A 72,089-nucleotide genomic window follows, 5' to 3' on the forward strand; every position below is an offset into this window, starting at 1 on the left:
CCCTAAGGGTTGCTAACGGTTGCTGGAGGCCAGGGTATCCTTTCCTCTAACAGTCTAAGACTAGGAGACTAAGTGGGAAGAAGCAGGGCTCAGAGGGGAAAGGAAGGGCACTGAAGGCTGCTGGGTGGTGAAAACAAACAAAGCAAGCTGTTACCACTGCCAAGAATGCACAGGGAGATCCAGAGTTCTTCTAAAGTCTGCACAAAGGCAAAGGCTAGGCAGGGTTGGGTGGAGTAAACCTGTCATCTAAGCAGTTGAAGACCAAGGCAGAAAGACTGCTGAACTGGAGACCAGCCTGGGCAGAGTGATGCTCAGTCAAAACAAACAAACAAACAAACAACCCAACACCCAGAAAAAGTGGTTGGTCATGGTGGTGCATGCATGTAGTCCCAGCACTTGAGAGGCAGAGGCCAGACTGGATTAGATAGCAGGATCCTGTCTCAAATACCATCAAACCCAACAACTCCTCTATCAAAACTACCATTGAAACTATTAAATCTCTCTCTCAAGATACCTCCCAGAAACCGGAGACCTTGCAGGTCTCTAGAATCTCATTCTAATGAATTATGCCTAATGACATAAGGACATTTTAAAATAATGACATATTTTAAACTTCTTGACAATGAATGGGGTAAAATAGTTCTCCGACCCTGTCCTGGTACACATGTGCAAAACTACAACTCCAATAAATTCTGTGTGATATAGCGACCACACTACTCCGTTCTTAAAAACAAATGCTGGTTTCAGACCAGCATCCAAGAGAGGAAAATGCACAGAAACATACAACCGCACAAGCATTAAATAAAATGGATTCAATGTGAAGAAAGCATATGGATCTTATGTCATTCTACTGGTGTAACAGACACTGTGCCACAATCACTCAAGTGTCAGCACTGGGAAGGTGACAGGACCTCACGTTATCACCCTTGACATTCATGCAAAGAAATGTTATCTCAAAATCAAAATTGTAGAACATGAAAGTGCTGCCTGTATAAAGTCAGGGGACTGTACAACTTACTATCAAACTAGTCTGCAACACACTGCCTGAAATAAACAAAAAAAAAAAAAAAAAAAAAAAAGCCTTCAAATCATTCTGGATTTAATAGCACACTTTGCTAGGTGTCCGGGAATCTATTCAGCAGGCCTCTCCTACAGTGAGCTTTGTGGAGTCCACAGATCTGCTGCATTAGTGCCACAGTGAAGTCCTGCAGGACCATGTTTAGGAAATGCCCTTTATTATTTATGATAGAACAATGAGCAGTTTTAATTCAAGTCTTACTCAGAAGCACAGCCAGGTGCATCTAAGGGCAGCAAAACCCTATTTCAGAAACTAACCACCCACCCACCCACCCAATCCAAACCCCCTCTCTCTCTCACACACACATACATGTACACAGAGCAGACAGAAAGCATTTTATTTATTTTATTTTTTAGATAGTGTCTCATGTGTAGCCCAGATTGGCCTCAAACTCAACTGTATATCTGAGGACAACCTTGAACTTCTGATCCTCCTGCCTCTACCTCCAAAGTGCTAAGAATCAAGGTATATGCCAGAGCAGATAGTGAATGGTTAGCATCTGCTGCTTCTGCAGAGGGTTACTCTAAAACACCTGTAACTCCACTCCAAAGGATACCATTTCCTTACCCAGTGCACGCACATCTCTCTCCCTCTTCCTCCCTCCCTCTCACACACATACACAAGTGCACACAAAACATTTATGCACATAAAAATAATTATTTAAAGTGTGTGCCACCAAATCCAGTTTATATGGTGCTAGTGATTGAACCCAGGGATTCATGAAAAGTTAGGTAAACATTATTGAAGTGGACATTTGGAGACTCAGTTGTGTCATGTGGTGTATTTTTGAAAGCTGTCTTGTGAGAGGATATTTTGCTGAAGCAGACATGAAAGGGGTCATGTGATGTTGTGATGATGCTTGAGAAGGTGTGCGATATTTGGAAAGAATATAAATATAACCCCACAGACAGAGAGAGGGGTCTTCATTGATCTTCACTTGTCGTGACTTCACAGAGGAAAAATTTTGCCAAAAAACTTGTGGTATTTTGACTGCTTCAGAAGACTCGTGCCAATCCGGCAGAGCCTCGAGGTTTCTTCTGGATCAATCTGCTGCTACTGATTCCTGTTTGGTGTTTGCCGATTGAACTGGACTGCCGCTACTGATGTTTGATGTACTGTTTGATGTTTTAGACTGGACTACAGAAATCCTGACAACAAAGATTGGAGTTGCCCCAAAGAACTTCTAAAAGGTCCACATCCCCCTTGTCCATCTTTCTCCCTAACCTTTGGTCTAAGAACCCTTATTAAAGTAGGTTTTGGAAACAATCTAAGCCTACATATTATATCCACTGAAGTACATTACCAGCCTCCAAATATTTTAATTTGCCTGTCACACTAAGGGAATTTCCTGACTACTTAGATGGGTAGTGTTAGCAACGAAGCTTTACAATGTAGAAAGCATGTTTAAACAAACAAACAAACAAACAAAAAAACAAACAATCCTATAACCCCAGAACTCAGAAAGCTGCGGCATGAAGACTGTTGGGAGTGTTTGAGGCCAACACGGGCTACAAAGACCAAGAAAATGAACATAAAAAAGTCTCCCCACCCCACCCACCCCAGAGTTTACACACCAGCCCTTCCTTCCTCTAGAGCAGGGAGGCTTGCTGGTTCAAGGGCAGTGCAGATACACCCTTTCTTCCTCTATTGGACTCACAGTCCAGAAAATCAACTAATTCTCAAGTAAGATAGAAAGATTTTCTTTATTAATGACCCCAACCGTATTTCTTTAGATACAGGAGTTCTGAACTCAAATACTTAGAAGAAAACAAGTTAAGATTGCATTACCTGCAACTCATTACCAGTAACATATTGCAAAGCAAACAGCTTGGAAAAGGAAGGGGAGTGAGGGAGAAAAAATAAAAGGGAATTAAGTTGATCAAGTGGAATTTTTTTTTTTTTTTTTTTTAATTCTTAGGAACTATCAAGTCCTTGCAAGCACAGCTCGTTTCTGCAGGTTATTTGCCAAACTCGTACAAAATGGAACCCAAACGGAGAATCCTTTAAGAACCTGGAGAAGGTGCAACATGAAGGGCTACGATTATCCAGTAGCAAGCAGTCCAGCCTTCGGCCACCAGCGCTTCCTCCTCAGTTCCCAAGAGTTAGCGGGATGAAAAAGTCTTCCCCCTTCAAAAGCAGAGACAGAGTGAAGGCTTACTCCAGACGCCCTTCCTCCCATCCTTTCCTAGGCCTGGGGTGGGACGCCCAAGGATACCAAACAAAGAGGGGAGAGTTTTCCAGCAAAGGTGCTAGAGCCACAGGGCTCAGTCAAGACCCAGCTTTCACAGAATGGGTTCAGCACTTCTTCTAACTCAATAGTAAATAATACCATGTCAAGTCCATAAGCACATTGGATGTTCCCAGATGAGAAAATTATCAGCAATTTTTTTTAGATGGTGTCTCACTCCTGGATGGCCTGGAACTAACTGTGTACACTAGGCCTGCTTCTGCCTCCTGAGTGCAGGGATGAAGGTGTATGCTACATGCCCACTTTTCTCTAGTTTCCAGATGGCTTAGACAGACCTGAATCTCAGCTCACTGACGCTCCTGCTACCCAGTTGATCCCATTTAGGTAACAATTCTTAACTTTTCAACAAGAGGTAGAAAGTAGAAAGTAGAAAGACACCTTTAAAAAATCTCAAACATTAGCTAGGCATGGAGGTCTATGCTTTTAATCCGAGCACACAGGAGGATCTCTGTTAAGTTCCAGGATACCCAGGGGTGTATAGTGAGACTCTGGCTAAACAAATAAATAAAAACCTTCAAAAATCCAACTTCAAAGGTTAAAGACATTCTGGCTGTCATGTGGTAGGTACACTCTGGCTCACAGAACACTGGCCTGGTCCTTGCTTCCTGAGCTGTGATATCTTTTTCTACCCAGTAAATCCCCAGAGGGGTTACTAGACCCCCAAAGAGCCTACAAACGGTCCTTACTCCAAGGGTATTTGGTAAAGTAGCCCGGAATTGAGAACTGAGAACTACGGAAGAAGAGAGCAGGAACAGAGCTCTCCATGTTTGGTGCTCACCCCAAATCAAGCTGTTTGATGGCCTTCCCCAAAAGAAAAGCAGAGCACTGTGGAGTGTTGACTCCACAGGCAACTTCTAGTTTGGGGCCACAGTCTTCTTTTTTTTTTTTTTTTCTGAGACAGGGTTTCTCTGTATAGCCCGGGCTGTCCTGGCACTCACGCTGTAGACCAGGCTGGCCTCAAACTCAGAAATCCGCCTGCCTCTGCCTCCCAAGTGCTGGGATTAAAGGCGTGCGCCACCACCGCCCAGCGGAGCCACGCTCTTAACAGGCCTACTTTACTGTCTACTAAGCAGAATAGAGGGTTTTCAAACAACTAAATTTATTCCTGTGAAGGATTGATTCATCCTTCCTCAGGCTCCTTCATCAGGACAGGAATCAATTTCTGTCTCTTTCTGTCCAATTTGGCAGCAACTACCAGGAACACTGCTAGCCACAGGACAGAGCGATGTGGGCAGTTATCAGGGTGAACGTAGGTGATACAAGCAGTCCCAGGGTTATCTTAACATCCCACCTTTTGACCTTTCTGTGTGATTTTGTTTTTTTGGTTTTCTGGTTTTTTTTTTGCTTGCCCTGTGTGTGTGTATGTAAATGCCAGGAGTCTCCAATGGTTGTTTTTCTTAAGCAGTCAATCTCCCCCACCCTTTGAGACAGGGTCCTACTTGACAGCTCTGGATGGCTTGGAACTTGCTGGTCTTGAAATCACTGAGACTAGCTGGGAGGTGGTGATGCACACCTTTAAGCCCAGTGCTTCAGAGGCAGAGGAAGGAGGATCTCTGAGGTCCAGGCCAGCCCAATCTACAAAGGGCTCACAGTGGCTTGACTATGCTTGGCCCATGAGAAGTGAGACCATTGTTGGAGGTGTGGCCTTGTTGGAGGAAGCAGATCACTGTGGGGGTGGTGCTGAAGCTCCTTCCAGTGCGGAAGGATCAGTTTCTTTCTCCTGGCTGCAGCCAGGTCAAGGTGCAGAACTCTCTTTCTCCAGCACCATTTCTGCTTGCAGGCTGCCATGCTTCCTGCCATGATGATAATGGACTAAACCTCTGAAACTGTAAGCCAGCACCAATTAAGTATTTGCCTTTATAAGAGTTGCTTGGGTCATAATGTCTCTTCACAACAATGGACACCTTAACTAAGACAGAAATCTTGTTTTAAAAACCAAACTAAACCAATCAACAGAGGAAAAAAAAACAAAAAACAAAAAACAAAAAAACAAAAAAACAAAAAAACAAAAAACCTCCTGGGCTCAACTGCTGCAGCCCCCAGTAGCATAGTAGCTGGTTCTGACACATCTCTCGGAGTGAGGTCATACAGTGGCCTTCCCTCCCAGGTCACAGAGTGGCGGCTGGTGGAAAGCACTTTTGTAAGACAAGGAGGGAAAGGAGAACCTGCAGTACCAGCAGATAAGGTCTTGAAAGGACAGAAGGACCAATGCCTCTGTGGGCAAGCCCTTACTCGCCCACCTTGTTCACAGCTCTGTGCACTTTAGGTATGCTACGCAGAGATCACATCAAACAGCAACCTTCAGGCTGTAAGTGGCAGCACAGATGCCTGATGTTCCTGGGACTGGAAACCCTCACCTACTACACAGTATTCAGTTGAGCACTCAAATGGCAATGGAGTCTAACTAGGTGGGGGAGGGAAGAGCTAAAGGTGTTCTGAATGCCATCCACACTAGAGTCAACTCTGTAGGTCCAACACCACATTGGGCTTTGAGTATAGAGTCATACTTCGTACTACCCTGCTTGTTATCTTTCTCTCTGACAAAGGCAGCCTTTGCCTGTATACCTTTCCTGCTGAGAGCAGGCCAGAAGAGTAAGTAGGCACTGGCCCAGGCCTCTTCAGATATTCCAGATATATCCAGGCGAAGCCCTTTCAATTTCACTTGTACTGTGGCAGCTATACGCTTGGGCGACTGGCCTTGCACTCAGTACTCTTCAGTCCCCTGGGGTGCAGGCACCAGGGAAGGGAAGGTGGTTCCTCATACTTACGTGATTGTTTTCATTTCTTTTTTCTCGGCATCTGGGCGTGCACGGTTGAGCACCTTAAGGAAGTCAGATGTTTTTGCTCGCATTCGTGTATGAATATAGGCCTAAGAGCAAACACAGGAAGAACTGAAGCAGGCTCATGCTCTAGAAAAGAAAGCGCTCCTCTCATTGGGATAAGTCATAGGGTATGTTGGGGAGCACATAAGGGGAACAGGATGGTTAAGCAGCAATACCAGAGATACAGACCCAGACCTCTGCTTTAGGCAGGGTGTGGGGAAGGGAAGAGACATTTCTCTTACTGGGGTAGTAGGAGCCAAACTGGTGCTTCTGAGCTGGCCAAGTGCTCTGCCACTAAGCTACACTTCTGGTCCAAGAGATGGTTTCTGTACTTTTTAAAGATTTTTTTTTTTTTTTTACTGTACAGTGTGCCAGAATGAATTTATGTATACTATGTATGTGTGTGTATCCCCAGAGGTCAGAAGAGAGCATCAGGTTCCTGGGAACAAAACCTAGGTCTTCTGAAAGAGTAGTAAGAACTCTTACTGTTGAGCTATCTCTGCAGTGCCATGCGGCAGTGTCTACTGTGAGTTAATCAATGACTCAGTAGGGACGCTGGTACCTCTCTCTCACCTTAGAGCACTTAATGTGGTAGTGCAGATAGTCCCGGAACGTGTGGATCAGGTTGATGGTGTTGTCTCGAGCAGTGGCATTGGTGTGGCGAGGGAACAGCACTAAAGGCAGGGACAGAAAACAAGGCGTTGCAGTGGTGTGCATGCTACCAGCAGACAACACGATCCAAGAGCGCCAATGAGAGCCAGTAGTGAGGCTCACTTCAAATCTGGATACCATACCGAACTTTGGCTTTCAGGCTTAGGAACCAAGTACTTGTCCTGTCCTGGGTCCTTGGTGCTAAAGCACAGACTATTACTGTCAGAAAAAGTATGTTCTGAAGAAAACTCATCTCCTGACCATGACAACCAACCCAACACAGGCCTGGCAGGAGAAGCTGCTCTTCACCCACAGGACTATACACACTGTTCTGACTTTTGCACTGAGGCAGACCTGCCTCTGGGCTCCTGTTTCTATTGTACTTGTTTCACAAACACCAAGAGCCCTGAGTCCTTAATCAACTGTGCTGATATGAATGGCTGAGAAGAAAGGTAGAACTTGTGAGTATCAGACGAGGTAAAGCATTCTATTCCAAGTTCACCATGATTTATGCACCATAGAAAAAGAAATGATGTCAATGAAATCGGCATGATGTCAACTGTAAGATGCACCTCAGCTTCAAGAAGCATGTTGGATGCCCAGTAGTGGCACTTGAGAGACAGAGGCAGGTGGATCTCTGAGTTTGAGCCCAGACTGGCCTACACAGCAAGTTCTAGGATCGCCAGGGCTAGAGAATCCTTGTCTCAAAATAAATAAATAAATCACATGGGAGAAAACTGTATTCACCAGTAACAAACACCCTTAGCTCAAAGGTGAACTAAAGGAGACAATCTTGCAGTGTGGTAATGAGTTGTCAGCCAGCTCACTAAGCTGACACGTAAAGTTTGGTATCTTCTGTGGAAAAGAAGACTCAGCAAACCGCTGCTGAGCTTGGGCATCAGAAGTAAAAATCCAAGCATTGCCATGTGACAGAGAACTCTACTGAGCTGCCAAGCCGTGCTGACCTGGCCCACCCCTAACTCCTGACATCACAGGTTACCTTCTTCCCTTACCATTCGAGAAAAACAAACAGGATATGATGATGGCAGAAAAACAGTACTCAGTCCCATGACACCGTCATAGCTCAGAAGAGGAAGCACAACCATGCCGTGCCTACTTTTTGCCCACTAAAAATGTTCCTTAAGGCTGCCTAGATTTAGGCACTCTGCCATTCACCCTGCTGATGAAGGTTTGGGGTTGTTTTGTGCAGTGCTGGATGAATGAACCCAGGACAGGGTGTGTAGGCAAGCACTCTACCACTGAACTACCTCTCCAGCCTCACCAAAGGTGATGTAGCCAATGTTGTCACCCACGGCAGCATCTGTGTCTTTCAGCTCTAGAGGAGGTTCCCTGTGGCTAAAAAGGACCTGGGGGGCCGTGTGGCTGGCTCTTCGTCCTTCTTTGAACTCCTGTGGAGATACAGCAAGGGAAATTTGTATGAGACGAGTAGTACTTTATCTGAACTATGTGCTCAGACCTCCGTAGTCCTTTTGACAGTGGCTAACTAAGATTAAACTGTCAAACCTCAGGTACAAGAAGCACTGGCTATTTTCAGTGCACACCAGATTCAAGAAGACAACTAGAGAACACTGAACAAGCCGGATCTTCAGACTGTAATACAAAGCAAGACAATACAACCCTTTCTCCTCTCTTATTTTGGACTACCTTGGCAAGAGGATCGGCCTGATCGCAAGGCCAGGCTGGGCTCCACAGTAAGCAACAAGCCCGTCAGGGCAGAGCGGGAAGACTGCACAGAAAAGGAAAGCAGAACGGGTCCAGTTCCAGCGAAAACGAGCACTGTAGCTCACTGCTCTCTTGTGGACAGTGTGAAAAAGGGTTGTTCTTTTAAAAGGAAATCTTTAAAATTCATGGTAACCAGGACCCAGGCTTTAGCTGGAGTTTTAAATTCTACACAGACCAGAAAGCTCTTTACAAACTGACTGAGTTCCCAAAACTACCCTGGACTTTTTAATTTTTTTTTTTAAAGGTTTTCTTTATTTTATTTATAAAGTACACTGTAGCTGTCTTCAGACAAACCAGAAGAGGGCATCAGATCCCATTACAGATGGTTGTGAGGCACCACGTGGTTGTTGAGAATTGAACTCAGGACCTCTAAGAGAAGAGTCAGTGCTCTTAACCACTAAGCTATCCCTCCAGCCCAATGAGGACTTCTTTAAACAATTATCCCTGTATTTTATGTCTATGAGCACTCTGTATGTGTATGATGAGAACTTTAATTCCTGGTTATCTGGCCTCTTCAACCTCAGTATATCCACGCCTCATCTTTTACTTTCAGTTTCATGAATGCCATGCTTTTCTTGGGTGCTGGGCCTTTGATCAAGTACTGTTTAACTACGAGATCTTTACCTGGTATTATTTAGAATTTATCAATTAAAACAAATGATTTATCAGTTAAACAAACAAACACACAAACACACAAACAAACAAACAGTAAGAAAATTCTAATCAGCCAGGAGTACACAGACGCCTCAGAACTTAGAAGGGGACAGTTCAAGGCTAGTCCCAGCAGCCTCCGGGAGAGTCTGTCTCAAAAAACTAAAACAAACAACCCAAAACAATAAAAGAGGCCATGTCCTTAACAAAAGTACAGTGCTTATCAAACTGTAAGGAAAAAGGACTAGGGTAGGAAAGAAAAGACAAAACAAAACAACAACAACACAAACCCAGGCCATTCCTTTTGTCCTTTAAGCCCCAGACCCTATGCATTCCTATATAAAAAGATGAGCGACTGTAACATCCCTCTCCCAGAGTTCCCAGCAAGGACAGCAATATATACAAAGCCTTGGATTCACTATCCTGACCTTTAAAAAGAGACACAAATCCAACATGTAGACTGAGGAGGAGTCCTGAAACAGGGCAGCTGCAGGAAGCTAAGTCTCAGGGTTAGGACACTGAAAACATGGTTGCACAGCCATGACAAGCAGCGTGGCTGCTGCTGCTCACACACCACTTCTATAGTCAGCCTTTCCATCTTCGCATGCTGCTTTGCTTCCCACTATGACGATAATGGACTAAACCCCTGAACTGTAAGCCAGCCCCAATTAGATGTTTTTCTTTAAGTTACTGTGGTCGTGATATATCTTCACAGCAATAGAAACCCTAACTAAGACACACTGATTACCAGGTCTTAAGCAAAATACAGACCATGGCTTGTTGTATACTGCCTCTGAGATAGCCTGGCTGTTGGGTTATAGAAAGAAAAAGGACACAGTGTTAGTAAGCTCCCTTTGCAACATACTTTGTTCCCTAAAGGAAAGGTATTTGGAGACAGGGTACATGTTGTAAAGTCAGCTCTTGGGAAAAGATTAAGAATTCAAGATCATGGTGATGCATGCCTTTAATCCCAGCTCTCAAGAGGGAGAGGTAGGCAGATTCTCTCAGTTTGAGGCTAGCCTGGTCTATGTATGTATCAAGGTTCAAAACAGCCATGAGTATACAGTAAGACCCTGTCTCAACCATCTTTTCTATGAAGAACAAAACAAAATCAATAAAAAGCAAACAAACAAAACAAAGAAATCAAGATCATCCTTGGCTACATGAGACCCAGTCTCTCATCTCCTTCTCTACCCCCCGTCCCCCCCCCCAAAGATTTAATCAACACTTTCTGCTGCAGGAAGTAGCCTTTAGACACTCTGATGTTTTCTCTTGAAACAGTAACAGCAATCAACCCTCCAAACAGGGCTCCTGTCTTCATTATATGTTACACATAAATCAATCAGATTACTTTTTTTTTTCTTCTAAGAGGACAGGACATCTGCTCAATACCAGGACACTATTTCTTTTTAAAAAACATTTATTACATTTCATTTGCTCTGTGTGTGAGCATCTATGCTGTAGCACTGTATGGAGATCAGAGAACAACTTTAGGAATGTGGTTCTTTGATTCCATCATGTAGGACCTTGGGATGGAATGCAGCCCATTGTGTTTGGTGGCAAATGACTGTACCTGGTAAGCCCATGGTGCTATTTCTTTCTTCCAAGAAAGTATAATTTATTCTGGGGATAAACTATTTATGAAAAAGGAGCATCTTGCCGGGCAGTGGTGGCGCACGCCTTTAATCCCAGCACTTGGGAGGCAGAGGCAGGCCGATTTCTGAGTTCAAGGCCAGCCTGGTCTACAGAGTGAGTTCTAGGACAGCCAGGGCTATACAGAGAAACCCTGTCTCAACTCAAAAAACCAAAAAAAAAAAAAAAAAAAAAAAAAAAAAAAAAAAAAAAAAAAAAAAAAAAAACCAACCAACCAACCAACCAACCAAACAAACAAACAAAACAAAAAAGAGAGAAAAGAAAAGAAGAAAAGAAAAAGGAGCATCTTGAATCAGGGTGTAATTCAAGCTGGATATAGTGGTATACTCCAGAACTCAGGAGACTAAGGCGGGAGGACCACAAGTTCCTGGCCAGCCTAGGCTACCTAGTGAGACAGTCTAAGAAAACAGAAGTGCTCACTTGAGTAGCACATGTACTAATACTGGAACATACACTAGAAGATCAGTATGGCCCATGTGTAAAAATGACATGCAAATTCCACGCTTTTCTTACTGGGCCCAGTGCATCTTAACACAAGCAATTGCCAGATGTGCTGACAGACCCTCTAATTCCAGCACAGGGATGGTGAGAAAAGCTGACCTGTCCAAATGTGAAGACAGCTAGGAAAACACAAATTCTGGGCTAGCCTGGGCTGCATGGTGAGAGGCTGCCTGTTTTAAGCAAAGGAAACAAATAAAATAGAAAAGAAAAAAAAAAGCAAAGCAAAACAAAACTAATTTTTCCTGGATTCAGGAAAAAATCTCAGGTGATTAAGCACCTCACCCTACCCTCTGGTATGGAGAAGGTGGATGAGGAGATGGCTCCCACATCATGGAACAGTCATCAGCTAGAAATACTGGCAGCACAAATAAAAACCAAAACCAAACCACTACAATGGGTCTGCTTTCCATTTTAGGTAGCCATCTTGGCACATGAATGTTGACGAGTCTAAATTCATATTTCCCCCCACACAAAAAAGAACATTTATAAAATCCTACAGAGCAGATCTGCAGTAAACTCTAGGAGATAAAATTCATTTGAAGTATAAAAATAGATTGGAATATTCCAGGAACAAAGTGGAAAAAGACTTTAAAAAAATTACACACACACACACACCCCAAACCAGCCAAATCTAAATTCATACCATACTTCATAGTTTTTTAAAAAATTTTATTTTTAAAATTTTCTTTTTTTTATTTATATGAGTACACTGTTGCTGTCTTCAGACACACCAGAAGAGGGCATTGGATCCCATTACAGATGGTCGTGAGCCACCATGTGGTTGCTGGGAATTGAACTCAGGACCTCCGGCAGAACAGTCAGTGGTCTTAACCACTGATCCATCTCTATAGCCCATAGTTTTTAAAATTAGTTACTAGCCTACATTTAACCCAATTTCTTAACCAATTTATTTAGTTCCCATTAATTCTGCAGAAAAAAAAAATCATAAAACATCTGTCTAAGGGCTTACTGTTAAAAGTCAGATATTTAAAACTTTGGTTTTCTTCACAAAGCCCAAAATTATCAAATGCCAAAGCGTCAACATTGAAGTTTCTCTGCATAGGAACTCCTAGAGTGTCTCATTAGTTAGTCTCAGTACAAGGCCTTTACTAAGAATAGCATTTTGAAAATTTCCCTTCCTAGGTAGGAGATGGTTCAAACACAAAGCCAAACTGTGATAAGCACAACTTTCTCTCAAGTCAATGGGGGCTTGAGGGGTTGGGGGGAGAGATTCTACTTTAGTATTTTCTTCCTAAAGAGAAAAAACAAAAAACAAAACAAAACAAAACAAAAAAACTGAGGTAAGGTTTTACTCTATAGCCTAGGCCATCTTGCAGCAACCCTCCTGCTTCAGGCCTCTAAGTGGCTGGATTAAAGGCTGGGCTACAAGCCTGGCTGTTTCAGAATTAAAAAAAAAATAAAACAGAATTCAGCCAAGGATAAGTAAATGTATTCAAGCTTAAAAAAAAAAAAACTAACCAGTGTATTACACTTCAAATGTTGACCTACCTCAGAAGGCAGTACCTGAGTATCTCCTGACCAATAAGCTCTCTCTCTTTTGTGTGTGTGTGTGTGTGTGTGTGTGTGTGTGTGTGTGTGTGTGTCTGGTTTTTTGAGACAGGGTTTCTCTGTGTATCCCTGGCTGTCCTGGAACTCACTCTGTAGACCAGGCTGGCCTCGAACTCAGAAATCGGCCTGCCTCTGCCTCCCAAGTGCTGGGATTAAAGGTGTGCGCCATCACCGCCTGGCACCAATAAGCTCTCAATGTTGGAGGCCAGTGACTGGCCAGCAGACAAACCAACACACTCACAATGGATGTGTCTAGAATATGCTGAGTCCCACTGCACCAAAACTCCAAGGACAAAATATTCTAAATCCCATGACTCTTCCCAGGAGGAGGCAATCTATGGTGACTCAGCCTGTGGCCCGGCTCTCCTGTCAGTCAGGCTACAACTCCATTTACTGTATGTTATCTCCTACTCTGGAATTCATTACTGACCACTCTGAAAAGCCATGGGACCTAAACCAAACCAAGAGTAGAGCTTGCTACAAAACTGAGCAAACACAAGACACAGGGAAGTGAGACCGCACTTTAGACCAAGGACTCCATCATAGAAGGATAGTTACTATTCAGTCAAAATTAATTCACCCTCTTGCCTTGTCCTGCAAACGGCCACAACTATCAACAAGAAACGGACATTCATGTTTTGGGTAGGGGCCTATGATGGTTGTTTTTTGTCAACCTGACACAAACCTAGACATATCCAGGAAGAGGGAACCTCGTGTCTTCATGAACCAAGTGTCTTCATTAGTTTGTGCTGTGGGCATGTCTGTGGAGCATTTTCCTGACTAATGGTTGATTTCTAAGGACCCAGCTCTTCATGTAGTGTGGCACCCCTGTACTGGTGGTTCTGGATTATATAAGGAATCAGGCTGAGCAAGTTACAAGCCAGAAAGCAACAGTCCTCCAGGGTTTCTGTTTCAGTTCCTGCTTCTAGGTTTTGCGCTATCAGGATTTCCTTCAGTGATGAAACTAAGACAGGGTTGTTCATCACATCTTCAAGTTTCAACACTAGCAGAACTGTTGTCTCTTCTATTCTATGGAGTGTATGATATGTATGTTGTTCTGCTCCTGTTACCATTTGCCCAGGCACTGGGACCAAACCTGGGACCTTGTACGTATCAGGCAAATAAATGTTCTACCGTTGAGCTTCAAGTCCAGACCATATGGTGGCCATGTACACACGTATGTAAAGATTTAACTTCCGACAGCACAATCTCCCCTCAAGATTTCTGCTCCGTACCTGCATGAACACCTTTCCGATGACCACATCGTCGTCATCCTTAAAAACCGTGCTGAAGACTACTGTGACTCTGTCTTTTTTAGATTCCACATACCTGAGGGCACAAAACTCAGGAATTAAGTAAAGCATCAGAAGAACTGTTCCTAACCTCACTTGCAAGTAGAAGGGTGAAGTCCAAAGTCTCTAATCAATAAAACACAGGTGAGCCAGAGATAGTAGTATCTGGAATCAGGAAAGGCAGGGCTACAAACACATTCTCAAGGAAATGAAATTAATAAAGCTAGATTTATCTATCTTGTATATATTAGGCACTTTTAATTAGTGATTCTTAGAATGTCATTTATTAAAAGGATCTCTTTACATATGATAGAATCCATAACTTAAGAGCTGCAGTAGCAGCATCTATGTTTAGCCTCTGGTGCCTGATTATCTGAGACATATTTAAAATTTTTTATGTATTTATTTAATTTGATATGTATGGGGTGTTTTGTCTGTCCATATAGTTGTGCACATGTGTGCCCGATGCCCTAGAAATGGAGTTACAGACAGTTGTGAGTTGTCATGTGACTTGAGAACTGAACTCGGATTCTCTGGAAAAGCAGTAAGTATTCTGAAGGGCTAAACTATCTCCTCAGCCCAAGGGAAACTCTTTTCTTTTCTTTCTTTCTTTCTTTTTTTTTTTTTTTTTTTTTTTTTTTGGTTTTTTAAGACAGGGTTTCTCTGTTAGCCTTGGCTGTCCTGGAACTCACTCTGTAGACCAGGCTGGCCTCGAACTCAGAAATCCGCCTGCCTCTTCCTCCCAAGTGCTGGGATTAAAGGCATGTGCCACCACTGCCTGGCGGGAAACTCTTTTCAATAAGAGAATTCAGAAAAATAGTGCCCTGAGCCTGGAGATGGCTCAGCGGTTAAGAGTACCGGTTGCCCTTCCAGAGGATAAGAGTTTAATCCCCATACTACAAGGTGGCCCACAACCACAAAATACCAAAACACATAAAACAATAAGTAAGCCTACAAAATAAGCACATCAAAAAATATCATAAAATTAGTATCTTAAAAAAAAAAAAGCATAGAATTTTCTTTCCATCTTTTGCCAACTTTAGATGCTTATAAGTGGTCTATTTTCGTTCTTATCATTTATATCCCAGATTAAGAAATTCTATAAGACAAGAGAGAATTTCAACAGGATTCATATGCCATAGTGTAAGGTTTGCTCACACTCTCTTTCTGTAAGTGCCTTGTGAGATGGCCACACTCAGGCTTGAAGAACAAAAGTTCATACTTACATGGTCTCATCATCCCTATAATGGATAACTGCTCTGTTCTCTCCTTCTTTGCCCTCTTCTTGGAACTGGAAGTATTTCTCAAACACAGAAGCAAAACAGTTTCGCTTCAACATGCCGGCCTGATGCACAACAGAATCCTTGGATGCAGGCAGATTTTCCAGGTCGTATAGCAAAGAAACATTGTATCCTTGTGGGAGGAAAAAACATTCATCAGTTATATGAAAACCAATCAACAAAAACCAAATCAAACCCATCTCTCCTAAGTAAACAGTATAGAGGCAATTGCTCATCTCTGTATACCTTATACCACAATATGTAAATATTTACAGCTAGTTAGTAAATTCTAGGCAGTATTAAAGATGAGCAGTTACAAATATGTAATGGGAAGAAGTAACAATCTGGAACTCCAATTACAACTTTAGGGTCCTAGAGACAGTTGTGAGACTATTAAGAAGCTAGGCTGTACAAGCCTGTATTTTCTCCAGTGGTTTAATATGCATGGCCAGCAGGTGGAAGCTTTCTGGGAATAAAATGGGATCCCACACCCACCACTGCAAATCTTCTGTGAGAGGAGGCAGGGTAGAAAATCTGTTTATCACATATGTACTTCCCCAGTAGTGTCTATATGAAAATGTAGATTTCCAGTGTTTTCCGAATTCTACTTCCTTTGACCCTATGCCTTTCTTCAAAGAAGTCAGGGAAGATAAGCTTATCCTCATTTAGAACAAAAAAGTGCTTCAGAGAAGCACGGACTTGTTAAATATATATAGCACAACATAGGCTACTGTTTTCAATTGAACAGAAATGGGTCCAAATTCTGGCCTCACTGTATGACCTTGGAAAACTGTCCAACCTCTCCAATGTCCTCATCTGTGGGAAAAGTGGAGAGGGGAGGTCCTAGGGTAGTGGGGAAGAAAATGTAATAGGAAGAAGGGAGGAGCATCAAGCTAGGTACAAGTACGTATTTAAGTTAGGCATGTGGTTGCAGACCTGCAATGCCAGTCAGCACTCAAGGGACTGAGGTCGGTATCTTTGGAGTTCCAGCCTGAGCTACATAGCAAAACTGTTATCTAAAACATCCATAGAATTTATGGATGAGGTCATCAATAAATGGGGCAGAAAAGCGAGTGAGAATCATGTTTACTGACCACTAAGTGACCCTGCCTCCTTCTGTCTCATGAATGCCAGGAAAAAGACTAATCAAGTCAATACTGGTACTTCAAAGTCTAGACATATTTTCTCAACAATTTTCTCAACTGCAGGGTATCATTTAAAAACAGTAAATAATAGGAATATAGTACTGGAATCATATGGATCTCATATTCGCAAATAATCAGCTTTTATATTATTATTAATAAGGTTACTCCTTGGACCTACTTCCCCTACCTTTCTGAGAGCACAGGCTGTTTAAAGCTTCACTCTAAGTAATGCTTTGCCCATTTTTGTTATATGTTAATATAAAAAACTGTAACAATCACTGCTCATTTGTAGGTATTTGAAGAAATTGAAAAAAACCCAAGACAACAAAGAGTTAAGATTTGTTCAGAATCCACCAAGAAGCAAAGCATAACCAATGTCTGACCGAATTTGGGACTTCAGACAGGAACAACACACACTGAGGATGCAAAGTAATGATCAAGCGTCAGGGAGCTGGCTGAGGCTGAAGTGCTTGCTATAAACCCTGGATCCACAGACTCAGCTCAGCCAGAATGTATGTACAGGTGAAAGGAGGGAACTGACAGTAAGCTGTCCTGGGCTTCCAGAACCACATCCCCAGACATACATATACACAATCACACCTTTTTTTGGGGAGGGTAAAGGTGGGGTTGAGTCAGGGTCTCTGTTGTAGCCCTGGCTGGCCTCAAACTCAAGTAGATCCACCTACCTCTATCTCTCTCATGCCGGGATAAAGCTCTGTGCCACCACTGCCTGGCTACAATACTTTTTAATTAAAAAAAAAAAAAAAAAACAAAACCCAAAACAACAACAAAGCCGTTAATCTTGTGACTGGTTGTGCTTTAATGTAAATGGCTACTTTTCCACGGTTATTTATACTAATGTTACCAGGGGTTTGAGAGGGAACTAATGTTTGTCCATTCTTCCCAAGGCCACTTATTTGTGTATTCCTGTGAATAGATGGAGACTAGGGCTTGATTTGGGGTGTTTCCTCAGGAGCTGTCCATCTCACCTTTCTTTTTTTTTTTAAACCAAAATTTTAAAACTAATCACTGGTTTTTGCTTCAATCTGAAGTTACAAAAGCCTGTGAGATGCCACCTGGATTTCAGAAATTGAACCTGGGTCCTTGGGAAGAGCATGCTCTTTAAGTGCTGAACACCTCTCCATCTCTTTATCTTGTATTCTGAAAAGTTCAGTGAGAACTAGGGGTTGCCAGTTAGGCTAGCCTGGTACAAGCAAGCTCTGGGATTTCTTGTTATGGTGTGGATAGTCCTGTTGTTTGTATTCTAATGTTAATTCTGCTTCCTCTAGAGGGGCTGGCCCCCACTCCCCCCACTTGATGTGAACCTTCTCCCATTTTAACTCGTCAAATAAAGGCTAGCGACTGCGGTTGGGCAGTAGAAGGAAATGGTGGGGCTGGAGGTTCTAGAGAGAGGGGGAAGAGAGGGAAGGAGAGAGGAAGAAGACAGAGGAAGAGGAGGTAGAAGGATGATGGAACAGAACAACATGGCCTAAGAAGCCACAAGTAGCAAGAGATCTCATAGCTGGGGAATAGAGTGATGTAGTGGTAAACCTGCCCAATCTAGGTGTGCATGTGCAGCTTATAAATACCGTAGCTGAGCTGTGTGTTTTGCACGGGCTTATTGAAGTTGGAGATTTACTGCAACACTTGTGATCTCCCCAGCACTGGAATCGCAACTGTGTATTGTTTCTTAATTAGATGCTGCTGTTCAAACTTAGGCCTTCATGCTTTGGAGATAACTGCTTTACAAAATGAGTTATCTTCCCAGTGCCAAGAGATTTTATGATTATATTCAAAGAGCACTCACTCCAACATAGGAGGCTCCTCTGGCTAAAGAATCATTCTTGGGTGTTAATAAACCACCTACCAATTCTTAACCCACTGTGTGTCAGACTGAAAAAAGTAGAACCCTTTAATGGCTACTTATACAGGGGGAAGTTGACTTGTGAACTGGGCTCCTGCAGATCTATTCTATAGAACGAAAATTTAAACAAAATCCTCTAGCTACAAAAGGCAGGACACAAAAGGACCCAGTGCTCTGCTATCATTCAGAGCGGCTAGCATTACTACATACCTGATTCTGGGTTTACCAAGAAACTCCCGTATACTCTCTTTAATAACTGGAGAAGAGAGAAAGGAAAAGTTAATCCAAAATTTGTGGTAATTTCATTTTATGAAACACACAGTTCTTTTGACAAACTTTCTAAACATTTACTTAATCGTCAATTGGTGGGTAGCAAACTAGAGGGGAAAGTGAATTCATCTAGGTGGCAAAACAGATTTCTCATAGAACTGAATTATAAGCTAAGGGATACTTCAGGGGCCGCCTCTCCAAGACCTGCTTTCTGTTTACAGATTCTACACTGCACTCTATACAGGAGAGGCAGGCAAGTTCAGGTATGACAAAAGAGTACATCAACTAAACACAGGCTGAAGCCTAGCCTAGTCGAATGAAGGGGTAAAGACCAATTTCCAGGCACTGACTTCTGTTAGTCAGTATGTTAATGTTGTGTGCTATAAAATAACTTAGCTCATAACCAGCTTTTAATGCAAAGGCAATGGATAACAGAATCTCTGTGAGCTAGTAATACCAGTATTCTGCACAACAGCATCTACCCACCTGGAATCTCCCCATCCAGAACACTCACTCTAACTAGGTTCCAGCTTTTGGAAGTAGACCATAAACAAAAGCCTGCTTACATTCAACAGCTGTCTAAAGGTGTGTGAATGTTCTCATCTTATAGCCTCTAGACAGCATCATAATAAACAAAACTGTGTTTTATGTTCCATCTGAAAACCCTAAAAAATCCATTAAAGGTTAATAAGGCCTCCACTCCCAACCCATTCCTTTTCTTGGTGATGCCAGAGACCAAACCCAGAGCCTTGTAGACGCTCAATAAACTCTTCGCCATGGAGCTATGCTCACTCAGAGAATTCACTCTTAAATATTCTTTAGAATTGTCTTAAGTAAAGGCCTCCAAATAGTTCAGTGAATAACTTCCTAATATTTCTATACTTAATCCTCATCTACAGAATTTGGTAATAGTATGAATTTCAAAGTGCGAATTCATGATCACACTTGTTTATGTAGAGGGAAAAGCAGGCAATGCCCAGTGCAATTACTAGGTGGTGATCACACCACAAAGTGAACTTTTACAGAAGAGGAACTTAGAAGAAGGGCTCAAGGTCAGACTTTGTAGGTGGCACGTGGAGTTTTGATCTTCAGGTGTTCCACACACCACTTCTCCTAAAAGTCTGGGGTATAAAAGGAACACTGGCATGTTCCCTCTGAGCTACAGTCCTACACAACTGATACCTGAGGAAAGGCATATCAGACACGGGAGAAACCAAAGCCCCTCCAGCTTTACAAGATGAATATTCTGAAATCTAGAAAGTGTTTAGAGCCACATTTATACCACTTTTAATTCCTTTTATCCTTCTTCCTTAAAATATTTAATTTTTATTTATGATTCTTATCGTGTGTGTGTGATTGTTGGTGCCAAGTGTGGAGGTCAGAAGACAACTTCAAGTTTTTAAATTTTTTCCTTCTACCATGATTCTGGGGTCTAAACTCAGGTCATCAGGTTTGCATGTCAAATGCTTTCACCCACTGAGCCACTGAGGCCTTCTCTGTCCCTGGCATAACCCTTGAACATTTCTCTGTTACTTTCCTGAAACCAACCTCTCTACATAACCCACACTGGCCTCAAACCCATGATCCCTCTGCTCCCGGCTCCCCCCCCCCCCACTGGGCTCACAGCTGTGTATCACTGCAGCACACTGCTCACGCACACTTCCCGTCTTGACTCACCTTTACATGCCTTTTTTTAACAGTTGGGAGAAGAGGAAGGCGATCTACCTACTTATAACTATTAAATCTGCCTACTGAGCAGCAGAGCGCTCTGCTTTTTAAAAAGGTCTGTGAAACAGTAACAAGCTTCCTGTGGTTATCACAGGCTGCTCACTGTTTAACCAACCTAGGGAGTCACTTACTGCTTACTCTGCTCCCACACTGGGAATGTTACTTCCTCCACCCACTTGGGCTCTTTGGCCTCTGTGGGAGCTATGAAAACTGCACTGTGTTACAGAGTTCCACTAGCAGGCCAAGCACAGGATGGAATGAGTCTTAATAAATCCAAGTCAGGTTGGGTCAGAAGCTGCAGCAGATCTGCATCTTGTCTTCTGATAAAATTACCTCAAATTGTTACTTCTCTTCTTTCAACAAATCAAAAGCACCTGAACAAAAAAGAGCTCCGCTCCCTACAGATCTTAGAAGTCCAAGTCTGAATTTAGAGCAAAACTTGACAAAGCTCTAGATCATATTCCTTCATACAAAGCCAGAAAGCTGAAGCTGTTCAAAAGCTACCACTTTCAGAAAGAGAAATGGTTGCATCTTCACGTAGCAGATTAAGGAGAGCCTAGTTCGTTAAAACTGATTCAGGAACTGAGTCATACTTCCTGCTTTGAGACCCAACCACAATGTGCTGTTACTGGTGTAACAGCATTTTTTTTCTTCCATAAATGGCTCGCCCCAGAGCAACTGCAGTTCAACAGGAACCAAGCCTCCAGCTCTAGCTATCCAAAGCCAGGGCACAAGGCACAAGGCCTAGACAGCCCTTTGCACTTCCCTATGGTAGCTATAAGGATAGGTGGAAAGGTCACTTCTAAAGAACACTAACTTAAAAATATTTACAAGACAGTTACTTATGCTTCACTTTTGGAATGAAAACCAAGATTATGAAGTGGAATATGCCACAAATTCCAAGCCACCTTGACAAGACTCTAAATATGGAACAGAACCTGTCTTATTGTCACCATAACTATTTTTGTACTGGTCAAGGGAAAAAAAATCTCTTTGTTATTTCTGGAGGACTGTTTCATTTCCATTATTTTGTAAAATCTGTCTAACCTAAATAATTTGAAAAGAATGAAATTCCGAGTTGGGTATGGTGGTACATGCCTATAATCCTAGCACTTGGAAGATGAAGACAATCAGGCTTTCCATCCATCCAGCCTGAGCTATGTTGAGGTCCTTTTTTTAAAAAGCTTCTAAACTTTACTTAGGAAATATTATTGTTCCAAGATAAAACCAAGCAAGCAAAGAGCCAACTCTTCTCTAGATAACATTTTTATGGGGACTGGAATTTGGAACCCCCAGTTAGCTGTATAAAGCAGCCTCTGTTTGTAAGGGTGATGCAGCCCTCATTGAAGGGCAAGGGGCCAACAAAAGGTAAAGCAAAAACAAGAGTCCCAAGGAAAACAATGTGGAACTTAACTTACCTCATCAGCTCCATGTGCCTGAAGTTCCTTGTAGAATTTCAAAGAAATACTGACCATCACTTTTGTTTTGTCTCCATTAGGATTTGAAATATGATAGAGGACGCCATCAAAATCTGTGGGAAAAGCAAAAAAAAAGATTGCTCACTGTGGAAACAGGGGTAATCTCCCAGTACCTACCAGAGGCTGGCCACAGGAGACCTCTGATAAGAGAGATCCAAGGAAAATGATGTTTATTTTTAGTTCATGGGAACCCAACCGAAAAACTGCTCCATGGGCTCCTCTTTGGTCTCTCTTAAAACTACAAAGCTATTTTTAGTGTAGCCATGGTTTATACTAAAGTAACGTTAAAAAGAAAAAAGGATTTCATTGTGACATGTTTCCAAGAGGAAGAAAGCTATACACAAATCCATTTATGCAGCATTACGATGATTAGTACATGGGGCTTTTTCAGAATGTGCTCACTCCATTTCCTACAAAGCAAATCCTAGACATACCATCTGATCCATATATACATCAAGATGCATCTTTGGGAGATATATTATTACATGAACATAATCACAATCAGTCATGCTCAAATTCAAACAAAAGATTCTACTTTAATATCACATACTTGGTAAGCAATTCAACCATTACCTATTATCTCAAAAAACCAAACAACAAACAAACAAAAAACAAAAAAATCCCACTGCTCTTCCAAAGTCCTGAGTCCAATTCCTAGCAACCACACCATGGTGGCTCACAACCATCTGTAATGGTATCTGATGTCCTCTTCTGGTGTGTCTGAAGACAGCAACAGTGCACTCATATACATACAATAAATAATTCTTTATAAAAATACTTGAATTAAGATCTAACTAAGGTTGAGACAAGACAGATGATTATCTTTAAGTCTCCTTTAGTCTCTAGGCCTCACTTACAGCTCTTTCTTCCTGCACTACAAAGGAGCTGAGCTCACCTGCAGCATTAGTGAGCTAGGTACTGGGGGGCCAGAATGCAGACACCTTGCATGGGAATCACAAGACTCATGTGGACTGGGCACTGCAGGCGGTGAAGATGCACAGATGGCACCCACCTCAGAGCTACAAATATTCTCAGATCCTCTAGTTAAGCACTTGCCTTTCTGTACACTTAGCTGCAAAATCTCTAAGCTCACACTTGACTAGACAATTCTTTTTTTCCCTTTTGTTTTATGAAACACAGTTTCACCATGTGGCTCTAGCTAGCCCAGAACTCTCCATGTAAACCAACCTGATCTCCTGGGTCCTGGTACAAAGGACTCGTACCACTCACCATAAACAGCCAAAAGGGAACAGAAAGAAACACCATTTCTCTGATTTGACAGACAAGCTCCACCACATCGTTGGCCTTGCCTCCCCTAGGAGGCAAACTTAGATGATGCCTACTAGGTTATAACTCTGTAGACTTCCAAAGTAGAAAAACAGTTCTTTGTACAAAACAAAAACCAAATTCCTAAGATATCAAGTGTCCCCACTCACTAAAATATGTAAGGTAGTTTTATATAGTTTTCTGAACTCCAAAGTCAGTTAGCAATGTTATACATACATAAAATTTAATTCTCGAAGGCCTCAAGAAAGACTTGACAATCAAAACTCTTTTCAGGGAAACAGAGCTAGCTCAGTGGTTAAGAGAACTGGGTATTTTTCCAGAGGACCCAGGTTTAATTCCAAGCACCTATATGGCAGCTCACAGCCATTTGGTATCTCTAATTCCAGGAGATCTGATGCTTTCTTCTGGCTTTCTCAGGCATCAGGCACATACAAGGAGCACAGACAAAACACCCACACTAAAGTATTTTTTTCTTTTTATCTCATTCTTCTCTTAAAGGGGATTAGATAAAGACACTTACCTGCAAATGTCACTTCTACAGCTTCTGGTTTGTTTCTGTAAAACAACAAAAAAGCCCTTAGTAAGATAATTTTAGGATAAGATGGCTTATGGTGAGGACACTTGCCAGCTAGTCTTAATGACCTCAGACCCAAGTTGGATCCCAATGTTCCATAAGGTCAAAGAAGAGCTGACTCAGGTTGTACTCTGACCTCCTGGTCCACAAATATACATAAACAGAACTCATGTAAATAGGGAAAAATAATTGTACTATTGCTTGCTTTTAGGGGGACTTTGAAAGGGTCCTGATTTTTACTGCAATTGAAGCATCTTATTTAAATGCAAGGCTAACAAATGAAGAAAACCACATTCATTCTTTCATGGACCCAAAGTGGAAGATGAGACAAAGGACCAGTAGCTTGTGATAATGCCTCCCTGCTCCCCAGCATAATACCTATGGAAGTAACATATCAGACATAAAAATGGCTAAGTATAGTCATGTAGAATGACTTTGCTTTGTTTAAGGTGAAAGGGTGATTTAAGCCATCTACAGCTCAGTAAGTTCTGTACTAGATCCCACAGATCATTTCTAGGCCTTTATATACACCTCCCCTTCTTCCTTACACCTTCAGAGCACCTGCCACTCTCCATCAAGCCTGCTTTGGTTCTACCTCTTGTTATATCTCAGGTCTTACACAGAAGCGCAGCACAAGCTAACACGGGGCGCGGGGGGGGGGGGGGGAGGGAGGAGATTCACTTAACACAGGCAAAGCCCCTGTTTTCCCATCTTTTTCAGCAGGCTTATGCTCTGGGACAAATAAGATTTCTTACCCCCTCTTTCCTCATCTCATTTATAAAATGGGAGCATATAAATGATACCATCAATCTTGCATTACTACAGATACAACAGTAAAACAGGCCTAGAAGACCATCTTCTCATATGCAACAGGTACATGTTGTACTCAATTAAACCCCCAGTGAAAAGCTGTTACACTCTTCAATGTCAGAAAACTACACTGCCTCTAGCAGCTTGCTAGCAGTTAATTCAAATGATCCTAGTTTGTTTCACATTTAACAGACAAGATATACACACTTCCACATTTTACCCCATTTCTTAAGACCTCTTAAGTAGGAATTTTCTTTTAAAATATACTTTATTTATACATGAAGGCATGTGCACCATCTATGGGAAGAGGCCATCAGAGCTCCTGGAACTGGAGTTATAGGCTGTTGGGAACTGCACTCATTTCCTCTGTAAGAGCAGCAAGTGCTCTTAACTGCTGAGCTCATCTCTCCAGCCCTTGAGTATGAAAGGAACCAAGAGACCTCTACCTCTGCTGGGAAATAATGGAATATTTAATATAGCTTATGAACGCTAAAAGCTGATACTGAGGTTAAATGATATCCCTTAAATAACCTAACTTTTATTAAGTATATGTTAGAGGAAAAAAAAAACACTTATAGGAAACATCAAGTTTACCCTGCTTTTTCAAAGCCACCCATGTGGACAAGGCAAGCTCATGTCCATATTCTCACCATTTGGGAAGCAGAGGCAACCTGGTCTCCATAGTGAGTTACAGGGTAGTTGGGGCTACACAGGGAGACCCTGTCTCAGCAAAACAACAACAAAAGAGATATGGCTAAACGATATGTTATCACGTAGAAGGTGGATACAGGAGGATCAGAATTCAGTCATTCTTGGCTCAACGCTGAGTAGGAGGCAGATCCTGTCTCAACAATGAATGCCCCTTCCAAAAAGGAGAAAGCTGGAATTGCTCCTGAGCTTTCAAACTGTAGCCAAGAAACAAAAGGCAATAACAGTAACACTTCCCTTACCTTTAAAAAACACAAGTATACATAACCTTTAAAAGTCCATTTAAATAAAACACTAACAGGATTCGACAGGTAAAGGAAGCATGCAAACACACTCTTGTAGACCTGATAGGCTGTCCTAGAGTCAAGGAGCATACTGCCTGACTTAACAAGGGTAGGTAGGAGGGATATTAGGGGTGTAATAACCCTAGCCTTAGGCTTAAACTCAACCAGGAGAGTCCCCCGCCTTACTACTGCATCAACAGACCTGAGAAAAATCAACTTAAGAACCTTAATGTTCTAAGTCATAACACTGAAGGTTTGAGTCTCTCTAGCAAGGAAGCATCCCAAGCATGGATCTCCACTGGGAAACACTATTAAGATCCACTCCACGTGGCCTGCCATATGACTTGGGAATATTCATCAAACCATTGTCATAAATATTTTAGGTCACTCTTCAAGGCTACACAAAAGTTTTGGAGGAGAAAGACTGCTAAGGTACTGAGCGTATCTAGGAGCTGGAGATCTGTAAGCTGTGCCCCAACAAGGAAAATGCTGCATGTATACACTGTAACAATCACTGCTTACTCCCCAAAACAGGGGTGTCCTTCCCATCTCCTCTGCCTGTGAGCTCAGAGATCTGCATGCCTCTGCCTCCATTATTACTGTATTTTAATTAACTTATTTTTGAGACAGAATCTCATGCAGCGCAGGCTGGCTTCGAACCTATGATGTAGCTGAGGCTTGTTTTGAGCTACAAATGACCCTTCTGCCTCCACTTCTGCATGCTGGGTTACAGGGGTACACTACACAGATAGCTTGCTCTGCTTTATGGTTTAAAAAAAAAAAAAATCACAGTAATAGAAAGGTCCAGTTAATAGACTAAAAAGATGAAGCATTTACTGTCTTACCATCTGCTCAAGCTTCAGATGAAAGAAGCTCACTGAGTAAAGGCATTGCTACCAAGCCCAAGGACTCAAGTTCAATCCCTGCCTCTGCCTTCCAAGTGCTAGGGTGCCATACAACCCCCAACACAGATTTATTTTCATTTTTGAGACAGAGTCTGATGTAGCCCACTAGCCTCAAACTCAATGTGTAGCTGAGGAGGACCTGGGTGTCTGATTTTCCTGCCCAGACCTCCCAAGTGCTAGAATCACAACCAAGCACCACCCTACTCAGCTGCTGCCTGAATGCACAGACTCAGTCTGACCGCCTCGGGTCAAGTCTTGGCTGTCAAGGATTAGCTAAGTGATAGCTGGAAGCCAGTTAGCCTCTCTCTGCCTTAGTTTTCTTCTCCATAAAACCCACATATTACCTCCATATGAGGTGACAAAGCACATCAGCTAAGCATGGCAGTGCACAACCGTGATCCCAAAACTTGCCAGGCAGAGTCAGGAGCTTGTCATTACAAGCTTAGGCAGGGTTTCCTCTGTGTAGTCTAGGCTGTCCTCGAACTCTGTAGACAAAGCTGGCCTTGATCTCAGAGATCAGCTTGCCTCAGCCTCCCAAGTGCTGGGATGACAGACACGAGATTTCACATCTGACTTTTAAGAGATATTCTTAAAATCTCTTAAAAGGAGGTAGAAGAGATGGCTCAGCAGTTAAGAGCATTAGCTGCTCTTGTAGAAGACTTGAGCGCCTAGCACTCACATGGTAGCTCATACTGTCTGTAATCCTGAATTAGAGAAATTGTTCTGTTGTGCTCACTGAAGATTTTTGATTACTTTCTTTAAGTCCTCTACAAAGTTCCAATCATTCTTTCTGAGTAAAGCCTAGAGGAAAAAAAAAATCATATTAAGTAAAAGATGGTCCTTTCTTTGTTTTTGGTTTTTCGAGACAGGGTTTCTCTGTGTAGTCCTGGCTGTCCTGGAACTCACTCTGTAGACCAGGCTGGCCTCGAACTCAGAAATATCCACCTGACTCTGCTTCCCAAGTGCTGGGATTAAAGGCGTGCGCCACCACTGCCCGGCACTAAGTCACCTCTTAAAAGAACAAGAAAATAAAAGCTGACATACAGTCTTAGAAAAGTAGTTACAAGCTGGGCGTGGAAAGGTGTACAGGAAGTTGAGGCAGAAGGAGCACCATAAGTGTGAAGCCAGCCTGGGCTACACAGTTCCAGGGCAGATGGCTCAGTGGGAAGAACACAGACTGGGCAAGCATGAGGATCTGACTTAGAATCCCCAGGATCCACAGAAAAAGTCTATAACCTCAGTGCTACAGAGGCTGAGACAGGAGGATGACTGGGCCTTGCTGACTGCCAGACTAATTAATTCCGAGTCCAATAAGAGACCCAGTTTCAAAGGAATGAGACAGCAATACAGTAGGACACCCAACATTTCTTCTCTGGCCTCTGCATGTACACTCTGGCTCTTGCCTTCTCTCTCTCTCTCTCTCTCTCTCTCTCTCTCTCTCTCTCTCTCTCTCTCACACACACACACACACACACACACACACACACACACACACAGGGAGGGGTAGATAAGCTTTTAAAAATAACCAAGATTCTTTTATTTGGTCGCAATTATTTCTTCAAGGTAATATTTACTGAGCAGAAAACACACACACACACACACACACACACACACACACATATTCTGAGGAAACAAAAATGGTTGAAATGATAGTCCTAGCCCTCAGTTTAGCTTTAGAGACTCCTTCCCCAAAGACAATGCAAATAGGTCAGAGGACAGGTAGCAATGTGTCACTCACAACACCCTGTAAAAAGAACAACTAGCTCTTAACAATCAGACAGTACATCCCATTACATCTATAGGCTTAAACAATGTCCTAATTCTGAATCTCTTCAGGCCAGTCTGTCTCTCTGAGGACATATGTGGCATATTTGGGAATGAGAACAAGGTATCTACAAGATTTAATGTATTCCTTTCTCAAATTTCTCCTCCCACAGTCCTCGCCCACCCCACTCAGTGCTGCTTGCTTACTGAGCTCTCCCCCTCACAGAACCACAGCTCCCACAATATGCACAAGCTGTGTGGAGAGCCAGAAGGCTCTTAAAATCAACAGCAGCTCGCATCTAACAGCATTTCCTCAGTTCTGGACTGTCTAACTGCAAAGTTGACAGGCCCTGCTTCTGAGAATAAAAGATTCTTGGTGTGTATGTAGTAACAAAAGAAATCAATTAAATTTCCAAATTACTTCTGCTTTAACTATGGTCTGGGCAAGAATTTCCAAATGAAAAGGCAGTGCTGTTGATAAGACTCATGCAGGACACTATTTACAGTGTTGGGTGTACCTTTTGAATTAGTCATAGTGTGGAGACTGTGTCATCTGACAGGAGTTACTTTACTGCATCCCTCTATGAAGACACAGACAGAGCCAATAAGCCACTTCTCAGGAGTATGGCAGGAAAGGACGGGAAGCTTTGTTAAAATTGCCTTTAAATTAAAAATGATTGTGACCAATTGTATTCTTAAAGAGTTTGTTTCACAGAAGTCTCACCCAAATACAAGTTTAAACTCTCAGTCTGATGTGACAGGCAAAAAGATCCAGCAAGATAACCAAAGGGACCATTAAAAATAAAAAGGATAAAGTAAAACAAAGAAAAGGAAGGCCAATAGCATCATTCTGGAATACACACTAGCTAAAAAGACTTTGAAGAACGCTGGGAAGCAGTGCAGGGGAGTGCTTGCCCAGGGGAGTGCTTGCCCAGCATGTGCAAGGTCCGCAGTACTGAACACTCTCCCCAGAGGAAACTACCTCACTTTCATTGTCAGTAGGCAGAACAGCACCGTCCAACAGAACTGTCTACAATAACAGGCTGTACACTGTGCAAACACAGTAGTCACTAGCTCCAAGTGGCAGTAGAGCCTAGAAATCCAAATAGCTATTTGTTTCCAACATTTGGAAACAAATTTTAGTTTTACTTCATCTTTTTATTTAAATAATGAGCCACATATAGTGAGTGGCTATGGCAAAGGACACTGCAAAACAAACATCACTCTGGCAAAGGCTACCATGAACAGAATTTTCCTGATTAATCTGTTCTGAGAAGTGCAAAAGAACAGTGTGGAGCTGAGCTCTCCCAGGTTTCCACCCTGCACGGCCTTTCATTCTCCAGGGTCTCTCCGGGCTACCACTTTTCTTCAAGCTCGTTATTGTCTCCCAATATAGCTTCTCCATCAGTTCCTCACTAACTTTGCTAACAGGCTCTCTTCGAAAGGGCCCCTATCCTTTCAGCTGCTGCCCGGTATTGAGCTCTGATAAGACTCATCAATGGTTTATGAGCACACTAGCCATCCTCACTGGGGGGGTGTGTGTGGGGGGTATAGGCATGGCCTCCTTAACCCCTTCAGTGCTACCTCGTCTTAAAGGGCAGACCTGGAAACATATTTGCTTAGAGGTAAGCTTTTCTTTTCTTTCAGGACAGAGTCTCACTATATATCCTTGGCAGGACTAGAACCTGTGTTGACCCTTCTGCCTGTTTCCCTAGTGCTAGGATTATAGGAGGGCCACCACACCCTGCAGGAACAGGCAATCTCAGGAAACCCCTGCCCTCCATAGTTTCTTCTCAAAGATTTTCAAAGTATTTTTAAACACAATGTTTTGAGTGTATTTGTTAAGTCATATATCCCAAGGATGAGTTAGAATAAGACAAAACATACTACCTCCTCAGACATAAGCCTGACTACAGTGAGCATCCTTAACCCCCCAAAAGAAATTCTAACTTATGCCCTTCAAAATAAGAACCCCATTTTAATCTTTCTGAAAGAGTAAGCTTTTTATTTGCAACAGGGTAGGCCAGGCTGGCCTTGCTCTCCTGATCCTCCTGCTTCCAAACACTGAGATTACAATCACATCACACCTAGTTTGAGCTGGCTTTTTTTTCTCTCTCTCTCTCTCCCTCCTCCCCCCCCCCCATACAAGGTCTCACTAGGGCCTAGAACTTTTGTTCCTCCTGTTTCATATGAGCTCCTGAAAGCTGGGGTTATAGCCGAGTGTACTTGGACTACAGGCATACACAACCAACAGAACTTTAAGGAGAGTTTTCTAAAAGGAAAAGGGCTACATAAGGTTCTGAATAATGGGTCACATTTTAGAATCAAGTTATTAATATATAAATGTGAAAGTGTCCTCCATTTAAAGGCATGCCTCTACCTGAACACACACAGCCATTTATCTTGTAGATCAGCTTATAACCACCCAGGACTCATTCTTTGCTAGTCAAGACTTGAGAATGTATGTATTAAGATCAGTTGTGAAAATGCAGAAGTTATTTTAACTTCCTCCTTTGTGCTACACCAATTAAAAAAAGAAGTACACACCCCATCACCTACAGTGTTGACTAACTCCAAAACTCAAAATGCAAAGAAGCTGTATGAGCAGCTGCAGGCAGAAGAAAGTGAGGTTCACATGCACTCAACTGCAGTCCAGGGCAGGAGACGGCATGTTCACTGAGTGCACCAATTCAAGAAATGTCCTATTGGGTTTTGCAGATAAAATCTGTAACCTTACAAAAGAGACAGAACAGACCATATATTCTATGTAAGTAGTGGATTCATGCTTTCAATGTCTGTGAACCACAAGTTCATTACAAATGCTTAGAACTAAAGGGGAGAATGAATGAATTTCCCTTCTCCCAATCCTTTTCCTTCTGTGTATTTACCAGCACTTTCCTATTTCTAGTTCCTAGTTCACACAAAACAGCCTCCACTTATTTCCTAACTGTGAAACCAAAATGTGAAGCCCCGTCCTCACCAATGAGGAAATGAGGCAAACGAATGACCACAGGCCACCATAAATTAGAGCCTAAAACCCAATCCCTCTGCTCCAGTTTTAAATACATTAGAGAGGCAAGGCAGCTTTAAGGAAGGAGTCTGCTTTTTTGTGTTTGACAGAGAAGGCTTGAAATACGTCCCATATATTAAGATGCTGATGTTAGAAATGGTTATCTTAAGAATTTTACAGATTCTGGGAGCAGAAGCAGCTATTAACCCAGCCGGCACTACTACAGAAGAAATCAAAGACCAGGGGTCTTGGATAAGAATTTAAGACACAAACCAATAGAGAGCTGAGGAGTGTGTGGATGGAAAACTGTTGGCTTTGCCTAAGGAACATATAACAAAATGGCCAGATTCTCTCACAGTAGGTTAGAGTCCCCCCCTCCCCCCCAGCAGCCTGGGTCTGCTTTCAGTCTTGCCTACTGCTTTTCCTGGGGGGGAGAGATGGGGGTGGGGAAGCAGAATGCCGGTGGCGATCTGGGCCTTCATGTTCTTCCCACCTCGCCCTGGGAATTCCTGTAAACTCCATTCAATCCAGCTTCCCCAAAAGGGTCTCTCTGGGTTCGGAACAATGACGGAAAATACAGAGGCCCCTCTCTTTCCCCCTTAGGACAGCAGGCTCTCGGACGTGACTTCTGGCCTCGACTGCCCTCACGTCCCACAGGTCTCCTGTTCTCTGGCACGCCTTGCTCCTATCCTCTCGCTGCTTCCGCATCCCTGTCTCAGCCTCTCCCCACGCATCTCAGGCCCTCGGCTCACCGCGCCCCGTGGCTTCCCACGTCCATCCTGCCAGGGGAACCCTGAAAGCCGCGCCGGGTCTCCGATCTCTCCCCTCTAGGGCTGGGGAGCTGGACGCCACCCGGGATTTAGCTAGGGTCAACTCGGCCTCCTCCGGACGTGCGCTTACCCGGCGGCCGCGTTCTCGAACTTGAGCGCGAGCGTCTCCTCGATGATGCGGTTGTTCACCTCTAGCAAGATCATGGCGGCGGCTGCCCCGGACAGGGGAAGGAGAAACAAGGGCGGTGAGGGTGGGCAAGCGAAGGTAGGACCGAGGGAGCGGCCCCGCTGCCCCTAACGAGGGGGGCTGGGTGCGGTAGGTGAGGGGAGAAGGGGACGGGGAGCGGGGTGGGGAGAGGCGGACACACGCGCTGGCCCGGCACGCGCTGCCTGGAGAGGCAGCCACCACCCGACCGACCTGGCCCCCGAAGCTTCAACCCGCCTGCCGAGCCGCCGCCGCCTCCGCCGCCGCCTTACCGACGATCCCGGTCCCCGCCCAGCCCCCGGCTCCAGCCGGCCACTTCCGCTCTCACACCCACTTCCGCTCGCCGCCCCGACGCGCGGCCCCGCGGCGCCATTTCCGCTTCGACCTCGCGCGTGCACACGCCCGCAAGCGCGTCCCGGTAAGGAGGCAGGCAGAGGGCGTGCGTGCGCATGTGCGACACGCCGCCCCGCCTCTCCTGACCAGTAGAGTCCAACGCTCACCTGTCATTCTCCGTTGTCCTTGCAATCCACCTGCCCTTTTCCCCGAATATTCCAGAGGCCCGATTCCACCCTTCCGGTATTATTCCAGAGGCCTCTTAAGAAGCTTCTTTTGGGGGAAGTCCTTGCTTCCAACTTGTGGGTGCTCTTTGCTCCTTCCGTACTTAGGGCTATCTGCAGCACCGTCGTGCCTTTTCTTTGCCAGCGACTGTTTAGTGGGCGTCTCTCCTTTCCAGGGGATACAGTGATTAATGCAATAGGTGAGGACTTGCCTCCTAAAGCTTATGGTCTGATAAAGGAAACACAATAAATTATCAACTTACTACACTCTGTTACTGGGCAATTAAGGAAAGGAATGAGTAGACAAGAAAGTTAACAGGAATGCAGATGGGCCTTCCGGGATTCCTGTCATACCTTTATTCCTTTGCTTGAGTGCCGCCTCAGGTGATCCTCATGGTCCAGTAACTCTGCTAGAGTTAGAATTTATCTCTGTGCTCAACTTGTTCTTTCTGCTTGGGTACCATGTTTCCATTTTTCTCTCTTCCAGGAACACTTTTAATTAAGCCTCTTCTTCATGCAATGAAATTGTTTTTCCGGGTTGGTATTGGGAATATTTGTTTTAAATGAACAGGTAGCTTAGTGATTAAGAGTACTTGCCCTTGAAGAGGACTTGGGACAACCATCCATAACTGTAGAGGATCTGATGCCTTCTGACCTCCAAGAACACCAGGCATGTACAAGGTGCACAAACGAACATGCAAACAAAACATTCATATACATCAAACTAAAATATTTTTAACAAAAAGAACAAAATCTAGTCCTAGCATCAAGATCCAGACAATATTCCTCTATTTTCTTCTCCCCCCCCTTTTTTGTAACTACAAATATAAACCACCATGACTAAAAACAATTTTTAAAAAAAAAAAAATGTTTCAGCATGGTTTTGTTTCTTGATATTTCCAGGTGAGCTAAGTTTGGGCCTGGAGATGTGGCTCAGTTGGCAGAGCACTTGCCTATGCAGGCATGAAGCCCCGGGCCAGAGGACAACTTTTGGGAGTCAGTTCTATTCTCTTTCCAACACATGGATTCTGAAAGTTGAACTCAGGTCAACAGACTTAACAGCAGGCATAACTTGCTAAGCCACCTCCTGGTCTTGTTTGTTTCAGATTTCTGAAAGAGGGGCTTGCTCTGGCTAACCTTAAACTTGTATTGATGCCCCCCAAGTGCTGGGATTCTAAGTACACACCAATATGCCTCTCTTACTTCATTTTAGTTGTCTTTAAAAATCCTTTTTGCTGCTTGTGGTGGGGCATACTTTTAATCCCAGCACTCAGGAGGTGGAGGCAGGCAGATCTCTGTGTGCTCCAGGCCAGTCTGTTCTACACAGCAAGTTCCAGAGCTGCACGGTGACACCTTGTCTCTTGTCTCAAAGCAAATGAATAAGTATTTAGAATAGAAAAAAAGAAAAAAAATCAAATGTATCTCTAAGATTCATTGTTACTAGAGTATGTGTGCATCATGGTGGTTGAGTGGGGGCTGGAGGACAGCTTTTGGACATTGGGCCTCTTCTTCCACTGGGATGAAACTCAGGTTGTCAGGCTTGCCTACCAAGTAATTTACCTGCTGAGCCATCTCTCAAGCCGCAAAGCACTAATTTTAAGGGTCTGTGTATGCTAAGCAATAGATGAGAGCCCCACTAGCTTCCCTAAAAATGACCCCTATGATATGTCTAATCTTTGCCCGAGTTGTTTTTTTTTTTTTTTTCAAGAAGTTGACAGCAGCATTGTCTTTCTCAAACTGAGGCCATAGGCCCCTCAGACTTAGGCAGGTATCTGATAGCTGATCTGTTGCCCACAGAGAGACAAGACTTCACCCTCAGAAGGTATTTGCCCTGCCCTTTCCTGAGCACGCACAATCTGAAGAGCAATAAAGTTTGGTTTGGGAAGCACAACCTACTGGTTCTGACTTGCTTTTTCTTGCTTTAGTCACCCTAGCCCAATCCTTAGACTACTTCCTTCATTAGTCCATAAATACTCCTGAGATCCCTCTTCTGGACTCCTTACTGGGCTGCCCAAGGAACAGATTTTAGCAAATAAGGCCATTCAATGATTGACATACTGTGAAATGAGCAAATATGGACCCGATTTGGTCAGAACACCTACAAACATTGCATGTATCACCTTACCAATGAAACATCCCATTCTACAGCACAATTGTTTAGAAAAAAAATAAAAGTCCTTAAAGCTGGACATGGTGACTTATGCCTGGGTCTTCAGAAGTTAACCAGAATGATCACAGTGGGTTTGAGACTACTGTGGGCTAAGAAGTAAGCTCAGGACAGCCTGGGCTGCAATGTGAGAACCTGCCCCCAAATCAATAACAACAAACAAATTATATATATATATATATTGACACATAATATATATAATTATATATTGATATGTTTTCAAACATGACTTTCAAAGTAACAGAAAGATATGAAAAGTATATTCATGTGCTATTGTGTGAATAAGTGTGATTCACAGGCCTTGTGTGCATGTATGCACATCACACATGTCTATTGGAACCCCCCCCCCGAACTGAGGTTACACATGGTTGTGAGCCAACATATGGGTGCTTAGTATTGAACCCTGGTCTTCTGCAAGGGCAAGAAATGCCCTTAACTGCTGAGCCATCTCTCCAGCTCCCCAAAGCAGATTTCTTATGGGCAGTGGGTAAACTTCACGATATTATAGACATTCTCTACCACGATATTCCAACATTTGAACATTAATGTTTTTGAACTAAAGCAACACACACACACAGTTTTAAATGTATATATAGGAGAAGGACTGTAGCTCTGTTGGCAGCATACTTTCTTAACATTCACAGCATCCCGGATTCATCGCCAGCTCTGGGCCTCATGGCAGTAACTATAATCTCAGCACTCAGGAGGTAGAAGAACAGAAGTTTTAGGTTAACCTTGACGCTGCAGCAAGTTTGTAGCTGACAGTATGTATTTGTACTGGGTATTGGAGAGTGAAAAGACTTGTCCTTATCATTTTGAAGATAGCCATTTTCTTCACACTTCCAGGGTTATATTTAAAAGTTTCATTCCTCTCCCAGATCCTTTGTGTGTTCCATCTCCCCACCTCTCTGGTAGCATTAAGCTCTTCTCTTTAGCCTGTTGTTTAGAAGTTTTATAGTGAGGAGCCTTTCTTTCTTTTTTTCTTAATGCTTTGCACTGAGAACTTATTGAGACCACAAGTGCTACTTCAGTTTTAACACTTTTCATTAGTATGGCCTCATTTTTTTTCTCATTAAACAAAGGGCTACTATTTAGAAATTCCACTTTCCTAGAAATGACTCTCTAATTTACTATTTCTCTAAAAAAATCTTACTTTAAAAAATTATATTATGTGTATGAATGTTTGCCTGTACACGTATGTATGGAGCACATGTGTACCTGGCACCCTCTGGGGCCAGAAGAGGGTGTGGTTCTGGGATTACAGACAGCTATGAGCCGCCATGTATGAGATGACAACTGAATGTGAGTGCCTTGCAAGAGCAGGAAGTGCTCTTAGCTCCTGAGCCATCTCCACAGCCCTAAATAACAATAATAATGATAATAACAATAATAATAAAACTAAAATAAAGAAGAGGTGCACATACATAAACACAAACATTCATACAAGTGAAAAGAATTCCCAGCCCCCACAAGGTAAAAGGAAAGAGGCACCTTTTGAAGGATGCTTGTACCAAAGTGCTCATGTACACACACACACAGAGTAAATAAATGTAAGGATAAGGATAATGGACCCCAACATCAGCACCATCTAGTAGCTTATTGAAACACAGACTTTAGATGTCTAAAACCTAAATTAATATTTAGAGTTAATATTTTTGAGTCAGATGTGGTGGCATATTCCTTTAATCTCAGCACTGGGAAGGTAGAAGTAGGATTTCTGTGAGTTTGAGGATAGCCTGGTCTACATAGTAAATTCCAGGACAGCCAGGACTAAATAGAGAGACTCTGTCTCAAAAAAAAAAAAAAAAAAAAAAAAAAAAAAAAAAAAAAAAAAAAAAAAAAAAACACCAGGAAAAAAAAGAATACATATTTTGTGGTCCTTGGATCTCACACATGAAAATACACACTCTATCATTGAAATACATTATCCTGGACTCCACATCTATAGATTGAGAACATGTACATATGTAACCGTGGGCTTTTCCATCCATGCCTAAGTTCCCAAAATAATGACTAATTGCCTAGGCCGTAAGCTTGTGCTCATTCCCTGACTAGCTCATAATTTAATTAACCCGTTTATTCTATTCTAAGTCCTGCCACATGGCTAGTTACCTCTCTTCTGATTCATGCAACCGACTCCATCAGCATTGGGGTGAATCTCTTCCAGTACCTGACTCTATCCCAGAGTTCCTCTCTCCCTGCTGGAACTCCCACCTCCTATTTCTTGCCTAAGCTAATAGGCCAGCAGCTTGCTTTTTTTTTTTTTGACAGGTGATGCTTCCATACAGCACATGAGATTTTTTACACACATAAGTGCACAACATTATGTAAGTCTACCTAACATTGGTAGAGGCTGAAGAAGGATAATAGATATGGAGTGTAAAGCCAACCTGGGGACCCAAGGGCATGGAGAAATGGCCTAGTGTGTAAGAGAACTTGCTGTTCTTTCAGAAAACCCAGAATTCAATTCCCAGCACCCATGTTACATGGCTCATGACCATCTATAACTCCAGCTACAGGGCATTCAGTACCTTCTTCTGGTCTCATTGGACAACCATGCACATATATACAAATAAAAGCGTACACCTAAATACATCTTTTAAAAATTTTTAAAAAAAGCCAAAAAAATAAAAAAAAGTCTGCATTTGAACAAGACCTAATCAGCATATTTTCTTCAGTTTAAAAAAAAAAAAATAAAAACAACTTTGATCTGGGGAGATGGCTTGGTGGTTAAGAGTGCTTGCTGCTCTTGAAGAAGGCCTGGGTTCAGTTCCCAGAACCCACATGGTAACTCATAACCATTGGTAACTCTAGTGTCAGGCGACCTGACATTCTCTTCTTGCATCTGTGAATGATGTTGGAGTCTGGGAATCTCTGCCCAAGTCACTCATACACCAACCTCAGTCAAATAGAGCTGGTTTTTTTTTTTTTTTTTTTTTTGGTTTTTCGAGACAGGGTTTCTCTGTGTAGACCTGGCTGTCCTGGAACTCACTCTATAGACCAGGCTGGCCTCGAACTCAGAAATCTGCCTGCCTCTGCCTCCCAAGTGCTGGGATTAAAGGCGTGCGCCACTACCTCCCGGCTAGAGCTGGTTTATTGAACACCATACCCTAATACTGATTGATCAGGGTCATGTTCTAGACTTGGGAGCTGAATCGTGACATTGAGTTAAGTTCCTACAGGGTTTTTAAGCCTAAAATCCACAAACATCTGTGTCAAAGTTATTCTACCAATCAGAATGTAGGGATAGGGGATTTCCTCAGGAACATGTCTTTGTTGTAAACTTACCCTGTTCCCATTGGCTGGAGTATCAACTGTGGCAGGGGCCTTGCCTTGTCTAACATGTCTTAACTTGCCAACTAGGATATCACTTACCCATGTGCTTGTCTCTTTCTGCTAAGTAGGATGTCAGTTCAGGGAGGTCTTGGGAACTTAAAATGTACTTGACCTGTACTCAAAATGGAAATAGTTATTCCAAATAGTTTCTTACATTGGTGCAAGTGTCGCTCTTATGTTGGGGTCCAAGAACTATACAAAGCAGTTCTACTGACTTCTATCGTGATTGGGTTTCCAAAGGTACAGAATGTAACAGAATATGTAATCAACTTGGGCATGAGAAAGTTCCCTAGTAACAACAGAAACAGCACATGAGAAAGTTTACTTATAATTTTAGTAACAGCACAAAATGGCAGGCTATCCAGGTAACAGTTTCCTAGGCCTTAACATTCTACCTAGGCCTTAACATTCCATCGAGGCCTTAATATTTTACGTAGGCCTAAACAGGCACCACACATGAATGTAGTACATATACATACATAAAAGCAAAATACTCATACACATAAACTAAAAAAAGACCTTAAACTTTAAAAAAAAATTAATGTGTGTGTGTGTGTGTGGTTATGTGTAAACGTCACAGTGTGCATGTGGAGGTCAAAGGATCTCCATTTTTTGGAAGTCAGTTTCCTCCTTCCACCGTCTGTTCCTGGAGTCAAAGCCAGGTTATTAGGCTTGCATGGCAATCACATCTACCCACTGAAGCATCATTCCCTGTCTGAGTCATTGTTCTGTTGCTGTGAAGAGACATCATGGCCATGCAGCTATCACAAAGGAAAGTATTTAATGGGGCTTGCTTATAATTCCAGAGGTTTAGTTCATGGTCATCATGGTGGGGACCATGGCAGTATGCAGACAGACATGGTACAGGAGAGTATCTGAGACTTCTACCTCCAGATTCCTAAGCAGCAAGAAGAAAGAGACACTAAGTTTGGCTTGGGTTTTGGAAATCTCAAAGCCCACCTTCAGTGACACACGTCCTCCAACAAGGCCACAGCTTCAAATCCCTCCTAAGTGGTGCCACTCTCTGATGACCAAGCATTCAAATATATTAGCCTATGGGGGCCATTCTTAATCAATCCCCCCAAAACTCTTTCAGTTTTAGTTTTTATGGCTGCTTACACTTCAATTAAGAATGTCTAAATTTTAGATAGTCTTGTAAATGTTTGAATAAAGACTTTCGAGGTTTTTTTTTTTTTTTTTTTTTTTTGTCAATTAGAAAAGTCTTGACTAGATTATTTAAAATGCAGAAGCAAGCCTGGTGATGGCATTGCACACTTTTAATCCTAGCACTGGGAGGCAGAGGCAGGCTGATCTCTGAATTCAAGGTCAGCCTGGTCTGCAGAGTGAGTTCCAGGATAACCAAGGCAACACAGAAAAACCCTTTCTCAAACAAACAAAAAACTCAGATAGTATGAAATTTAATTTTTCAATTTTTTGCTTTTAATATTTATTGTATTATATTGTAGTACCCTTTTTGTTTGTTTGTTTGTTTGTTTGTTTGTGTTTTGGGGTTTTGGGTCTTTTTCTCTTTCTTTCTTTTTTCTATTTTTTGGTTGGATTATTATTAGATACACCATAGGGTATTATCAGTGTTCTGAGATGCATTCAGCTCAGAAAGGATTGAACTACTTCCAGTTACATGTCTTTCATTAAGTGTTCTGTGAAAGGCTGTGTATGTATACAGCCCTGCATGCACAATGCCCTGGGTTTGGTTCCCAGCGTCCGATTGATACCTGATATTTTGGCAAAATGCTTGTAATCCCAACACTTGGAAGGTATAAGGCATGAAAAGTTCAAGGTCACCCTCAGTAACATAGCCAGTTCAAGGCCAGTATGGTCTGTAAGAGACTTTGTCTCAAACAAACAGGACAAAACAGTCTTGTGAAGTCAATGGGAAGTGGGGGGAATGACATGACACATACCTGTGAGTCTAGCACTGCAGAGGTGGAGGTTAGAGGATGGGGTGTTGGAGGTCATCTTCGGTTCCATAATAAGTTTGAGCTGCATGAAACTGGACTACATGAAACTGTCTCAAAAACAAAACCAGAAGAATCCTAGAATAGCATGCCTTTTATTTTGAGAAGTGTAGAATTAACAGGCTTCACCATATAGTGCTCTGATAATGTCCTCCATGTTGAGAGCCAGCATGGAGCATTGAGAGTCACTAGGAGACTATTTGAGGCTTAGAAATTTGATTGCAAGCACTGAATGGTTTACTAAGGATGAGAGAATGTTTTGAGCCCCAGCAGCCTTGTACCTCCCACTGCCTTCTCCTGGGCTACGCTCTATGCAGATAATATAATCTCCAGTGGTGGGAATGGAGGAAGGGGTGGGTGTGGAATGGATGGCTGGGACAGAGCCTACACACTGCCTGGAGACAAAGAATTCTAAAAGCTTTGAACACAGACTTTTAGCCAGCCCCCATGTCCTTCGTCTTGCTTTTGGTCTACTATGATTAAGGGAACAAATACCCAGCTTTCTTGAAATTGAACATTCATAAGCTTGTTTCAGGTCTTTTTAAAAATGAAATACAGGGGGCTGGAGAGGGGGCTCAGAGATTGAGCTGCTCTTCCAGAGGATCCAGGTTCAATTCCCAGCACCCACATGGTGGCTCATACCCATCTGTAACCAGGGGACCTAACACCCTCACATGCATGCAGGCAAAATACAAATGAATATAAAATAAAAATAAATTATAAAACGAAATAAGAAATACAGTTGAGGAGTTCTATCAGCCCCATCTAAATAGATTCCTTTCTCTGCTTCTTCCTAGAACTCTCTTTGAAAATATAACCATGACCCTGCATTTGACATTTACTGTTCCCATGCCTGCTTCTAATGTGTGCTCTTATTCGTTATGCAAGTGGCTAGGAACAGTAGGCTGTAACTTTAATTTTCCAAAACCTATTTTTAATGATGGTTCTTAAAAGCTTTAGCCTCCCTTTAAGCCCACCACCCACCAGAGGTAGTGGGAAAGAAAGGACATGGGGGTGGGCAGGGGGGGAAGTGGACCTGTTTAGAAATGATTCTTTGGAGCAACTCCCATCTGTGTTGTCTGCAAATCGGCAGTTCAGTTCACAGGTTAGCAGTGGCAGCTCAGTCCACTCACAAACGCCTCAGCAGTCCGGTTCAGCAGAGTCAGGTTAGCAATATCGGTGAAATGACCTAGCAGAGACAGCCAGCATCAGCAGGAGGGACCTGGAAGAACACCAGAAGTTCTCAACTGTGCTTTGCTCAGTGAAGCAAAGATCATTGAAGACAGGAGACCCACCAACATTGTACAAACAGCTCTGTAAGCAAGCCTAGCTCTGTCTCCATCACTGTCCATCTGGTCCTTTTTACACCCTGCAAACATCTCATGTCCTCCACGTGCCTTGCCTTAGCACATGCGTCTGTCTCAGTTGACATCACTCTGTCAATCAGCCCGAGTCCAAGGAAGTGGCAAGAAACTGCAGCACATCACCAGAAGTTTTTTGGTGCATTTCTCTCTATGGCGTCCCGACAAATGCAGCTCAACTACACAATGTAAGGCAGATCAATACATGAGTGTATTAGCGAAGCCTCCTCCACCATATGTCCTTTCTTGTGCTTGCTTTACCAGAACATCTTCTTTCCTGTGTCTGCTTCAGCCAAACATTCCTTCATCAGTCTGCCTTAGTCTTTGACCTGTGTCCACTTCAGGAAAACATTCCTCCATGAGGAGTTTGCCCCAACAAAACACCATTCAACACAAACGACTCTCCAAAGAACCCTTAAGTTTCCACCTCAGTATACAAAATTGGGCATGTTGACACAGACCTGTAATCCTAGCACCTGGACAGTGAAGGCAGGAAAATTAAGAGTTCAAGGCCTTGTTTCAGCTCTATGACTAGTTCTAAGCCAACCTGGGCCATGAGATAGTTTCAAACAACATCAAGAAGAATAAAAAAGAAGCAAAATAAAAGACCAACTCTCTTCAAAGCCAAAACCAAAACCAAGCTTTTATTAAATGTATCATATCATATAATATATCTAGACCTGAAAATAGTTTCTTTTAACATTTTTTAATTAAATATTTTTATATTTGTTTTTATTCATTTTTTTGTATATATGTGTGTTCCTGGAAGTATATATATCTGCCACGAGCATGCAGGAGCCCTTGGAGATCAAAAAAACGAGTGTCAGTCTTCAGGAAGTGGAGTAACAGGTGGCTGCCGGGAACAAAACCTTGGTCCTCTGAAAGAGCACTGTATGTGATTTTCACCCCTCAGCCAGCTCTCCAGCTGCTCACATTTTCTCTTGCTAGCGCTTGATACTATCATTCTTCGGAATGGATCAATATGATAAAAGTGTCTGGTTGTTTTAAAAATAGCGATCAGCCAGGCAGCTAGAGAAGCATGTATGAATACTTACAGAAGGAAAAAAAAAAAAAAACATGACATCATCCAGGAAGGGGAACTGACTAGTGTGTTACAGGGGATCGCTGCAGGGGAAAGTGCTGAGTTGGACAGCTGGGGACTCCAGGGTGGCTAAGACTTGAAGCTTGAAGACAGCTCTACTGGCTGCTGTTTTAAGTGCTTCCCCTGCTCCAACTCATGAAATCTCTGTGACAACTCTAAGAAATAGATGTTCCTACGCCTCATCTTAGAGTTCATAGTTGATGAAGCTGAGTTGTGAGAACCCAAAGAGTCCATCCACAGTCCTGTACGTAACTGGAACAGAGCTGGAACTGAGTCCAGGCATTATGGCCGGGGACACTATGCAACACAGGCATCCAAAATGGAACTGGATGGTTCTGTATTTTAAAATATGATAAAAGCACATGCCTTTAATCCCAGCTCTCAGGAGACTGAGGTAGACACATCTCTGTGATTTCCAGGCCAGCCTAGTCTACAAAAAGAGTTCTAGGACAGCCAGAGGTTCACAGAGAAACCCTGTCTCAAAAACCACAAATAAAATAAAGTAAAAAACTCTGTCATTTTTTTCTTCCCAAACTAATGTCAAAGCTTACGGAGGAGCTACTGACAATTAATGGCTCCTGGGAAGGGGGAGTAATTTTCTTTTAAAGTATATTTTGCTGTTATTTATTTACTATTATTTTGTGTTGGTGTGTACATGTGTGCACACATATATGTGTGGAGGTCAGAGGTTAACCTTCAGTAGCCTTCCTCAGGATCTGCCCCCCTTGTTTGGTGAGATGGAGTGTCTTGCTGGTCTGGAGCATGCTGATTGGATTACTTTGGCTGGCTAGTGAGCCCTAGGGACCCACCTGTCTGTATCTCCTCAGTACTGGGATTACAAGTGTGTGCCACTACACAAGTGTGTGCCACTACACCTGGCTTTTTTTTTTTTTTTTTTTTTTTTTTTTTTGTGAGTGCTAAGAATCAAACTGAAGTCCTCAAACCTGAGTGGTAGGCACTTTAGCAACTCTTTCCACAGCGTGGACTCATTTTTCTATATGCTATTGCTAGCCACTGGTAAGTTGGCCACACTCCACTAAACAGCCCCATGCATATGCCCATGCTCATTAAATAACTTAGTGGCCGGTACTGGCTACTTTTATGTCATCTTGACACAAGCTCGAGTCATCAGGGGGGGAGGAAGCTTCAACTGAGAAAAAGCTTCCTTAAGATCAGGCTGTTTGGCAAGCCTGTATGGCATTTTCTTAATTAGTGATTGGTGGGGAGTGGGGAGGACCCAGCTTATTGTGGATGGTGCCATCCCTGGGCTGGTGATCCTGGGTTCTATAAGAAAGCAGGCTGAGCAAGCCACGGGGAGCAACCCAGTAAGGAGCACTTCTCCATGGCTTCTGCATCAGCTCCTGCCTCCAGGTTCCTGCTCTGCTTGAGTTCCTGTCCTTTGATGATTAACTGCGATGTGGAAGCATAAGCCAAATAAACCCTTTCCTGCCCATGTTGCTTTGGCCATGGAGTTTCATCACAGCAATAGTGACCCTGACAAACACATGGGCCTTTAAGAAGAAAGTAGGAGAGAGACATGTTGGGAAGAAGGGGTTTAGAAGGAGTGGGAGGGGGATAAGAGAGGATAATAGGGGATGAATGATATGTTATATACATGTATGAGATTATCAAATTATAAATAATTTAAAAATAATGTCAGGGAGGCCAGAGAGATGACAGTTAAGAGCACTTGTTGCTCTTGTAGAGGACTCAAGTTCAGTTCCCAGCACCCATGGGGTGGTTCATAACCATCTGTGGTGACTCCAGTCTTAGGGGACCTGGTGCCCTCTTGTCTCTGTAGACACCAAGGCACACATGCAGTGTACATGCATACACATAGGCCAAACACTCAAACACATAAAACAAACCTCTAAAAATATTAAAATATCAATAACTTTTTAAAACCCAACATTTTCATTTTTAAAAAAATTAAAATTTACTTTTTTTAATTTTAAAAATTATTTCTTTACAATTAAAATGTGTGTGTGAGTGCATACTGGTATGTGCATATGCATATGAGTGTGGTGCTTTTGAAGGCCAGAGAACTCCTGGAACTGGAGTTAGAGATGGTTGTGAGCCATCTGATGTGGGTGCTGGGAACTGAATCCAGACCCTCTGCAAGAGTAGTAAGTGCTTCTGATCATGGAGCCATCTCTTCAACCCCAAATTTTTACTTTTTGTGTGCTCACATGTCCTATCAACGGTGTCTTGATTGGATCTTTACTTTGCTGATGGTCAAAATAGGGTTAAGAGCACTGACTGCTCTTCCAGAGGCCCTGAGTTCCCAGCAACCAATGGTGGTGACAACCATCTGTAATGAGATCTGAGGTTCTCCTCTGGTGTGTCTGAAGACAGCTACAATGTGATCATACACATTAAAAAAAAAAAAAAAGTAAAAGTAAAAGTAAGCCTGGTGTGGTGGTGCACTCCTTTAATCCCAGCACTTGGGAAGTAAAGCCAGGTGGAACTATGTGAGTTCAAGGCCAGCCTGGTCTACAAAGGGAGTTCCAGGACAGCCAGGGCTACACAGAGAAACCCTGTTGTAAAAGAACAAACAACAACAAAAATACCAATATTTGAAAATATAAAAGATTGTAACCTTTCTCAACTAATAACAATCCATAAGATAGTTTAAAGGGAAGAGAATTTGATTTGCCAAGTTATAATTTTAATATTTAAAATGTCTTCTTTTCTTTAAAAAAAAATTGTAAAGCACGATTCTGAAGCAGAGGCAGGCAGATATCTGTGAATTTTGAACTAGCCTGGTCTACCTAGTGAGTTCTAGGACAGAAAGAACTACATAGAGAGACCCTATTTCAAAACAAATAAAAACAAAACAAGCAAAACCCAAACCAACCAACCAACCCAACCAAACAACCAAAAATCCAGAAAAAGTAGGGGTCAGAGAGAGGTCAGTGGTTAAGACTGAGAGCTCTTCCAGAGGACTTGGGTTCAATTACTAGCACAGACATGTCGGCTTTCAACTGTCTGTGACTCCAGTTTTATGCACAAACCCCCGAGTTTGATAAAACACAGGAAGCTATATTTCCTATTTACTGGAGAAACTTAAAGCAGAATAAACCCGAGACTTACAGAGACATGATAGTCAAGAAGGTGGGAGACAACAGAAAGAATATCTTGAAAGTAGCAAGAGATGGCTGATTGATTCATTTTATCAGGGGAACCTCAGGAAGAACTAACAGCTAATTTCTCATTTGAAATCATGGAGGCCAGAGGACAGGAGGAGGATGGTATCTTTAAGAAGCTGGAAGAGAAAACTGTCAGTCAGAATGTTGTATCTAACCAAATTCTTCTTCAAAAGCTAAGATGAGATTAAGACAGACACACACAAACAAAAGCTGAAGTTATTTGTCACTAGCAGCCCCCTATTCAATGAGAAATCTGAGTAAAAATCCTTTAGAACAAAACAAAACTACAGGCTGTAGTGAGTCCCACCATGAAGATGTGTGAAGAATAAAGAAATCCAGAAAAAAGTAATCCCATAGGTAAACATAAAGTCTAGTATAATGGTATTTTTTTTAACATCATGGCTCTATTTTTTTTTTACTTGACTTAAAGCATAAATGTGTAAATCATTATGACTGTTACATGATATTTAAAGATGTTGTCTGGGCCAATACTATCAGAGAGGAATGGAGGGTTCTGGGATAGCTGCAGTTAACGATCGCTGTTGAACTGAGTTGGTACCAATTCAAATAGAATTTCTCCAAGTTTAGAGTGCCAGTTGTAATCCCCATGGCAACCACTAAGAAAATAAGTTAAAATATACAGTGGAAAGGAGATGTAGAAGGAATAGAAATTGGAACATTACAGAGCTGGGTGTGGTGGCACTAGCTTCTAAATTGGCACCCGGAAGCTGGAGAACTGGAAATTCAAGGTAATTTTCAGGTACATAGCAAGTTCAAGTCCAGCCTGGATTACAAGAGATGCATAAAAAGAGGCATTGCACATTAGAAACATTAAACACGAGGGGCTGCAAAGATGGCTTCGTGGTTTGAAGCAGGGACTGGTCTGGCAGAAGACCTGGGTTTGACTCTTGGCACCCACATGGAGGCTCACAATCTTTTGTAACCAGTTCTGGGAAATCTGATACCTTTTCTGGGTAACACAGGCCCCAGGTATTTGAATACATATACTCATATATGCATATATTATATATACATATATATGTATACACACACGCAGGCAAAACACCATACACATAAAATGAAATAAAATAATCTTAAAAAACGTAAACAAAGTAAAATGTGGTATGTGCCTATAATCCTAATACTCCTCAGGTTGAAGCAGGAGGGTCCCAAGTTTGAGGTGAGCCTGGTCTGTCTGCACAGTACGTTTCCAGGCCAGGAAAGATTAAAATTCATCCAAGAGAATAAATTAGGAATAAATTTAGATAAGGAGATGAAAGACTCCTGCACTAAATCTGTAAAGCACTGGTGAAAGATATCTAGAAAGAGCTATATAAACGGAATGACAAACCATGTTGATAGATCGAAAGAACTAATGTTATTAAGTTATTATTATTTAAAGCAATTTATAGATTCAGTGCAATCATTATCAAACTTCCGATGGCTCTTTTTCTTCTCCTTTGCAAAAATTTAAACTGACTTCCAAACTTTTATAGAACCTTAAGGTCTACTGAGCAGCCAAAACAATATTGAAAACTTAAAAAAATAAAAATCAAAAAGAGGTCTCATGCTTTCTGGTTTCCCTCCCTCCGTCCCTCCCTCCCTCCCTCCCTCCCTCCCTCCCTCCCTCCCTCCCTCCTTCCCTCCCTCCCTCCCTTCTGCTTTTGTTTCTGTGTAGATCTAGCTGTCCTGGAACTCACTCTGTAAAACAGGCTGGCCTTGAACTCAGAACTCAGCCTGCCTCTGTCTTTCAAGTGTGACACAACCACCCTGCCTCTGGCTTCCTTTTTTCTTTTTAATTATTTTATTTTTTTACATTCCATCCATTGCCTCCCCTTCCAGTGCCCCCTCCCACAGTTCCTCATCCCATTCTTCCTCCCTATTGCGTCTGAGAGGGTGCTTGTCCCCCCCCCATCCCCCTTCTTGGGTTCTCAAGTCTCTTGAGGATTAAGTGCATCTTCTCCAACTGAGGCAAGACCAGGCAGTCCTCTGCTATACAAGGGCCGGGCCCTCAGACCAGCTGTGTATGCTGCCTGGTTGGTGGCTCAGTATCTGGGAGCTCCCAGGGGTCCAGGTTAGTTGGGACTGCTGGTTTTCCTATGGGGTCACCATCCCTGTTAGTTCCATCAATCCTTCCCTAATTTCTCCCCAGGAGTCCCCGACTTCAGTGCAATGGTTGGGTGTAAGTATCTGCATCTGTCTCTGTCAGCTGCTGCTGGGACTTCTTAGAGCACAGCCATGCCAGGCTCCCATCTGAAAGCACACCACAGCATCAGTAATAGTGTCAGGCCTTGGACCCTACCCCCATCCCCCTGCCATATTGGGCCAGTCACTGGACAGACTTTCCTTCGGTCTCTTCTCTATTTTTGTGCCTGTGGTTCTTTTAGCCGGGGACAATTCTGGGTCAGAACAGCTTCTGGTTTCTTATGTACGGCGATCAGGATAATGTTGTGCTGACATGTGGCTAGAGGTATTCGAAACAACGTAGTTGACCTGCGAGTTTAGTGACCGTCCAAAACATTCGCAGCTGATTGATTTTTGATAAGAGTGCCATTTAGTGGGCATAAAAATCAATCTCTTTAATAAGTTGTGGATAGTTGGATAATAGGGCAAGGAAAGGGTAAACTGTACCCTTGCCTCTTTTTTCTTTTCTCTTTGCGTAAGCGAGGACTTGAACCCAGGGCCTCAAGGATGCTCCTTAAGTGTTCCCCAACTGAGCCACACACCCTTCCTTACTCTGTATACAGATGACAGTCCACACTGGAGCAATGCCCTAAATATAAATGCCCCAACTGTAGCATTGTCAGATAAAAATGTTAGGGCAAATATTCCCGACCTCAGATCTGGCCCTAAAATCATAAGCACCATGTAAAAGACAAGCTGCTTTTCATCAAAATGAAAAACTTCTGACTGGCATGTACAAACTGTTCTTCTAAACCTGATGTGAGTCCCCCAAGAACCACCCTTTCCTCCAGTCGGCCGAGAGCCTGCAATGAGCTGTGTTTACTGGAAATGAGGATTTATCAATTTGTTAAGTGGCTTAAGGCGCCTTCCAGGAAGCTATCTGCTTTACAAAAAAAAAAAAAAAAAAAAAAAAAAAAAAAAAAAAAAAAATCACATATATATATATTGAATGTCTCATTTTGGCACAAGAACAGACACATACTACTTTTTATTAATAAACTATCAAAAGCTCCCATTTCTACTGAAAGGAAGGCATGCCAAATTCTTATTTTGTCTCAGGGGCTCTGTGTTTTGGCTCAGTTCTGTGAGGAGGGACAGAAATCTATGGTGTATTCAGTTTGCCTGTGTGGAAGTTGATGTCAGCTTGCTCTGGGTAGAACGGTAGAAATGGGCAGATGTATGTGCATGTGCTGTCTTCCTGCATGTGTGTAGGCATGTTCAAATGTGTATGGGTACACATGTGTGTGGTTTCATGTGCATTTGTGTGATCTTGTGTGTGCAGAGACCAGTGATTGACACTAGGTGTCTTCCTCTACATCACTTCTTTATGTGTGTGTATGTGTGTGTAAACTTTATTGTATGTATGTATTTGTGTGTATGTATGCATGCATGTATGTATCTTGCTCTTACTGGCCTTGAACTGGAGATCCTCTTGCTTCAGCCTCCAGAGTACTGGGATTGCAGATAGGAGTCACCATGCCTGGCTTGAGGAAGAGCCTTTAACTCAGTTGTCCTCCTGTATTCTCAGATAAACTCAGAACTTAGCTATGTGGCTAATCTTAGCTAGCCAGATTGCTGCAGGGATCTCCAGTCTTTGCCTCCTGAGTACCGGGACTACAGTCGGGTAGGCTGCCTTGTCTGCCCAGGGATCCAAATTCTAGTTCTCACATTTGTATGGCAAGTATTTTATACACTGAGCCATCTATCTCCTCAGCCCCAGAAGTGGATTAAGAAAAAGATTTATTAGTTTTTTATGTTATGTATATGGGTGCTTTGATTGCTTGTGTCTGTGCACTGTGTGTCTGCAGAGTCCTCGGACGCCAGAGGACATCACATCCTCTGGAGCTGGAGTTACAGATGCTGAGTCCCCTGCAAGAGCAGCAGAGCTCTTAACTTCGGAGCCCTCTCCCCAGCCCCCAGAGGGCTATTTTAAGAGCTTCTTTGATGAATTGGATAGGTGCTGCACTAGTTTTCCATGTGGCATAAAAAGCTGCCACAATTCGAAGCCTTAAATACCACTTACTGTCTGTGGCTTAGGAGTCTCAGGCAGCATGGCCAGGTGCCTTGCTCTAGGTCTCACCGGATTTTAAACCAGTTATTGACTGGAGCTGTGGTCTATCCCAGACTCAACTGGGATAATGCTCTACTTCTAAGAATCCTCAGAATGTTGGCAAAATTCATCCTGCAGCTGCAACACTGCTATTATTACTTAGTCCTCCTCCTTAACAAGCATGATGGCATGCTTCTTCAAAGCCTGCAAAGGGGAGGGGCTACAGCTCATTTGGTGAGAGTGCTTGCTAAGCCATGTGCTAGGTTCGGTCCCCAGTACCACTGAAACCAGGCATGGAGGTTCATGAGGATGTGGAGGCAGGAGAATCGGAAGTTCAAGGCCATTTGTAGAGAGCTTGAGTGTAGCCTGGGCCGAAAGAGACTGAGATAGTAACGAACAAAAACAAGTGCAAAGTAGTCCCTCTCATTCCAGTCTTCAAGAGAACGACTTCCTGTTACCCTTAACACATAACTGAAGGGGCTGACAGCTATATCGTTCAGCAGCTGCTATAGTGATCTGAGAGCTGTTAGACAGATGAGAAGCAAGCCACGGATTCCAAGCTTGTGCTCGTGTGTGTGTGTGTGTGTGTGTGTGTGTGTGTAACCTTCATAGGCTGTTGGAGATGGGTCCTAGGAAATGAAGTTGAGTCTTCTGAAGAGCAAGAAGTCCTCTTAACCTATCTCTCCAGCCACCCCACCCTACCGCCGACACACCTTTTAATAAAATGAAGTAGAGTTAGGGTTTACCAGACATATCTTAATACAGGCTTAGGTATAAGGTAGAGCAAGAGATACTCAGAGGAAAGGTACACTTGAGAGCATGGGCATGGGTTTCTCAAAGAAGGATAGGCTTCTCAAGAGAGAAAGACAGGGTCCAGACTGGGCTGAATCTTACTATGTAACCAAGGGTGACATTCCTGGGATTACATGTCTATAACACTGTGCCCTGCATTGTGTGTGTGTGTGTGTGTGTGTGTGTGTGTGTGTGTGTGTGTACTTATTCTCTCTGTAGCCCGGGCTGGCCTTGAGCTGGAGATCCTCTTGCTTCAGTCTTCAGAGAGTACTGGAATTCCAAGGCTTGAGGGAGAGCCTTGAACTTAGTTGTCTTCCTGTTGAATTGGGCATTCAGAGCCACAGCTATTTCATTTTTTACTCCATATGCAGTCCCCATTGCAGTTCCTGGCACACAGGAAGTGCTCAGCAGGATGGCTAAGTGACTGGATGAGATCCGTGAGGCACTGGAGTGGAGCCTGAAGCCAGAGGCACAGTCTCCATGAAAGACAGATTTCAGAAGTCCATGGAGGTTGTGTAGTGAGTCTCACTCTCTCTGACAAGCCATGGATTTGAACTCTTGATTGTTTTGCTTCTACCTTGTAAGTGCTAAGACTGTGTGCATGCGACAGTGTGCCCAGCGATGTTTGTTGTCTTCACCTTTGCCCTCTCCTCTCCTGGAGTCCAGCTTGTGTGTAAGCAGTGAAAACCACTCAAGGAGAGAAAATTCTTATTAAATAACAGAGAGCTGGAGAGAGTACTCAGTGTTAAGAGCACTGGTTGCTCTTTCAGAGGTCTTGTTTGTACTGAGAATTTTGGTTTCTTTAAAGAATACAGAAATGTTATAGGCATATGTTTTTATTTTAATCCTAGCTGTGGGGAAATGGGGCCTGATTCACAGCAGGTGAATATGATTTGTCTCGTGCTCTAGCATGGGTGTGGATTTTTGACAGATGCAGTTAGTTTCTGCAAATGTGTGCTGTTTGGAATTCTGGGGACTTTTCAGAGGAAATATAAGTTCTAGGGCCTCAAGAGTTGTTGTTAGTTGGTAGGTTGCTGTAGTCAAGCACAAAGAGATGAGAAAAAGAAATTAGACACCCTCACAGTGAATATCAAACTTGACCCAAGGAACTTGACACCCCTAATCAGCAGGAAGTAGTCTAACAATATTGTCACCCCATTTCTACCCCTGACTTTATTTAGGGATCTCTCTCTCTCTCTCTCTCTCTCTCTCTCTCTCTCTCTCTCTCTCTCTCTCTCAGATTTATTTATTTATTTATTTTATGTATATAAGTACATACACTGTAGCTGACTTCAGACACACCAGCAGAGGGCATTGGATCCCATTATAGATGGTTGTGAACCACCATGTGATTGCTGGGAATTAAACTCAGGACCTCTGGAAGAGCAGTCAGTGCTCTGATGCTTTCTTTGGTCTCTGTGGTCATTGCACACATGTGATGCACAGACATACATGAAGGCAATGCAATTATATACATACAATAATAAAAAACTAAAATACAAACTATAAATAAAAGAGAATAGGAAACAAGAAAATAGGAAGAATGAAAAAAAAATGTGTAAAGCTCCGAGTGTAATTCCCAGCATTACACACACACACAACACACACACGCACACTCACATACACACGCGTGCACACAAATGCATGTGTACACACACACTCACATGCACACACATGTGCACACACATACATGAGTGTACACACACTAACAAACACACACAAATAAGCAACACCAAATGCTTTTTGTCGGTTCTGTCTTTCATAATACCTGCGTGGTCCTTGTAACATCTGTCTCATAAACTAACCAAATCCTTACTAATGAGCAGTCCTTATGATCCACCACAAGGACTGGGGTCTGCCCGTTTTCTGACTCAGAAAGGCCTAGCTATTATTATTATTATTATTATTATTATTATTATTATTATTATTATTATTATTATTATTACTATTCCCCCTTCTCATCTGTTCTGGCCAGAGAACCTAGGTATGCTTTCCCCAGTATTTTCAGCTTTCTTATCCATTCTCTTAAGCTCACCAAGTGGCTGTCTGCTTGAACTGTCCCAGGTCCACACTCCCGCCCCCTTTCTCTTCCAAGCACCTGCTGAGATTTACAGTTTGCCTGTTTGTCCTGGGGGTGGGGGGGCTCATTTTTAAACTCTAATAGAATTGTCTTTGAGCTTAACACATAAACAAAAACCCCTCAATAACAGACCTTGAGGCTGTTCTTAACTTTTCCAGCTCCCTTCTTCCGCACACATGTGATGCACAGACATACATGAAGGCAATTTGGGTTGTTGTTGGTGCTGCCCCAGGGTCCTGTTCATTTGGTGAGCACTCTGTCTCAGTGACACCCTGAGCCTATCCCCTGCTCTTTCCAGCTTTTCAATAGGATGGCCACTTTTGTTCAAACAACTTGGCACACCTGTGCCATTATTTTCTTAAAATAAATTCCCCAGGGAGCCCAGAGTGCATACCATGCACGCTCATTTCATATTTGGACATCTCACTGTTAAATGACCTTCCAAAGGCTTGGCCAATTTAGACCAATTTGTCCTTCATAGAACAAATGGGGCATCTGTTTCCTCTCATTCGTGTTGACAACTGGCCAGAGTCTTTTAATCCTATCCATCAAAAGAAAGCAGATACTTCGTTTTGATTTGCTTTTCTGTAATCTCCAGTGAGATTAAATGTCTCAGATGTAAATTTTGGCCTGTGACATGTATTTTTATCTATAAACGCATGTATGTATGTTTTTAGATTTAGTTATATGTTATGTGTATGGGTATTGTGCCTGCATGTATGTCTGTGAACTACGCATGTATCTGGTGCTCACAGAGGCCAGATGAGGGAGTTGGAGCCTCTAGTTGGAGTTATGGATGGTTGTGAGCCAACATATGGGTACCAGGAATCAAACCTGGGGTCTCTGAAGAGAAGCTAGTGCTCTCAACCACTGAGCCATCTCTCCAGCTCCTGTGGCATGTTTCTCACTGTCTCTCTGTCTCTGTCTCTCTTCTTTTCCAGCTAGGGTCTAACTACATAGACCAGGGTGCCCTGGAGTTCACAGAGAGCCAGCAGTCTTTACCTCTCAAGTGCTATGCTCACAAGGATACACCACCATGCCTTGTTCAGCATGTACTTTTTTTTCTTTTTTAATTTATTTTTATTGGATATTTTATTTACATTTCAGATGCCACCCCTTTCCCTATTTCCCCTCCCTAGAAAACCCCTATTTCACCCCCCTTCTCCTTTTTGCTTTTATACAATTAATGTTAATCAAAGGCTTTATAAGTTTGGTAATGCTCAATAACAAGATGCCCATACAATCAGAAGTGCAACCCAATACCCAACCTAGATATATCAGCTATCTTTGACTGGTGGAGACATGCAAACATACGCCCCCATGCTCCCCTAGCCCCCCCCCCCGACCCCCATCCCCATCACCTAGCTCCTCCTCTCCCTCTCGTTACTCCTCCCATGTTAGCTCCTCCTACATATCACCCTTCCTGTTAAACTAAAACTTTTCTCTCAAAATACAATTAGAGCATAACTATACCAATTTGTGTCAGTAAGGTGCAAGATAGACCCAATACTGAGTCCATCATTTTGTTGACTAACTAGAACCTCTGTCATCTCTCCTAACTAAAAGACTTAGTTCTGAACCTGGCATTTTTCTTGGCTTTACAATGAATGTCAGCTGAAAACCATCCTCTCAAATCTTTTCTCTCAAAGTAAATAACTGGGATTGGCTATGAGACTATAAGTCTTCAACCCCGTCAGAAATCCAGAATGACTGAATTAACTGAAATTATGGGAAGCACAAAGCATAGCTTCTAAAACTTAGCCAATTTATAGAGACCACTGAACACCTGGACAGTCCTTATACTACAAAACGTTGGAGCATCTGATCTTCAGCCTTCTGGCCCAGGATCATCTGACAGACCTAGTGATGCAGAATTATTAGGGGCTGATTACTCTGTCTTGGCAGATATAATCAGACTATTCTGCAAGTGTGTCCTTTTCTGAACAGTGATTTGTCTGTAGATGAAAAGAGGCAATTCTTGCCTAGTGACTGTCTCAACACAACTGGAGTAACTCCAAAAATGCTCAATTTCTTCTTAGAATCCAAGACAAGGGAGCTGTCAGGAGCAGACATGTCTCTAATCAAAATGAACATTAATACAGAAATGTTTATAACGTAAATTCTGCGGACTTTTGACATTTTGAAAACCAACTATCCATGTAAGGCAATCTGGACTGTTCTCTGTTAACTCCTCTCAGCTATTTCTAAATAAAATATAGAAAACACCCTAGCAATAAACTCCAAGCCATGAATTTGCTATAGGCCCTTAACTCACAGGCTAACCATCTCAAATCAGTTAGAAAAGTTAAAGAAAGACTGGGTTTAAGCCTTGTATTCATAAATGTGCTATATAGGCACAATGCCTATGAGAGTAACAATATTCATCTCACTTTTATATTAATAAGAAACTCGTATCAATGAAAACCTTAAATTTGAAATCAAAGTAAATTTTGTACCATTTAAGAAATTATAACTTCATCTTAATAACAATTATACATATTTTTACGAATAGGTTATGGCTATGCTTATCCTCCCTGTTCCAACAAAACCACTACTTTTCCCTAGAAAGACAGCCCAATATTAACCACCTTAGTCCCCAAGCCCAGGGAATAGGGGCACCAACTCTTCATTAACTTCTTCAAGCTGATTATGGGCATTGAGATATTAGAAGAGGAGCAGGGGGAAGAGTAAATTGATAAGCCTCTGACGCTGTGTCTTCACTGCATTCAGCTGAAATTCCAGGACATTAGAGGTTCAAGCAGGTCTGCTCAGCTTGCCTGATGAGTAGATACACCAAGGCTGTGTATTCTGCAATATACAATTCTCAAAACAAATTTTAGTATTAAGATAATTTTTTGTTTGAATTCTGGAATCTAGTCTTCTGGCGGCCTGCCTCTGTCATGTCTAATCCATATAATTCTGGGAGTTTCTATGAGGGTGTGCTCCCACCATCCTCCCTTTCCCGCCTCCCTGCTCTCGAAAATTCCCTACACTAGGGAATCCAAACTTTCAGGCACCAAGGCCCTCCACTTTCACTGATGTCTAACCCCTTACCCTATCCCTGCTCCTCCAATTACTATGAGGGTGTGCTCCCACCATCCTCCCATTCCCGCCTTCTTGCCCTGGAAATTCCCCAACACTAGGGAATCCAACACTAGGGAATCCAAACTTTCAGGCACCAAGGCCCTCTACTTCCACTGATGCCTGGCAAGGCCACCCTCAACTACCTATACAGGTGGAGCCATGAGTCTCCCCCCCACCCCTTTGTGTTCTCGGGCTGGAGATTTTAGAATGGCTACTCCAGCTTGTTTCTTAGGACCATTTGCTTGAAAAATTGTTTTCCAGCCTTTTACTCTAAGGTAGAGTCTGTCTTTGTCACTGAGGTGGGTTTCCTATATGCAGCAAAATCAGCATGTATTTTTAATGGAGTTCTTTTCATGCCTTTTACTGCTGTGGGAATGAAATTGTAATTTTCTTAGGTATTTCAAAATAATCGGTGGTTTAGCAAGATTAATATTAATAACATCACAAATTAAAAATAATTTTCCTTGACTTTTGTTTTATTCAGTGGCTTAATTTTTTTGCTTGTGTTTGTCTGTGTGTGATGTATGTATATATTTGTATGTGTGTGGGTAATATATCTATGTAAGAGTCTCTCTTTCGCTCTGTGTGTGTGTATAGGGCTGTGTGTCTGTGTGTATTTGTGTGTGTTTCTCTGTGTGTATCTGTGTGTATGTTTGTATGCATCTCTGTGTGTGACGTGCATTCATGCATGTATGCATGTTTGTGTGTGTCTAGACCAGAGGCTGACCATGGGCGTCTTCTTCCATCCCTCCTACTTTCTTTACGGAGGCAGAGTTTGGTGCTATACTGTGACAGGTGAACTGCATGCCCTCCCAGCACTTACATGGGTTCTGAACCGAGGTTCTTACTCTTGCCTGGGAGGCACATTAGCCACCAAGCCATCTGCCCTGCCCTGTGGTTTCATTGACCAACAACAAACAGCAAACCAACTTACTCTTCTCTGTTGACGTTTATCTTTAATTAGTTGGCTCAGATCATCTTCATCAAACTGCCAGAGAAAGAGCAAGAGGAAGGCAAAGTGATGGGCAGCCGTCACACCTCTCTGCAGGCATGTGTGGACTCTGGGAGAGAGCAGAGATGAGGATCGTATCTTCCCAGAGAGAACACTGCAGCAGAAGCAACAGCAGGCATCCAGCTCTGGCCTACAGGGACAGCATGTACTTCCAGGCTAGGCTTAAGGAAGCAGGCGGCTTGTCTGTTCTGTGCCTTTTTTTTTTTTTTTTTTTTTTTTTTTTTTTAATTTTTAAAATGTAAGGTAGAACTCTAAGTAGACCAGGCTAGCCTTGAGTTCACAGAGATTCTTCTGCCTCTGTTCCTGAGTGCTGGGATTAAAGGCGTGTGCCAACACTCCAGGCCTGGGCCCAGCTCTTTATGAAGGTACGATGCAGACGAGCTCAAAGGTCATCATCAGCAGGCCTGCAGACTCCACCCCATGCTACCAGGTTCCTTCCTAGAAATCACCTCATGTCCCTGTCTCCTTCCTTCTTGGAGCCTGAGTTCCAGTCTCCCTTTCAGAGGATGGGTCTGTTATCTCCTGTACTCATTACCTGGTCCTTGGAAAACATCTGAACACAGGGCGGGTGTTCCAGACGCTTCTGAGCAGTGGGTGGATGGAATAGGTATCTGCCTGGTCCTTTAACAGCCTAGGTCCCTGTGCCCTGAAGGTATGATTTGGTCCTTAGCTTCCTGTCCTGCTTCTCTGGCCTTCCTTGGGTTGTCTGTTATGATTGTGGATCCCACTGTTCTCTCTTTGCTTGGCACTTTGGAGTTTATTGCACTTTCTGATTGCATGGTAGACTTTCCCCCAGGTCAACCTGGAAAACTTGTATTCAGTCTAAAAAGACCAACTCAAGTGCTCCTTCTTCCAGGATGTGTTATTTGCCATCCTTTGTAACCTGACATGTTATTACATTTTTAAAAATTATTATTACAGATAATAATTCCCCTTTGGCTCTTCTACACTGAAGACATGTTTATTCCACAGGTACTCAGGTTTTTGTAGTTTCTGTACCTTATTATATAGTATGTGCTCACTGAACATTGTGGTAAAAGAGCTTCTCTTGGGGTTAGTAGAGTACTTCTCTAGCATGTACGAGGCCCTAGATTCCATCCCTAGCACCTTGTAAACTGAGTATGGTGGCACACGCCTGTAATGCCAGCACACACATGGCAGAGGCAAGCGGATCAGACAGTTTAAGACTGTGCTTAGCTACTTAGTGAGTCTAAAGGCAGCCAGCCACATAAGACTCTGTCTTAAAGAACAAATGGGATGGAAAGATGGTTCGGTGGTTAAGAACACTGACTGCCCTCCTAGAGGACCCAGGTTCAATTCCTAGCACCCACATGGTGACTTATAATTGTCTGTGACTACAGTTCCAGGGAACCTGACACTCTCACACAGACATAAATGCAGGCAGAACACCAATGCACATAAAAATCTTACAAAACAAAACAAAAAACTTCTGTACCTGACCCTTGTGATACACTATGAGTTATGACACAGAGGGCCTTGCCTGGAAGCCCTGTAGTGGGGAATCTGAACAGACCAGCCTATCTGGCTTCACTACTTGATCCGTTAGCAGTTGTATCAATGCGATGGTATCTCTGTAAACATCTCAGATGACAGGCTTCAGAGATTTCTGGAGAGCTGACTGCTGCGAGGTGCCTGGAGGGCACACATTCTTCATCCTCTTCCTCTTCTTTCTCCTCCTTCCCCCCCTCTCTCTTCCCCCCTCATTCTGGAGATGGAATCTGGGGCTCCTTCCAGGCTGGGCAAACATGTCAGCACTGAGCTATGCCCCTACCTCTTTATGCATAACTTTATCTGTATCCTTTTAATATATAATTATAGTATTATAACACAAATAATAGATCCCTCTAACTCCTGTGAGCCATTCAAGAAAACGAATCAGGCCCAAGAACAACTTTTGGCAGTTGATTTTCTCCTTCCTACGTAGCCAGGTGAAGTGGAACTCCGTCCTGGGGCTGGGATGCAGACCCTCAGGTTTTGTGGCAGGCACCTTTACCCCTGAGCCTTCTCACTGGCCTTAGTTTGGAGTTTGACATTCTTATTTTATTCTGTGTCCTAGATACAAACAGCAACCAACTTCTTCCAGACTCAGAGAAGAGCGTTTGTTGTGCCGCGCGCACTACAAAGCAAACATGCCTGCGCCAAGCAGTACCTAGGGGAGTAAAGCTCCGGCTGGGGAGAGGTCGGGGAGAGGCCGGGGAGAGGCCGGGAGAGGGTGGAACTGGATGGGGGCAGTTTGTAGGAGTCAGCCAGCTCTGTGTGGGGCTGCGCGCTTGAGTTCCCAGAATTCTTGAGGCTGAGGGAGGAGGATCAAAGTTCAAGGACTGGCTGGTGGTACTATGAGACTGAATTTCAAACCAAACCAAACCAAAAAACACACAACGACAAACAAAAGACCCCAAACCAACCAACCAACCAACCAACCAACCAACCAACCAACCAACCAACCAACTAACCAGGTTGTGAAGGACAGGGCCACTGAGCACAGAAGTGAGGACCTGGGTGCTGGCTGGAGGCATCTTGGGCTCTCTGGGTGCAAGTGAAGATGTGCAGCCCGAAACACACACAGAGGCTGCCACAGCCTGAACTAGGTTTCTGACTGGGACCACAGATATTTTACCACCACATTTAAATGAATCATTTTCTCTCTCTTTAAAACAGGGTCTCGCCTAGCCCAGGTTGGCCCTACACTCCCTAAGTAAGCAAGGACGAACTTGGGCTATTTCTCCTGCCTCCACCTCCTGAGTGCTAGGATCACTGGTATACACGACCATACCTACTGTATGCAGTGCTGGGACTCAAACCTCAGGTTTTGTGTATGGGAGGCAAGCATTTTTTTTTTAAAGATTAAAATATACAATGAGAATGATACACTACCAAAGAGCCAAGCACTGCGGCACACGGCTGCAAATAACAGCACTTGGGAGGTGGAAGCAGGGAGATGATGATTTAAGGGGTGGCCTGGAGTACACAGTGAGGCCCTGTCCAGAAAAAAAAAAAAAAGCAGCTATTAATGAACAGTCTTTCTCCACCTGTCTCCCATCTGCTCAGTTCCCAGCTCTATCCCCAGCATCCATTTGTGTGTTTTATTTTTACTGCAACCAAGGATACTGCTTTGACAGTCAGTCTGTCACACAGCATGTTGACTTTGCTGGTTGGGGATGCACAGGGTAGAACTTGGTGTTGACGGAAGCCTGTTAAGAGGCAATAAGAAAGAAGCTTGCATTAACAGAACATAAAGTAAATATATATATATATATATGTTCTGTTAATATATTATATATACATATTTAGGCTTTTTATAAAGCTACAAACGGAAGTTATCAGCTAGTATCCACACGCTGCTTCTGACATTTATGGGGCATCTGCTTTGTTTAAGGTTTGAGGCATTGGATTTTGCAACGGTCAATCTTCACGAGAATAGTCTGTGTTCTCTTGCTGCATACGAGGGGTGCTGGGGACTGAACCCCGCCCGCGTGTGCTAGGGAAGTGCTGTATCATGGAAGGACATTGCCAGCCCTTGTGATGGTTCATCTAGGTTATTAACTCCACTGGATTGATCAGTAAATGCCTCTAGGGCTGGGTGTTTCTGGAGAGGATTAGCTAAGAGGAAAGCCTGCCCTGAAGGAGGATGGCATCATCCAGGAAAAGGAATAAAAGGGAAAGGGAGAGCAGCTTCTGGACCATCATGCTCTGCTCTGCCGCGTCCTCACACCAGCACTCACGGAGGGGTCTTTAACTCTGAGCACACAGGGCTTGCCTCCAAGATGATTGACAGGTATTGTGTCCTAGTGAGATGTGCTTTGTACAAGGAGGAAAAGGCTGGGCATGGCGGTGGGTGCTGAGAGCCCCAGCTCTGGAGATTGAGGCAGAAGCATGGCACAAACTCAGGGTAGGCTGGAAGGCACAGCAAGACCTCAGTTTTCTTGGGGAGGAGAGGACTCTGAGGATAGAGCTTGGGGCACTGTAGGCAAGTAGTGTTCTACCACTGAGCTACATCGACTGCTCTAACCCTGACTTGTAAAGAAGAAAAAAAAATCAGAAGGGGGAAAGACCAGAGGTCCTTCCTCACCCCACCCCACCCCCGCAGGTAAACAATTAGGAAAGCAGCGTCATCTCAAAGCCACCCTCCTTAATGGGCACCTCCTTAATGATGGCACCCACGGCTTCCTGCTTGCAAAGCAAACACTCTACAGAGGGAGCGGGGTCCCTAGTCCTGAAGTTTTACTTCTGTGCAGCTTTTGATTGCCTTGATGAGAAGGAAAGTAGGGTAACCCAAGAGGCCAAGAATCTTCTGGAGAAAAGGTTTGTGGGATGCAAGAAGGGGCTGACCCCAGACAAGACTTGTGTTTTGAATCCCATGATAGCTTCGGTCACCCCCTCCTGAGAGTACATGGTTACTAGAGCTAGTTTTCTCACATTGTGCTAACTGTGAAACACTTGCCTGGGAGAACTTAGAGAAAAAAGGAATGCACACCCAAGAGTTTGTCAAATGGTGGCTTTAGGTTCCAGATATGGGGCTGTTTACAGTGGTTTCAGTAGAACATGGCACTTAACTGATTTGCTTAGAAGACAATGCTGCCCTCTGCTGGCTGAGTTGCAAAACTACAGCCTTCAGTAGTTTTTGTTTTTGGTTTTTTTGTTTTGGTTTTTATCTTTTTTCCATTTCCTGCTTGATTTCAGGCATTTCTGAAACACCTCACCTTGCTAGGTCATTTCCTACAAATTGGTGGTTTAAACTTTCCCTGTAGTGTGACTTTCCAGAGGATGGGGCAAGAAAAAATATCACTGGTAGGTCTCCTCTTTTTTCCATTTTTAAGAAAGTCTGAAGTAATTCAGGATAACCTTGAAATTGTAACCCTCCATCCTCCGTTTCTCAAGTGCTGGGGTTACAGGTTACCCACAGACTGGGCCTCTTAAAGTCTTTAGAATCTATGTTTTTGTGCAATTTAATTCTGTAACATCTATTTCACCATCCACTTGTCAAGCTATCACCAAAGTGCATGAGATACAGGGTTCAAAACACAATAGAACCTTGCTTTTCCTGACGCTTACAGTCTCAAGAAGTGGAAATCCAAAATAAACTACATGATGAACAAGTCAAGTGTGCAGCGTGTTCCTGAGTGGTCAGTGGGAACGAATATGGGGAAGGCCTGGGGAACTATGAACAGATGGGATGGTCTCAAGCGGTGGGCGGGGCCCCAGGCAGCAAGCTTGGGGCAAGTGAGGACCTTACCCCAGGTTGAAGCAAGCAGGCTTTCCGGATAGAGGAAGTTGTGAGTCAAGTCAATGGCTAAACAGTGAAGCAACACCCAGGGGCAAAGCCAGAGGCTACGGCAGATGGCCGGAATGGTGTTCCTGTCTCCTATCTCCAAGACCTAACCCCTGAGGACGAGGATGAATGTGACCTTATTTGGTCACATTAGGGAATTCTGGTTGTTGAGGGTGTTGTTTGCTCAGCTGAGGCTATTAAGGGAGCCCCTGTCCCCTAAGACTGGTTGTTGTGGCAATTATTTAAATCTCAGCCTGGGTAGAACCCGCCCTAAACCAATTAGTTCTGGAATGAAAGACACACTCACAGCTTTTATATTTACAATAAGCCTTAACCAACACAAGAGCTGGGCAGCTGCCAACCCTCCAGGCTGCTAGAGTCTATTTTTCTATGGGTAAAACAAAGTTATTACTTACTGAATTTTATCTTGTCTCCTCTTAACTCCAGTTGGGCAGCCCTCAGGGCTCTTATCTCATGGCTGCTTCTCTTTCCTCCTCTTCCTCTCCAGCAGAGAACCCCACCTATGTCTCTTCTGCCTAGTTATTGGCTGTTGGCATCTTTATTTACCAATCAGAATTAACTTGGGGGCTAGGTCACAGGGGCTAGGCCAGGCTCCAGGTCTTTGGGGCAGCACTTGGCATTACGATAGACAGTAAAAAACAAAACCTCAGCAACTGGTGATCTTATCAAAAGGGGATTTGTGCTTAGGAACCCACGAACAGGGACACAGTGGAGGGAACATGGGGACATAAGGACAGATACTGATTGTGCTTCTACAACCAAGGAATGCCACCTTTTGCCAGCAAACTACAGGCCCCAGAGCAATGTATGGAACAGGTTAGAGTCCCTCTCACTGCCCTAAAGAGGAAAAAAGTCATGCTGATATGTCATTTTAGACTCCAGGAGCGGGCTGGAGAGATGGCTCAGTGGTTAGGAGCACTGACTGCTCTTCCAAAGGTCCTGAGTTCAATTCCCAGCAACCACATGGTGTCTCATCTGTAAAGGGATTTGATGGTCTCCTCTGATGTGTCTGAAGACAATGACAGGACTGTGTACATAAAATAAATAAAATCTTAAAAAAAAAAAAAGACTCCAGGAACTAGGAGACAGGAAGTTTCTAGTGTTGGGTTACTCAGGTGAAGGCAGAGAGGACAAGCTGAGGTAGGAACTGAGCAAAGCTTTGAAGGCCATTTGTACTATGTCAACTTGATGCAGCTAGTCATCTGAGAAGAGAGAATTTGAATTAAGAAAATATCCACATAAGACTGGCCCATGGACAAGTGATAATTTTCCTAATTATCATCAATATCCGAAGGACCAGTCCACTGTAGGGCCCACCATCCCTGGGCAGGTGGTTCCAGGATTCAATAAGGAAGCAGGCTGAGCAAGACATTGGGAGCAAGCCAATAAGCAACACTCCTCCATTGCTTCTGCATCAGCTCCTGTCTTCCGGTTCTTGCCCTGCTTGAATTCCTGCCCTGATTTAGCCTCAGTGATGGACTGTGATGTGGAAGTGGAAGCTGAAATGAACCCTTTCCTCCTCAAGTTGCTTTTGGTCATGGTGTTTCATTAGAGCAATAAATACCCTAAGACAGCACCAGTTCAGTGCTTTAGCTTTGATCCTATTCTTTTTATTCAAGAAATGGTATTTATAGCCGGGCGGTGATGGCGCACGCCTTTAATCCCAGCACTTGGGAGGCAGAGGCAGGCGGATTTCTGAGTTCGAGGCCAGCCTGGTCTACAGAGTGAGTTCCAGGACAGCCAGGGCTATACAGAGAAACCCTGTCTTGAAAAACCAAAAAAAAAAAGGTATTTATTTTAAAAGCCCAAGCAGCATTCAGTATTAGGAAATTACCAATGAAATGAATTTACTAATCTGTTTTGAGGGGGGGGGAAAGCCACATAATTATCTATATAGAAACTTTGGGCAAAATTCAAAATCTGTTCTTGTTTGGAAAAATGAGCTCAAAATAGGAACAACTTGGGCTGGAGAGATGGCTCAGCGGTTCAGAGCACTGACTGCTCTTCCAGAGGTCCTGAGTTCAATTCCCAGCAACCACATGGTGGTTCACAACCATTTGTAATTGGGATGTGTCTGAAGACAGCGATAGTGTACTCACATATATACAACAAAGAAATTAATAAAAAATAGGAACACGTTTAAAAACCAACTATTTAAACCAGGCAGGGTGGCTCACACCTTCAACACCAGCATGTGGAAAGCTACGGGGTGGGGGGTGGGGGGGGAGGAGGGCCTCAAGTTTGAAGCTAACCTGGACCACAGAATGACTCTGTCTTAAAAAAACAACAACAACAAAGGAACAAGTTCAATTGTTAGTCTTTGACATGATCATATATAGAAAATTCCAAAGACCCCACCAAAAATATTAAAACAGCAACAACAATAACAAATCAAGTCCTGGGATACAAAATCAACAGACACAAATTCTTAACATTAAGCCAGGCCTGTTAGTAGTACCTACCTGTGATAACCAGCACTGGGAGGCTGAAGCAGGAGAATCCTGAATCTGAGGCCAGCAAAGCAGTTTTAAAAACAAAACAAGAAATCATTATTAGTAATTCAACACACCAAATAGCTGGGGAGCTAGCTCAGTCCTTAAAGTACTTGCCATGAAGACAAGCTGGTCTGAGCTTGCTCCCTGGAATCTGTGTGGAAGCTGGGTGGGGTAGTATCTGTATCTGTATCTCAGTAGTATCTGTAATCTCAGTTCTGGGGAGGCAGAGACAGGAGGATTCCTGTGGATTGTTCGGCTAGCCAGTCTAGTTGAATCAGTGAGCTCCTGGTTTAGTGGAAGACTGAGTCTCAAAAATTAAGGTGGATGGACTGGAGAGATGGCTCAATGGTTAAGAGTGCTCCCTGGTCTTCCAGAGGACCTAGGTTCAGTTCCCAGCACCCATGTTGGGGGGCTCACAACTTCCTATAACTCCATCTTCAGGGGACCCAACACCCTCTTCTGGTCTTGGAGAGCACCATATTTATGTACACACACATAATTTAACATAATATAAAAATAGGATCTCAAAAAACAAGGTATGGGAGGGGGATTGAAGAAGACATTCAGTATCAACCTCTGTCCTCCAAACATGAACCCATATGTGCACACGTGTCTCTGTACACATGAGCACATACACACAGAGAAGGAAGGATGCACTAATGACCAACAGCTGTGTGAAAAAAATACTCAACATCTCCAGTCATAACAAGAATGCAAATTAAAACCACAGTGAACTGGGTGTGGTACTATACTCTTTTAATACCAGCACTTGGGAGGCAAAGACTGGCAGATCTCTGTGAGTTCAAGTTCAATCTAGCCTACAAAGTGAGTTCCAGGACAGTCAGAGATGTACAGTGAGACTGTCCAATAAAACAAGACAAGATAAGACAAAACATGACAACCCTCAAAAACCCCACAAGGAGACAGTACCCACAGTTGTTAGAATGGCTATTGGTAAAAAGATAAAAGACAGTAGGTATTGATCAGGGTGTGGGGAAAGGGAACCTTTCACTCCTTTTTGGGAATGCAAATCGGTATAGCATCACAGAGAGCATTGTGGTGGTTCCTTGGGAAATTAAAAACAGAACCATCATGTGATTCAGTCTTCCGTCCGTCCGTCTGTGTCTTTATCACAGGAAATGAATTCAGCCTGTTGGTGAAGTGTCTAAGCTTGCACACTCATTGCTGCTCTATTCACAAGGGCCAAGAAATGGAAGTTGATATCTGTCAACTGAGGAGTGGATAAGAAAACATAGTATGTGTGCACCATGGGATACAATTCAGTCATCAAAGAGAACAGAATCCTGTCCTCTGTGACGACATGGGTGGAACAGGAGAACACTGTACTGAATGAAGTTAAGTCAGGCACCAAATGATAAATACTTCCTATCCCACTCATATGGAGTCTAAGGAGAAAAACCGGAACATTGATGCCATGAAATCTGAGAGTCTGGTGGTGGGGGGGGAGGGGAGGGGAGGGAGGAGGAGGAGGACGGGGTGGCCAGTGGCTACTAAGTCTTAGCAAGACAGGAGAAGTAATTTTTGGTGATCTGTTACTCAATAGGGCGACTACAGATTATGATCATGTGGTCTGTGTTTCAAGAAAGATTGGAAGGATTTTCAATGTTTTCCTCGCAGAAAACCTGAATTAAATATTCCACAGCATACACATGGATAAAAACATCTCATAGCATCCAGAAGTATGCATATTTTCATTTGCTTGTTTGGTTATTTTGAGACAGGGCTTCTTTGTGTACCCCTGGCTGTCTTGGAACCTGCTTTGTAGATCAGGCTGGCCTCAAACTCATGAGAGATTCAGCTGCCTCTGTTTTAAGAGTGCTGGGATTAAAGATGTATGCTGGCTATCCTGGAACTCACTCTGTAGACCAGGCTGGCCTCGAACTCAGAAATCCGCCTGCCTCTGCCTCCCAAGTGCTGGGATTAAAGGTGTGCGCCACCACTGCCTGGCATTTTGTTTGTTTTTTACTTTAGTTTTTAATTTTTTTTCGAAACAGGATCTCACTATGTAGCGTTGGCTGTCCTGGAACTAGCTCTGCAGTCTAGGGTGGCCTTGAACTCACAGACATCTGCCAGCCTCTGCCTTCCAAGTGCTGGGATTAAAAGTGTGTGCTGCCACATCTGGCTTTTTATTTATTTATTTTTTAAAAGTATTTTCTAGATACTTAATTTTAAATTTTTATGCAGATGGGTGTTCTGACTGCATGTATGTCTGTGCAGTATGTGTGTGTTTGGTGTCTGAGGAGGCCAGAATAGGGTGTCATATTCCCTGGAACTGCTGTGATCCATCATGTGGCTGCTGGGAATTGAACTCAGGTCCTCTGGAAGAGCAGTCAGTGCTCTTAACCACTGAGCCATTGCTCTAATTTCCTACCTAGCTTTTTAAAAAATGTGGGTTATGGGGATCAAACTCTTTCTTGCAAGAAAAGTGTTTTACCAACTAAACAATCTCCTCAGCCCAAGTAAATACATTTAAAGTGGTAAAATTCATGCCTCAAAGACACTGGATGGGTGACAGTGGAAAGTGGGCGGTTCTCCCTGCACCATGGGAGCAGAAGGCAGAAATGAAAAGGCCCAGCCAGGGGAGACAGGACATTTTGATGATGGAGATGGGAAGGATTGGGGAGGGTGGTGGCAGAGGAGTGAGGTTTACACTGATGGATCCAGTGTGTGCTCATGTACACATGCATGATACAGTACACGCACTGTGGAGGTCAAATGACAACTTGTGGGAGTCTGTTCTCTCCGAGCACGTGGGTCCCAGGGATCAAACTCAAGTCATCAAATTTGACCAAGTCATCAAGTTTGGCAGCACAGAGAGCCTTTACTTACTCCAAACTATTTTGTCAAGCTGTCAGCTCTCTCTCTCTCTCTCTCTCTCTCTCTCTCTCTCTCTCTCTCTCTCTCTCTCCCTCTTTTTCTCCCCGTCCCCTCTCTGTCTCCTCTCCTTTTCTTTTAGACAGAGTCTTACTGTGTAACCCCAACTGGCTTGGAATTTGCTGTGTAGACCAGGCTGACCTTGAACTCTCAGAGATCCACCTGTCCCTGTTCCCTAAGTGATAGGGCCAACTGTGTGCACCACCAGGGCTAGCAGACATTGCTACTTTTATTGCAATTTTACACATGAGAGAAAACTGAGGCTGAGGGACAGAGCTGGGATTAGCACCTGGGAGTTAGGTTTGGTGCCTGTCCTCCTACCTAGTGTCAACATTGTCACATTGTCACACCATTAGAGGCAACTTAGTTACTTTTCTATTGTAAGGCCCGCTAGGAAGGGAGAAACTCCCTCTCAACCCACGGGAATTTACGGCCACCCCAATAACTGCAAGACACCGAACTTGATGTAATTAACACGAGGTATATTTGATTTCAACGCGTTGAGGCGGCACTTCTAGCCTGTCGGACGCAGAGGCAAGCAATGAAGTATGACCCCCCACTTAGAGAAGAGGAAGAACTTTTTAAAGGGAAAAACCGCAACCCAGGGAGACAAGGGGGGGGGAGGGAATCATGATTAAGTATCTATAGAAAGCACCTGTCCAGTGTTCAGCTTCTGTGACAGGTTCAAGAAATGGTCATGAGGACATATCTCATAGTTCTGTTCCTGGTCTCCAGGGTGCATGGGCATGCTAACTTGAACTCTCAGCTCAAACCCTATTTAATCTATCTTATGGTCAGTTTTTAGTTACTGGTACCCATAGTGCTTGGTCACGATGTCCTGAACTCCCAGCTCTGAACTCTTATCTTATTTATTTTGTCTTGTGGATAGCTAGTTTCCTAGGACCCAGAGCACAGACAAGCTGATCTGCACTCTTGACTCCATCTGTGGAAGGTTTAAAATTTTTAACTCTTTTATTATCTATGTGATAAAACACCCCTATCAAGGCAACTTATAAAGGAAACATTAAGGGAGAGAGATGGTGGCTCAGTGGTTAAGAGCACTGGCTGCTTTTCCAGAGGACCCAGGTTCAATGCCCAACATTCACATGGCAGGTCACAACTGTTGGTACCCTCATATAGACGTACATATAGGCAAAACTCAGATGCACATGAGTAAATAAATAAATAAATAAATATTATAAAGGAACCAATTTAGTGCTTATGATTTCAGAGGGTTAGAATTCATGACCACCTTGGTCAGGAGCCGAATGGAGCATGACAGCTGGCAGACAGGTGCGGGCTACTAGAGCAGCAGCTGAGAACTCACATCGTGACACAACTATGAAACCCAGAGACACTGGGACCAACAAGGTTGCACTGTCCCATCCTTCCCAGCACCTCCAAATCCTTCCCACACAGTTCTACCAACTGCAGACTAAGCCCATGGGGGCCACTCTCATTCAAACCTCCACAGGAGACAAGCATCTCATCCGAACTTCATCAGATAAATCCTGGCAAACTTTCAAAGCTCAGACACTGATAAAATAGAGCCAGCGTGTGAACACTGGTCCACCCCACTCCAGAGCATGGATTCCTGGGCCCATCCCCAACACTGCTGCTGAGTGTCATTTTCTGACTCCACCAGAGTCTGCCTGTGGCCAGGCTGTGCCTCTTTATGGTTCTGCCCTGCCTCTCATCATAGTCTAGACTCTGACCCTTTACTTAGATAAGCTTTTGCTTTTCCAAACAACCATTCTATTGGGGCATGATTTTAGCTGCACATAACAGAAAATTAAACTTGAACCGGTTCTCTCTCTCTCTCTCTCTCTCTCTGTGTGTGTATACAACCCCAGGTGCTGCTCATCTTTCTTGACACGGAGTCTCACACTGGTCTGTACCTTGTCCTGTAGGCTCGGCTGGCTGTTGAGCCCCAGGGACCTACCTGTCTCTTCCTTCCCAAGTGCTGGATTACAAGTTCAAATGTACATCATCATACCATGTGCATGTGTGTATACGTTTTTGACTCTGTGTGCATGTGAGTGTGTGTATGCATGTGTGTATATGTTTTTGACTGTGTGTGTATATGCATGTATGTGAATGTGTATGTATGCATGTGTGGGTGGTGGGTGGTGGTTTCTGGGTATTGAATTCAGATTCTTGCATGCGTAGGGAAGGTTTTTTTTTTTTTTTTTTTTTTTTTTTTTTTTTTTTTTTTTTTTTTTTTTTTTTTTTTTTCCAGTTGAGCTCTCTCTAGCTCCTGAACTGGTTTGAACTGCATAAGGAATTTAGAGGCTGCTGTAACAGGAAAGTACAGAGAGAAGATGGCCCTGGTAAGGTTTGTGCAAAACCCGGCTCTGATTTCTGATTATTTTCTCAGATCTTCTTCTTTCTGTATATGTTTGTTTGGGTTCTCAGACAATATTTTCATTTGTGGTAACAAAATGTCCGTCAGTTACCACAAGATGACATAACATACTTCACACTGGGCAAGCATCTGACTTTTGCTTTGATTGGCTCATCACAGGTCACAGACTTGCCCTCTACCCTTGTTGCTGTGACCATGGGGATGTCACAGGGTCACAGGGAGAGGGGAAAAAAAAACACTCTTCTACTTTGACTTCTAGATCGAAGAGGGTTCTTCTGGAAGGATGTAAACAGATGTTTATGTGTTAAATGTGTGCACGAATCCATGAAAGACCACACAGAGCCCTACTGTGTGGCAGTCCGTTTTGCAGACAAATCATTGAGTTTAAGAATGACATCATGGAGACTCTTGCACATTGCCAGTTGCCTGGCATCCAGGCTGCGTCTGTCACAGTCATCTTTGTGGTACTGAGTGTTCATCCCTGTTGGGAACACTGTGCTTTGTGTGCTCTGGAGCAGTCGTGGGTGGGAAATGGAGTGTAGAGGATGCATTGGGGCTGGCTTGCCCTTTCAACTGGGAAAGCTTTATTTCCTGCTATATCTTTGTGCCTTTCCCTTCCTCCAGTGCCCCACCTTGAGCTGAGAGATGCTTCTGACCTTCATCCTCCAGTTCCATCTTTCTGAAAAGGCTGCTGCTTCTACCACACTCATTCAGAGGGGCTGTTTTCCCTTTGCTCCTGGGCTGCAGGGCTGATCCATTCCTTCCCAGTTGCTCTAAGATTCATTAAAATCCACAAAAGTTGTGAACTGGCTCAATAGAGGGTTTAGAAAAAGCAAGTGGGAACTATATTCAAAGAATTTGAAGCTAGCAGATCTTGTTTAGTTTAAATTTTAATTTTTAAAAATTCTTTTGAAAAAAATTTATTTTGATTTCTATTTTTCAAGACAGGGTTTTTCTGTGTAGACCTGGCTATCTTGGAACTCACTCTGTAGACTAAGGTGGCATTGAACTTAGAGATCCATCTGCCTCTGCCTTCCAAGGGCTGGGCTTAAAGGCATGTGCCACCACTGGGTTAAATTTTAACTTTTATTATGTCATGTATTTTGCCTGTGTGTATTTTGCCTGTATGTGCGCCCTGTGCGTGAGTAGCACTTAGGGCCCAGATTTCCTGAAACTGGATTTACAAGCTGCTGTGATCTGCTCAGTGTGGGTGCTTGATACCGAACCCGGGTCTTCTGCAAGAGCATCTAGTGCTCTCAACTGCTGCACCATCTCTCCATCCCCCATTTGTTTGTTTATTTATCTATTGTTTGGTCTTTTGAGATGAGTCGTGTTGTGTAGCCCTGGCTGACCTGGAAGTCACTATGTAGCCCAGAGTGGCATCAAACTTATGATGACCCTCCTGCCTTTGCCTCCTGAGTTCTGGGATGATAGGTGTGGACCACCATATGTGGTTTAAACACACGTGGTTTTTAGACCCCTTCTTTCTCAGTGCTTTCCTTCCAGGTCACTATTTCCTCACTGTCTTCTGACTGCTGCCCCCAAGTGGTGGAAGTTCTCCTTTCCCAGCAGCTCTGTGTGTTCTCTGTTTTTTCTTTTCTTTTCTTTTTTGTTTTCCTTCAGAAAAAACGTAGGTAGAGAAAAGAACTCCAAGAGCAGGTGGGGTTCCAAGGGAGCCATACTTTCTTGAGGCATTTTACAGGTTAGGTCTCACAGCTTCCTCTTGGGTCCTCAGTGTTCTCTGCCCTAGGAGCTGCCTCCTCATTAGATGGCTGGTGGAATAGGCCGTCCTTTCTAGGACTATGCCATTGCAAGTCTTTCCCAGTTCAGGCAGGCATCAGAATTCACAGTCCAACACCAGTGACACCAGGGCAATTGTCCTG

General features: G+C 43.3%; 1 protein-coding gene and 1 long non-coding RNA gene across 3 annotated transcripts; both read right to left on the reverse strand.

The window, feature by feature from the left end:
• Window positions 1-2,762: 2,762 nt before the first annotated feature.
• On the reverse strand, window positions 2,763-32,678 carry Arpc2 (actin related protein 2/3 complex subunit 2). Of its 2 annotated transcripts, none has more exons than XM_034498459.2 (11): window positions 32,504-32,678; window positions 32,216-32,297; window positions 23,781-23,815; window positions 21,914-22,026; window positions 18,708-18,753; window positions 15,435-15,621; window positions 14,152-14,245; window positions 8,082-8,208; window positions 6,722-6,822; window positions 6,095-6,195; window positions 2,763-3,205 (listed from the first exon to the last, which is right to left on the reverse strand). In XM_034498459.2, the coding sequence occupies exons 2-11, from the start codon at window positions 32,287-32,289 to the stop codon at window positions 3,181-3,183; spliced, it is 903 nt and encodes a 300-aa protein (XP_034354350.1). In that variant the 5' UTR covers window positions 32,290-32,297; window positions 32,504-32,678; the 3' UTR covers window positions 2,763-3,180. The 2 variants fall into 2 exon arrangements, with proteins under 2 accessions (XP_034354350.1, XP_076787795.1); XM_076931680.1 differs by having other exon boundaries at window positions 32,563-32,675.
• Window positions 32,679-54,417: 21,739 nt separating this feature from the next.
• LOC143441796 (uncharacterized) lies at window positions 54,418-62,931 on the reverse strand. The gene is made up of 4 exons (XR_013109483.1): window positions 62,847-62,931; window positions 60,036-60,352; window positions 57,063-57,189; window positions 54,418-55,867 (listed from the first exon to the last, which is right to left on the reverse strand). It is a non-coding gene; the product is annotated as an uncharacterized LOC143441796 (long non-coding RNA).
• Window positions 62,932-72,089: the final 9,158 nt, after the last annotated feature.

Source organism: Arvicanthis niloticus, chromosome 3 (genome assembly GCF_011762505.2).
Source record: "Arvicanthis niloticus isolate mArvNil1 chromosome 3, mArvNil1.pat.X, whole genome shotgun sequence".
In the NCBI taxonomy this organism is placed as follows: Eukaryota; Metazoa; Chordata; class Mammalia; order Rodentia; family Muridae; genus Arvicanthis; species Arvicanthis niloticus.

Excerpts from the sequence above, each read along its gene's own strand:
- Arpc2 (XM_034498459.2), bottom strand. The coding sequence starts at position 32,289 with ATGATCTTGCTAGAGGTGAACAACCGCATCATCGAGGAGACGCTCGCG. Across the intron at positions 23,816-32,215 it reads TTCGAGAACGCGGCCGCCGG|AAACAAACCAGAAGCTGTAG; the intron begins GTAAGCGCACGT and ends GTTGTTTTACAG. Across the intron at positions 8,209-14,151 it reads TCGGAAAGGTGTTCATGCAG|GAGTTCAAAGAAGGACGAAG; the intron begins GTACGGAGCAGA and ends GTATCTCCACAG.